At 40.2% G+C, this 72089-nt stretch overlaps 1 non-coding gene and 2 pseudogenes across 1 annotated transcript; 1 reads left to right on the top strand and 2 right to left on the bottom strand.

Moving 5' to 3' along the window:
- Positions 1–12272: 12272 nt before the first annotated feature.
- Positions 12273–12581, bottom strand: LOC127683739 (60S ribosomal protein L36-like; annotated as a pseudogene).
- Positions 12582–21680: 9099 nt separating this feature from the next.
- LOC127676545 (U6 spliceosomal RNA) lies at positions 21681–21787 on the top strand. The gene has a single exon (XR_007976016.1). It is a non-coding gene; the product is annotated as a U6 spliceosomal RNA (small nuclear RNA).
- A 43043-nt stretch (positions 21788–64830) lies between these two features.
- LOC127671295 (sorting nexin-18-like) lies at positions 64831–66636 on the bottom strand (annotated as a pseudogene).
- Positions 66637–72089: the final 5453 nt, after the last annotated feature.

Raw genomic sequence — 72089 nt, 5'->3', positions numbered from 1 at the left:
AGAAGTGAAGCTAATCACAACACATTGATGTTTCCCTCATATTGCACAGAATCCAATTTAAAAAGAAAAATCTCTCCAACTATCATGTCTCCTTTAAATGTACATTTATTTTCTCTCTGTGTCTCTTTCTCTGTCTCTGTCTCTGTCTCTCTCTCTCTGTGTGTGTGTGTGTGTGTGTGTGTGTGTGTGTGTGTGTGTGTGTGTGTGTGTGTGTTTCTGTATATGTGTTTATTGTTTTGCTTCTAGAGGACATATGCTAGAGGTTCTCTCGAGTTCAGGAGCACTTGAAGGCATCAGGTATTTTCTACTACTATGTTAGATTCCATGATCAAACTCTGCTTGTCAGGCATGGTGCTAAGGTCCTTGTCCCTGGAAGCCAAGGGACATGTAACATTTAAAAACAAAAACAAAAACAAAAAACATAAAACCTGCTGTGTTCAATCAGGTGTGTTGCATGTCTTCCCTGTGGTGTCCCATGGATGCTGGAAAAATTCTTCTCTCTATACCCCTAAAGAAAAATGACTCCTCATACCCAAAACACTTGATATTATTAGCTGTTCTTATAAAACTGGACTAGGAGCTTCTTTAATATGTATGATAGCATGCTGTAAGGGCTTCACTTTTTAAAGGTATAGTGCAAGTAAACACAGTTGCTGGGTTTTTATGAGTGCAATGGCTTATCCTGTCCAGAACAGACGTTTTCAAAGCGCTTCTCCTATTTTCCACCTTTTATACTGTTTCTAGGTCATGTTATACCATGGCCTCTGAGTAGTTAGGTCTGGTGTGTATTTGTGTGATTTAAATGTCTCATTTGGGGTCAAACACTTAACATTTGCTCTCAGCAACTCGAGGTAATTAAGGAAATAGGTATACGTCTAAATAATAATATTAATAATAATAGTAGTAGTAATGATAGTAATGATAAGGATAATTAGAGTAGTACAAATACAAGTAATAATAATAAAAAACCAATGAGAGTAAATTAGTCTATACCTTAACACATCACCCTGCAAAAGTTGTTTCTCTGACCTTTGGGAAAAGTAGCACTAATCTATGAACATGGACACATTGAGGAAGCAGTTTGAAAGTATGTCCAAAAAGACAGCAGTATGTCTTTTCATGATCTGTTATGTACCAGAGTGTGGGTTTAGGACCAGGTTAAAGATCTAGGTATGGATTTCATCTTGTCTAATGGCCAAAATTTTAACCAGACCGTTTTGGTTACTGTTATAGCAAGACTGTCATGATTGAATCTGTAGGCATATCCTACCAAGCACGTTAGAATAATAGCAGATAAAATCCACTAGTAGTCAGAACATGACTTCTCTCCCATGTATAGCACCACACTTCACAGAGAATGCAAGGCAGCAGTCAGATGTCTGCCAGACTCAGTTCATTTCTCTATGGACCAAAACTGAACTGTGGTTTCTTCAACAGTAGGTTCTTACCAGCTACTTCTGGTATGTAACCAAGAGAAATAGTACTAGCTTATATTGTTTATGTAGCTTCAGGCTTCACTGAATAAAAGTACAAGGTGGGTTTCTCACTCCTGGGACTGAATTTTTTTGATCACAATCATCAGTTGCTGAAACAAGCTGCAAGTGTTCACTGCAGAGGGTCCTCCCTTTAACTTAAGATTCATGGTCTCCAGCTTGGATATTGAAGCCTGTGGACAGGGTGATTCCTATTGGATCCTTAAGAGCAGCCAGGGTCTCACTAACCATTGCTATCTGAGAATACTGAACTCTCAATTATTTCCACAAGTCCGCACTCAGCAAATGCATCATATAAGGATGCCACACTGATAACTGTTACATCACTACAGCACGAGGTTGTCTTACCACTGGTCCCTTTGCATGTCTGTGCCTAGATGAGGACAAAAAGTGAATCTCTAAGTGTCCTTTTTGCAATACTTACATTCCATTCCACATCTGTCCCAGACACACACTTTTTCTTCACTTCTCCTATTAGATCCTTCCCTATTATTCTCACCTCTCCTTGCTTGTTGGTCTAAGTGAAGACACAGTTTAGGTCTTTCCATATCACAGCTGGCCCTGTACACATAGACACAACCCAATCCCCAGACCGACTTGCTGCTAGCCAGTGCAGAGTTGTAAGTGAGGTGGTACTAGAAGTACAGGACTAGGCTGAGGGGCCAGGTCATCACTTGTAAATGTTCCTAGATCAAAACATGAGGAGGACACAAAGCATTCTGATCTCCAATGCTCTACAGAGTACAAATTAATTTATGGACAGTGCATGAGGATCCAGACATGGCTCATTCCAAAAAAACTCATTCAATATGGATCCTATTTGATCTCATCTCCCATATGTTTGCTCATAAGTTCTCTACTCAATTCCTAATTTTCTTGGGTAACCTTGGCTCTAGTAATGAATTCATATACCTACATATAGACCAAAAATTCACATGCACAAAGTCTTCTGAGAAACAAAATAAATAGAAATCCTTAAACGTAGAACTCTATAAGCATTTACCTGCTCAAGAGCCTGCCTGGATTTCCTCAGTCTTGATGCATGTACCTGGATGTCGGGTGGGGGATCAGGCAGAGAACCCATGGGGAAGTAGAGAGTGTGGAGTTCTAGGGGAAGCTTAAAGTCCCCGAAAAACCCAAGACAGCAAGAGAAGGAGAACATGGAGCATTTTAACCAGTTGGGTAAGGACTTCCTACTCATCCATTAGCTCTCCTTAATTTGAACCAGAGAAAGAATAATAGTATTTATGTTGTAGACTCTGAATGTGTTTTCTGGGGAGACCTTGTGGCTACAAGTTGAAGACCTGTTGGAGATATTGGAAGATAGGAAATCTTGCCAATTTTCCTATTGTTTAATCAGGTAAGTCACCCAGAAGACATCTCAAGTCCTGCTTCTTGGGATAGAGACAGAAATATACCAAGATATCTAGGTAGTTTGGTTTACATAGTTAGACCTGATCGAAAGTAAAGGCAATTCTAGAGAGGAGAGGAGGAATGTGTTGATATTTTGGTGATTCTCCATCAACAAGCAAAGAACCTCTCAGGTGATTTCATTAACACACTTAAAGAGCAGTTTATCCTCCTTGCTGCTGACATTTTCCTGTTAGCATAGTAAGAGGCATTTGTAGTCTATGAGATGTCAGGTACAGTGACATTTCTGAATGACAATCATGCATTTTTTGAGGTAGAATTTCCATATAAGGCAGGCTAGCCATATGATTTTCTTGCCTCAGCTTCAGTGAGGTTTGAGTGACAGTGATGTTGATGTTCTATTTAGACCTGAGTTACTAATATAGCATGCTCAAGTTCTGGAGAACCAAACCTCACAAATCATCAATATAGGAACCAGAGGCTAAAAGATACTTCACAGTTAGGCAAAGGGACAGGTGACCATAAAGAAATACTCATTGCTCACAAGCTGTGTTGCCATGTCTCTTAGACAACTTACCTTTAATTGGTCAAGAGAGATTCCGAGGGAGCAGAGGGATGAAGTTCTCCACAGACTGACTGGAGCCAACTGAGGAGACAGAGATTCTAAGCTGAATGAAGTAAGTGGCATGCCTGTTGCTTTCTGTTGAATGCCTCCCCCCTCTCTGCCTTGTGAGAGCACTATGCATCTACCTCCATCTGTGACACTGCTATCTTGATAGATGTAAAAGGCTGAAAGATTGGCCACCACACTGGTCATACAGTTTGCATTCCAGGACCATTAGCTATTTTATCCAGAGATATCTGAAAGAGAACATGATTAAACAGTGGTTGATGGAAGTCCAGGAAAAGGAGGAAGCAGTGGATGCCACAGTTATCATGAACTAACATACAAGTCTGGTTTCATGGTGACTCAGGGCAGTTTCTCAAGTGTACAGTAGAGTAAATGGCTATACAATTGTAAACAACCATTCTGCAGTATGTGTGTCTACATGTGCCTCTCTGTCATGGGAGGTTTCTCCAATTGTGTGTGATACATGAGTATGTACAGAGATGAGGGTCTCCATGAGTGAGAGATTATGCTTGTAGATGTGAGCATTCATACATGTGTACTTAGTTCTGTGTGGGCCTTCTCTGCCTCTATGCATACAGCACAAGCAATAAATCAAAGACTTTGTTCTCAGGGTCTCTATTGCTGCCCTGAGAACCTGTTACCAAGGCTCAAAGGGTATGTGAGCAAGAGAGAAATGTGAGAAGGCTGGGCTACACTTGTCAGGCAGGAAGGTCAATTGTGTTTGGAAGAGGGATGGAAGCTTCTCTGGATTCCTCTGTGTAGGAAACCATGAGATTGTCCATCAGTTTAATTATCCATACACCCAAGAAGCTGCATCACATACTGTTTTGCAGGTGTGTATTGTTGTGAGCATAGGTGAAAACAGGGCTTTTCACAGAGCAGCTTACAGCATAAATAAAACATAGATTTCTGTATAGGTCAAAGCTGTAGGCATTTTGATGGGAGAGCTCATTTCAACTTACTTCAAGTTGTACAACAATCTACCTACCCATTTGGTTCTCACTGTTTACAGCTCTGTTCCCTATCTTCTGCTTCCATCAGTATTTTTTCATACTCCTGCATCTGCTTTTGTCCCCTCTGTCTGTCTCCTGCCCTGGTCAATCCCAGTAGTTTTGACCTTTCTATTGGCTGTCAGATATTTATAATTAGCAATTAGCAGTAAGACAGTGCCAGAATATCTCTTGGATTGCCATCAGGCAATGACATTCATGTTTTGAGCAAAGTCAGCAAACTTTAAATCTGCAAAATTTAAAATCTAAAGCACAGTGATGGTTCAGAAACGACAGTATCAAACTCCTGCCATCACTTAGCTCTTTATCAGTACAGATTTAACAATTGAAAATACAGAGATGCACCTTCATATACAGTAAGGAATGTCACCTGAACAATGGATGGATATGTGCACACAGCATGCAAATGTGAAGGTCACAAGACAATTTCAGATGTTGCTTTATGTTACCTTCTACTTTCACGGTTGTGAGCCAGCTTATGAAGTACTAAAAACTACAGTCGGATCTTCTGAAAGAGTAGTGCATGCTCTTAATCACTAAAGCATCTATCTAACCCTCACCTAAGATACTTCACATTTGTTTGTTTGTGTGTTCGATATTGATCATAAAGGGATAAATGGTTGGAGGTCAGCAGATAATTTCAGGAAGGTGGTTTCTTTTAGATCTGTATATTGAATTTAAGAATGAAACTTAGGTTACCACACAGAAAAGCTCAACAAAGTAAGATTTGGCAAACCAACAGAAGAAAAGAGCTCAAGAAACTGAGACATATTTTTACACATTCAGGAGTCCTATAAAATACTAAACTGAAAGATAGGTTTTGGGAAGACTTTGCACATACCAATACACCCAATGTCTGCTGCCTCACCGTCTATGTGTACAAATAAGTTTTGATCAGTTGACTTAGAAGGCTTTGTTCTCCTTGTGTCTAGTCTATCCTATGGTATGTATATTATTTATTCTTATTTTTCTACTTCAGGATTCCTTGAGCTCTGAGGAGGGGTATTTAATGGAGAAATCTCATATGGAGTTGGGTGCTGCTCTTTCTCTCTTTCTGTCTCTCTGTCTCTGGCTCTTTCTATCTCTGTCTCTCTCTCTTTCTGCCTCTATCTCTTTTCTCTGTGTGTGTGTGTGTCTGTCTGTCGGACATTCTGTATCTCAGTCCCTCTGCATGCATAATGTCTGATTGTCTATCTTTGCATTTTTTCCCATCAGATGCATGAGAAACCGGGGAAGATCCTTGAGGACATGGGCACAGGGGGAAAGTTCCTGAACATAATATATATTCAATTAATGACTTCACTGTACCTTTTAAAATGGTAAAAAATGTAAAATGTAAAGATATAAATAATGATGCATTTGGAGCTTCTAATATGTGTATATTTACTTTCTTTAAAGAATTGGACACTGAAGGCCTCCGTTCTCTCATTCAGTTAGGGAAAGAAATGCCAATGCTGCCATTACCCTTAGCAAGGCTGGATTTTTATAAACAGATTGATTTTTAGAGCGGCTGTTCAGAACAGACTGCTTCTGGAATGCATGTAGTTGCAGGCTGATTTTGAGTGCAAGGGTAATACTATAAGTAGTGACAAACACTTCAGATCCCAGAAATGTCAACAGGCAATGAAAACTTCATACTTGTCTGATTAGAAATGCAGTTGGCCCACACTACTGTCTAATATTTTGTGAATGGATATTGAGAATGGTATTTCATATTGGGATCACAGATAACTTCTGGTTCAAAGTTCAAAGTACTATAATGGTGGGAGAATAGGAGCCTTTCCAAGACTCCTTGTTAGAACATAGGGTAACAAATGGATAAAGACAGCGAATCTAAAATAAGAACTGTGGGAGAGTCACAGGACATAAGATGAGTAGAGCATCTGGGAAAGGATCCTTCCACTCACCATCTGCACCCTGGAGCTGGGTGGTTTCATTGCCCTCTGAGCACAGCCTGCCAGGAGAGAGCTGGGATTCCAGCAGTGATGTCACTTCTGGGTCACTTTCCCTCCAATAACAGTCCAGAGAGGGACAAGGAGCTCGTTTCATGGTTGTAGAAAGACAGCAAGAAGCTGCCATGCATAAGTGAAATCGTGAACTCAACACTTCCAGTGACTCCATCATGGAACTGTAAACCTTCAAAATGTAAGAAAAGCATTTATGTTACAAACCCTATTTAAGTAATGACAATTTATTATATTAATGACATCCACTTTGTCTGAAACCGATGTAGCTGCCCTAGTTCATTTTTGTGTCTTTCACTGTCAACTTGGTACATCCTTCCAGAACCCTTTAGCCTATGTTTCTTATAGACAATGTATTATGAGAACTTTCTTTTTCATAGATCAGGAAAGCTTTATGTTTTTAAAGAATAATGTGACCACATTTAATATTCCTTGTAATGTAGTTTTAATAAGTACCATTATTTTTATTTCTTACATATTTACCTTGTTCTGTTTTGCATTTTTTAACATTATATTTTGTTTTACTTTTCTTATTTGTGCTGTTAATAGACCAAATTTTATATAATTTAATCATGTATCCTCAATTAAAATATTAAGTATATTCTAAAAAAACAATAAATACAGACCTATCAGAATTACACCAGACTTCTTACCAGACACAATGAAAGCTAGAAGGTCCAGGACAGATCTCATTCAGACCCTAAGAGAACACAAATAAAGCCTAGACTACTCTATCCAGCAAAATTCTCAATTACCGTAATGAAGAAATCAAGATATTCCATGACAAAACCAAATTTATACAATATTTTTCCACAAATCCAGCCCTTCAAAGAATAATACATAGAAAACTCCAACAGAATGATGGAAACTACACTAAAAAAGCAATAATGTAATCTTCCATTAACAGACCAATAAGACGGTAGCCACATAAACATAACTCCACTTTTAACAACAACAATACCAGGAAGCAGCAATCAAAGACTAGAAACAAAGTGTTGAGCAGAGAGGGAAGGAATGACCTTACAGAGATTGCCCCCAAATAGGAATCCATTCCATATACAGTTACCAAACACAGACACTATTGTGCATGACAACAGTGCTAGCTGACAGGAGCCTGATATAGCAGTCTCCTGAGAGGCCTTGCCAGTACCTTACAAATACAGTGGGGGATTCTCTCAACCAACCATTGAACTGAGCAAAGGGTGCCCAATGGAGGAGCTAGAGAAAGGTCCCAAGGAGCTGTAGGGGTTTGTATCCCCATAGGAGGAACAATGATATTAACTGACAAGTACCCTCAGAGCTTTCAGCTATTTAACCACCAACCAAAGAGTACACAAGGAGAGGATGGTCTGGTTGGATATCAATGAGAGGAGAGGCACTTGGACCTGTAATGGATCATTGCCCCAGTGTAGGTGATGTAGTAAGAGTAATGTGAGTGGGTGGGTTAGTGAGCAGGGTGAGGGGGTAGAGAATAGGGCGTTTGGGGAGGTGAAATGTGGAAAGGAGATAACATTTGAAATGTAAATAAAGAAAACACCTAATTAAAAAGGAGATGTGAAAGAGAAATAACCAGTTATGATTGTACATGCATTTAAAATGAAGATGCAACAATGGTTGAAGTTGAGGAAAGGGAGTGTGTGCTGACTGGTAGCTTATGGGAAAGGCGTTAAGGATCATATTGTTTTCCCTTCCATAATTTCATGGTGTCTATCTGCAATGGAATGGCCATCCTCTAAGACTTTAAGATCTTTCTATGGACATGGAGCTTCAATATGCAATCATTTTTTAACCACTTTCCTTGGAGTTTATATCATTAGCTTTGCAACATGATCTCACTATTGTGTCAAGACAGTCTCAGACCTGGGTTGATCTCCCTCCTCCTGCCTTACAAGAGGCAGGGCTAAAATCATGTTCCGGCATACAGGATTTCTTTTCATTATCTTCTTTTTCATATTTGATTAGGAATTTTTATTTCTAACAAACTTCAAAGTTTTATAAAATGAAAATTATTTTTATTTAAGTAGCTCAAATTTATATGGATAAGAGTAATGCCTTCTCAAAAATAGCAAACATTGATTATATGACTAATCAGTTAATCTAGCCAGTGTCATAATGGGAAGCACAATTATGAGATGACGTCGTTTCCCTATAACTTGGACAGCAAACATACTTATTAATATAGCAGGCTATATGATTGCTAAATATATGTAGCTTCTTTTCTTATGATATTGGAAACATCTAGAGTAGAGTTCTATACAGGTATGCCTAAGGCCTTAGTAATAAGATGTAAGGGTGGAATTTCAGCCTCTTCGAAGTAGTTAATTGTGGCTAAATATAATTTCAGAATTGTCACTGACTAGTAACTCTTCGATATCTTCTACAATGGTAATTATCAACTATCAACTTGAGTGAATTTAAAATTACCGTAGAAACATATCTTTAGGTATATCTTTCAGTATGTTTTCAGGAAAGCTTATCTGGGGAGAGAAAACACACCCTGAATGTGGGTCCATGCTCTCAGGGGCTGTGATCCTTGACAGATTAAAAAGGAAAAAATAAGCTGAGCACTGCCCTTCATCCCTCTCTGATTCATGAGTAGATGTAACGTGGCTAGCTGACCCATACCTCCTAAACCAAGATGGGCTGTGTCAGTTCAAACTCTAAGCAAAATGAAACTCTCCTGCTGTGGTCTAAGCCACAGTTAGTGACAGACTCCTAGGCACTGGCACAGTATGGCAAGTGATATGGATTCTTGTCATAATGAACTAAACTGTACAGTGTGGAAACAGATGACAGAATGTTGAGTACTGATTATGTAGTCCCTTCCAGCACTGTACTGCAGCCTTGTGTATCTGACAGCATATGGCAAAAATGATGATTTTAGGTTATGAAAGACACTGTACCTCAGTTTACCCTCATGGTAGGAAAGGAAACATGTAGTTGAAAAGAATATGGGAATATGTCTGCCTGGGATGGTAGGGAAGAACTCTGCTGCAAGCCTCTAAGAATCAAGGCCTCCCAAGAAGCCCTGTAGTAAGCTTAGACTCTACAGCTACAATCAAGCCTCAATATGAAGGCAGTCATGCAAACAAACTGCCATCACTTCCATCTTCTCCTCAATATCTCTATGCCTCAGAACACCTGACCTGCTCCTGGATGTCTAAACTGTGGACAAAAATCAACATTTATTGTTTAAATGTTCTAAGTGTCCCAGTAAGTTAATCCACTGCATTTTTAACAGGATCACCACATGGGCATGATAGGACATACCTTTAATTCCAACACTTAGGCAGCTATGCCAAGAAGATCTGGAATTCAAGATGACTTGAAAATCATATCTTCAAACTCTAAGAGCAAAAAGGGAAAGATAATTAATTTCATTTATAGGGGAACACATATTACATTGCATAATAAACATTATATTTAAAATAACAACATGTGAAAGAAACTGTATTTATCTCCATAACAATCTTGACATCATTTCCATGTCATATAGAAAATGATCGATGTTTATAGAAAGTTGTAAGTGTGATGCAAGTAATATAGGTTTCTAATGTTGTCATAAATAGAACAGACATAAGTTACAGTAAAAAAAAACAACCTGTAAGCTCATTAATCTCATCATGCCAAATCAAATAGAATATTTTTTCTGTAGGAAAATGTATGCTAAAATATGGGACAGTATATTATTTATACAATGGTATGCTATAGAGAAATAGTATGCAATATAAATCTTAAACAAATACATTTCACTCATTTATTTTAATTGAATTATTTTCAAAGAGAATACTCGAAGAATCCGAGGAAAAGATATGTGGATCTAAGAAAAAAACTTACAAGCACACATGAGAAGAAATAGCTGAATACATTATTTGAAGGTTGTCTATTGTTTTCCTTTTAGGACTTTGTAATCTCGAGATTCAATACAGAACTTTAAGAAAATGACTGAATTCAAAATAATGAATATTGTTCCTGAATATTGTTGTAAAACATACCAAGTACATATTGATGGGAATCACTACTACAAAACTGTGTGGAGATGAATGTGAAGGGTGCACTGTGATGGAAAGTGACTAAGAAGACAGCATAATTACTCTTTCTTGTAAATAATGTACTGCAGATGAACAGAGTTTTAGGCATATAAGCTGGCCTGTAATTCTCTCTCAGAGGCACAGACAGAAACTTAGGAGCAAGCAGCTAGCTGATCTGGACAATGCAGCAAGCTTAATTTATAAGACAGAGAGTCAAGGAAGAGAGTCTTGTCAACCTCAGCTTCCCTACACATTAGCAAGTGTACACATGTGTAGTGATTGCCAACACATGTGCAGTGCATATGAGCATCCACACTATAAACTCATGTATATCCAAAACTTGTTAACTCAAGTAATGCTAAGTAAACGTAACATCAGAAATCAGATTACCTCACTACTATAACAGGCTCTTTAATAACAAAGAAAGAATTATGGGCAACTTTGTGTTACTGCTGTTCATTACCATATATGCAGAGTTACTGTGGTAGTTTACAATCCTGTTTTCTGTATGGTTTCAGAAATCCAATGCCTATTACATTCTACCTGAACAAAATGTTGTATTTGTGGTATAAGGGGCACGTTTGCTGTGCTACAAATTCACAGACATTCAAACTTCCTTACACACAACTTTACTTATTACCTTAGAATCTGCCCTGTCACAGGTGCAGTTCCTCTTTGCTACAGGGCAAAGCTTCCTGGATCAGTGCCTCAGCCTCTGGCCTTTTTACATTTTACAGAGCTCTGGAAAATAGCTCAAAGAAAGAACACAAGGCTCAGGTCAGTGTAGGGTTGTTCAATCTCAAAGGCTTCTTACTAATACATTTATTTTCATTGTTAAAGAATCTTATTCTTTTCATTTGTGAGGCCCTATTACAGTATCTGAGAATGTGTTCTCACAAATCCCCAGCATGAAGCAATCATTATGAGCACAATTTCTCACCTCAGCCTTGAGACTGGATATTATTGTCCCTGAAATTTTAGGAACTGCAAGTGTAAAGAACATGTGTTTGGGGGTCATGATTTCATTATGCGAGATGAATATAATATATGTAATGTCACCCTGTTTGACTCTGTTAGACAAAATATAAACCAGCATAATCCCAGACCCCAATCATGTGCAGATTATTTTAATTTCTGAGATAAAATTCTACTCACTCTATCACTCTTGGTGTCTTCATCTCTCTTCTCTCTCTTTTCCTAGTTTTGAACACAGGCCTGAACTAGACGAGTCAGCACAACTTTGCATCTATGGTGTTCTAATTTTTTTCAGTTCTGCTGTGACACACATTTTTAAATAATGAGAAGCATTTTGCTCTGATTAAATGAAATACACAGAATTCGTAGTACAACTCAGTTGGTAAATTACTGGGTTAACAGACACAAAGTTTTGATATTTGTCCTCAGCACTGCATAAAACTTGCTGGTGCTGAATCTTTGCAATCTCAGTATTCAGATCCAGTGAAAAGTAGAGCAGAAATCCTGTATCATCTTATATAACTTATTATGTCACCCTGTGCTACAGGGTTTCCTGCCCAAAAAAGCAAATGAACATATGGCAAGTCAAATATTAATGTTTATAAACAAATTATCCTGCCCATGAAGGCAAGTGAATTTGCTTCTTTTGAAGGCTAAAAACCTCCATGACAGTTGTCTAGACAGGTAAACTGCAGTGATAGGAAAGGAAATAAAATGTGCACCTGCTGAAACTCTGCAGACTACCATTTTGTTCTTTTTTTCTTTTTTTGGAACTATCTTTTATGGGGGATGGTTCATCAATCTTCCTTGGCGACTGCCTTCCTCATGGCTGCCAGGACATTAGCAACTCCCGCTTTCTCGTGGCCCAGATGTGCGCGCCCACCCTCTTCTTGATGAACTAGAGTGAGCAGGTGTCTGTGGACACTGAGCGACTCCAGGGCGCGCTGCTCTTGGGGAGCGAAGCCCTGCACCTCCTGGATCGCATCCCTCACGAACTTGGTGGGCTTGGTGAGGCGCCCCAAGGCCGGCTGTGTCTTGGTTCCCTGATGTTCTTCTTCACCTTGTGGCTTTGTTGAGGCCATGGCCATGGGGTAGCGCAGGACCATGGCTGCTGCTCGCCTACCACAGCCAGGACAGGAAGCCCAGTTTGTTATTTCAAGCTTATTCTCTAACCTACTTTCCTGGAAGTTGCTAGTTCCTTCTACTCGATTATCCAAGCTCCATCCGTTTACCTTTATCATATATTGTGCACTTCATGGTTTGTGGAGGACTAGGTTTATTTCATTATTTTCTATAAATAATATAGCATAGACAACAATAGAAAAATAAACAGGTTTTCTATTTATTAGTCTATTGCAAATAGACATTATACTTCTTTGTCTCTAATCTTGATACACATGTGTGTTTAATCCAGAGAACATTTTTATGAAGTGCAACAACATATTGCCTAAATAGGCTAATTGCTAAAACAACATCACAGTCACTGGTGGTCACCATATCACTTCTAAATCAATTTTGTTTCTAGGGCAATGAAGAGAAAACAATATTAAATTGTATTTCATTTAGGTTCATCTTAAACTTTGCACTAGATAAATATGACTGTCATTTAATTGGCTATACTTTACATTAATTTATATGTGTGGACATTATAGTTTGCAATTAATATTATGAAATTGAAATCATAAACTTTTTTGTTTTTGTATGCAAACCAAGAAAGTTTCATATGATTAAAAGGAAAAAAGTTACATTATACGTATTCATTTAAATAAGTAAAAAGTCTGTTATAAAAAACAAAAGTAGAGAACATTTACATTTTTATTACTAAAACTACTAAAAATCTCAAGAAACATTTAAAAAAATCTATTCATGTGTCTTTGTGCTGAACTAAAATAATTTTTATAGATTTATTTCCCCTCTTGATTTAAGCATCTTTGATAAAATTAGTTGAAATCAGTAAACTCATTTTTCCAGTTTTCACTTTTTGAATTCATAATTTCTAATAGTGTCTTGAGGGTAGTATAAGAGAATCACATTAATTGGAAAGTGTTTAACAGTTCTTTACTTTGATAGAGTAGAGTAAGGAAGGAGTTTATGTTATTGTGGAAACCACTAGGCTAAGACATTCTCTCTCCCGGATGTTACCCTCACTATATACCTCCTATGAAGAATATTATGGACTTACGGTGAAAGAAAATATTTTGTCATCTCAGTAACAGAGCCTTGTAAATCTTGGTCTACTTTGATGAGACACTTACAACTTGAAAAGGAACTATGGAATTGATGTTTAAGCTTATAAACATTGAGGAATAAATGGACCTATAAACTAGATTTCAAACCTGCTGTATTGTGTATTGGGGGGCATCAGTAAACTTAAGATTTTATATAAAAAGCAAACATACAGTTTTATTATATGCAGAACATGTTTCACCAGGCTTGATTTAATAATATTTTGTTCCTCTTTTTATTGATATTTTCTTTATTTACATTTCTACTGTTTTCCCCTTTCCATGTCTCCTCTATAAAAATTGGGTACAGAGCTAAACAAAATATTCTCAACTGAAGAATACTGAATGGCGGAGAAGCACCTAGAGAGATGTTCAACATCCTTAATCATCAGCGAAATGAAAATCTAAACAACCATGGGATTCAACCTCACACCAGTCTGAATGGGTAAGATCTAAAACTCAGGTGACAGCAGATTCTGGTAAGGATGTGGAGAAAGAGGAACACTCCTCCATTGTTGGTGGGATTGCAATCTGGTAAAACCACTCTAGAATTCAGTTTGGCAGTTCCTCAGAAAATTGCACATAGCACTACCTGAGGACCCAGATATACTACTCCTGGGCATATACCTAGAAGATGCTCCAACATGTAATAAGGACACATGCTCCACTAGGTTCATAGCAGCCGAATACATAATAGCCAGAAGCAACAAAGAACCCAGATGTCCCTCAACAGAGGAATGGAAACAGAAAACATTGTACAATTACACAATGGAGTACTACTCAGCTATTAAAAGCAATAGATTCATGAAATTGTTAGCAAATGGATGGAACTAGAAAATGTCTTCCTGAGAGAGGTAACGCAATCACAAGAGAACACACATGGTATGTACTCCCTGATCAGTGGATATTAGCCCAGAATCTTGGAATACCTAAGATACAATTCACAGACAGTGTGAAGCTCAAGAGGAAGGAACACCAAAGTGTGGATAGTTTGATCCTCTTAGAAGGAGGATCAAAATGCCCATGGGGGGAGATTCAGAGACAAATTGTGGAGCAGAGACTAAGGGAAAAGCCATTCAGAGACTGCCATACCTGGAGCCCATCCCACATACAGTTACTAAACCCAGACACTATTGTGGATGCCAACAAATGCTTGCTGACAGGAGTCTGATACAGCTGTCCCCTGAGAGGCTCTGCTAGAGCCTGACAAATACAGAAGTGGATGCTAACCGCCAACCAATGGACTGAGCACAGGGACCCTAATGGAGGATCTAGAGAAAGAACCCAAGAAGCTATAGGTGTTTGCAGCCTCAGAGGAGGAACAATATGAACCACCCAGTAACCCCAGAACTCTCAGGGACCAAACCACCATCAATCGAATACACATGGCGGGACCCATGGCTCCAGTACCATATGTAGCAGAGGACGGCCTTGTTGGACACCAGTGAAAGGAGAGGCTCTTGGTCCTGTGAAGTCTGGATGCTCCAGTGTAGGGGAATGGCAGGACAGGGAAGTGGGTGTTGAGGGGTTGGGGAGCAAGAGGAGTGAAGATAGGATAGGGAGTTTTGGAGGGGAAAACTAGGAAAGAGGATAACATTGTGATGTAAATAAAATAACTAAAAACAATTAAGGAAAAAAGGTAAAAAAAAAATCAACTGTATGAAAGAGACAAGAAGAGTTGTCAATACATAAACTGAACAATTCAGGAGGCTGTGTAAAAGAGAACTATGTAGAAAGTGAACCCAGAAGACTCAGTTACACACTCCCTCCCAATGGGAAATCCAGCAGAAAGCAGGGGACAAGGACCTGGGATCATTGAATAGGTATATAATCATGGGTATATAGGAGATATCATGTCATTTGCCACAAAGTGAGTGGAAAATAACTTAATGTGATTTTGTGCAATCATATAAAATTTTCTGATGAGTCATATAAAAATAAAAGGACAACTTTCTGAGTGTGCAGTTCCTCTGAACTAAAGAGTGTAAAAGAGCCCGAGATTCCACTAACTTCATAATTCTTCCCTTTTATTTTTCAGTGCTGCACATTTCTAGTTACTATGTTTTTCCCCAAATTACTTTAACTTTCAGGGTATTTTGAGCTTCAATTGGAATTTTACATTTTCACCCCTAGATCTGTGAAAAATATCAGTAGACTGCTGATGATCAGTGGAGATACAGACTGGAGATGCATATGGTGGTTATTGAAGAAACTAGCAATAAAGATGAAATCTGTTCCAAGTATACAACTTCTCAGTATAGATGATACTGAAAGGACTTTAAGTCAGCAATACACAAATATACTTACACATATTTGTTTATTGATGCCATGTTTCAAGGAGTCAGGTAGAAGTTTGAGCATAGCTGACCATCATATGAAGAAAACTGAAATAAAATATGCACATGTTAAATAATCTTATTAGAATATCTCAGTTAACCTTGAGTGATATCTTGGCCTCACCTGAGAAGAGTGTAGCAACTATGGATCACCAAGATGAAAATGGTCTTTAGGCATGTCTATGAGGGGTTGTTAATTGATAGGGGAGGACCCATGCAACTGTGGACATTGCCCACCATTCCCTGGAAGGAGGTCCTGGGCAACTAAGCATGAGCTTGGGAGTCAGCCAGCAAAAACAGTGCTCATTGCTGCAGAAGATTCTGTTCATCATGGCTGGGACTAGAGTATGCTGGAGCACAGCATTTTAGCCTTGCAGAAAGGCAACAAAGAAGAAGGGGTGCACTCCTCTGGTGGCCATCTCCTTTGCTACTGTTTATTCAACCTCAGCTTCCAGGTCAAAGGACACACACTTCCCACATTCAGATGGAACACCTGCCATTTGATAATCCCACCTGGAAAATATCTAACACAACCAGAAATATGCTTCTATGATTTCCTAGATGATTTCAGTCAACTTGAAAGTGTATAAACCATCAAAACATTTAACAGTCTATTTATTATTATATACCTTTCTTCAACTTTGTTTGCAAAGAGAGTACTCAGGGAATTTAATCATCCCAGGAAGAAATTCCCATTAGCTGCAATTCCTGGCCCAAAGGCAAAGTAATTCCACACTAATACTTGAACATATATGTTAATTGCTGCAATGCTTCAATGAGACAAGAAATAGAATGGACAATTATCTGAAGAACATGAATGTTCCAATATACATAAAATAAAATGTGCCAATCTACTAACAGAATTTATTTAAAATATTTCAGTTACACTTTAATTATTGCTTGGTACACCTTAGAGTATCAAAAGTACAAAATTAGAATTTCTGGCACTCATACTTCAATATTCATTTTTTAAAAAATATTTTAAATGAAAATTATCAATCATAAACATTAGTGAGATACAATATCATGAGTAAATAAATTTACACACTATTTCCTAAATAATATCAATTTCCTAGCTTCTTGTTTATCTTATGACAGGTGGGAACCTAGTGATACCTAGGCATTCAGACCAAGGGAGTCTAGGGAAGAAAGGATCTTTCTCTACTGGAACAACAAATATGGTAAGTCTCAATGCAGTTTCAAATGAAGGTAATTTACATGGAATTATGAGAGACAAATTTAAAATGTAAATGTTATTTTTGTGTTTATACTAATGATCCTCAAATGTTTTCACCCAAGTGGTCATATATCACTTTTTCTTTTTATTGCCACTGGGATTAGATTACACAGGTAAATGCCCTTATCAGTTAGTTAGTCTTTAGCCTGCATTGCACTCTGTGCTCAAACACTGACCCAAGAAAGTCATGTACAGTGCTGAGGTCCAAGGTGCTCAGATTACTCAAAGGTTTTATTACCTACTGAGGAATTTCAGGATTAGGTTCTGAACTTTTTTGTTTGTTTTTTTGTTTATTTTTTATTAGATATTTCCTTTATTTATATTTCAAATGGTATTCCCTTTCCTTGTTTCCCCTCCAAAAACACCCTATCCCATTTCCCCTCCCCGTTTACCAACAATCACTCACACACTTTCCTGACCTGGAATTCCCCTACACTGGGGCATTGAGCCTTCATAGCAGCAATGGCCTCTCCTCTCCTTGATGTCTGAAATGGCCATCCTCTGCTACATAAGTAGCTGGAGCCATGGGTTCTCTTTGTTTGGTGTTTTAGTCTTTGGGAGCTCTGGGGATACTTGTTGGTACTTGTTCCTCCTGTGGAGCTGAAAATCTCTTCAGCTCTTTGGGTCATTTCTCCAACTGCTCCTTTGAGGAACCTATGCTCGGTCTATTGGTTGGTTGTAAGCCATCGTGTGTTGATCCACCTTTCAAGAAGGATCAATGTACCCACACTTTGGTATTACTTCTTCTTGAGCTTCATGTGGTCTGTGAGTTGTATATTGGGTATTGGGAGCTTTTGGGCTAATATCCACTTATCAGCAAGTGATTACTGTGTGTTTTCTTTTGTGATTGCTTTACCTCACTCAGGGTGATATTTTCTAGTTCCAACCATTTGCCTAAGAATTTCATGAATTCTGGTATGCACTCACTAATAAGTGGATATTAACCTAGAAAACTGGAATACCCAAAATATAATCCACACATCAAATGAGGTACAAGAAGAAAGGAGGAGTGGCCCCTGGTTCTGGAAAGACTCAGTGAAACAGTATTCGGCAAAACCAGAATGGGGAAGTGGGAAGGGGTGGGCGGGAGGACAGGGGAAGAGAAGGGGGCTTACGGGACTTTTGGGGAGTGGGGGGGGCTAGAAAAGGGAAATCATTTGATATGTAAATAAATTATATCGAATAAAAAAATTAAAAAAAAAGAATTTCATGAATTCATTGTTTTTAATAGCTGAGCAGTATTCCATTAAATGTACCACATTTTCCGTATCCATTCCTCATGGTCATGAAAATGCATTACCCTCCTATGTGTAAAAAATCCACTCATAGCTATGCGAAGTTTTTTGTTTCTCATTTCAATAAATAGGCTATTTGTAAGACAGCTCCTAAAGTTGAACATTCCCTAAAAACTCTTGTGCATTACATTTTTAATGGGGAGAGACATCCCAATCCCAAGCCTACCACTTGATTACCATTATAAGGAAATCCCATGGTGGGATTATTTACCAAATTCATAAAACTCAATAACCACATGTGAGGTTCTATTCACTCTAATTTCTTTAGCAAAAGAGATCTGTGAATCCAATACAAACATGCAGCAATACAGATGCACAGACCTGTGTGTGTGTGTGTGTGTGTGTGTGTGTGTGTGTGTGTGTGTTTGTGTGTGTGTCTGTTTATGTGCATGCATGTGCACGTGTGCTAGAGATCTGGAATGGCAGCAGGCCCGACCAATGATTTTGATCTTTCCTGTCTTTCTTTTTCTGTCTTAGAACATCCTCAGACACCATGATGTCACTCTACCTCCACAAGAGAGATTCCAAATCTTAAGTGTGCTAGAACAGAGCAATGAAATCAACAACAATTCTTTGTTGGCTTCTTACATGAGCCTGAGGAAAAACGTCTTCTAAATGGCAGCCGACCTGGATAAATGTGGACAAGGAGAAGACGCCTTTGTGCTCTCTCACAAATCCCTCACAGGAGAACCCGCGGTTTCTACTCCTTTCCTGGAACTCTTCCCTTGTTCAACCTGCTGTTCTATTCAGGGTTCTCTCCTTGGCTGACAGCTATGGAACTTGAGGCTGCCATCTCTTTATCAGATTTCTGGCAGCTCACACACAGGCTTTTTCTTGCAATTCAAAGACATGAGGACCAAAGGTGGTGGTATCATGAATAAGGAATATTATTGGTAGTAGACTTAGTTCTTGAACCTGTGCACACATGATCCAGATCATAGTGGAAGAAAAAGGGGACCAGAAAACAGGGTGTATCTGACCTGGTAGGTATTTTGATTTCCAAATCTCCTCTCAAGAAGTCACTGGCTTGTCTCTGATGGGTAGCCAAGCTCAGTGAATTCCATGGGAGAGAAGTAGGGCTTCCTAGAGCTCCACAGTCACCAGAGGATTGTGGACTACTTGGGGTCAGTGTGGTTAAGCACAGTTAGGCTTTTTTCAAAATGGTCATCATACTGGGTAGGCAGAATAAAAAGTAGAAAGCAGAGCTGTCACCAGGAAATAACTATTACAGCCTCAATGACAAGTGTGCTTTACCTATAGTAAGGGGATGGTAGAAAAGTCTCACCAACCATAAGAGGCCCTGAATGGTGAAACAGAATATAAGGAGATAGATACACGTGACTCTGAGGAGCTCAGACACTGGGGAGGTGTTCTATGGATATGATTTCATTGACCTTCTGAAGACTGTGTGATGAGCAGATATAACACTTCCTGTCTACAAAGATAAAGCTCAGGTTTACAGATGAGCTCAGGTTCCACAGTTTGCATTATCCTTGTTTTATATCTCCTAGAACAAAGTTTCCTTTGGGTTTCCACTGGTGCTTTCCAGCAAAATAAAGGCATTCTCTTGAGATCATAGTAAATCTCCCATTATTTCTTTTCTTTTCCAAAAATAAATCACTCTTACTAAGGAGTCATATAAATTCCCAGACATCAGGTTTCCTAGTCTGAGTTTATCCTCTTCTTAAGCAGAGTTTCTGGCAGGGTTGTGAATCTGTTTTGAATCTTGGACAGATCTGAGGGTTGAAGCAGTTCACCAGCATCTTTCGGTGTAGCATCTGACTAGGTGCCAACAGCACAGCACTTCCAGGAACTAATCACCCTCGGTATCTAATGTCATTACCTAATGACATCTGATGAGGTTGTGCACTCCTGGTAAGCAATATACAAACCTTCTATGTGGACAAAGATTCATATTGTGATTGGGAATGGAAGATTGTGAACACTGTATTTTCTAGTTTCAAATTTATGAGGACAACCAGTTTCCTCACATTTCTGTGGGTCCATCTGGTTCCTCTTGAGTGCTGAGGTGAGAGTGGCACTAGACCACTTTAGCAATGCCCATTGACAGTTGAATGTTTGCTGAATGTGCCATTTTAATGGAAGACTGTGGATATTCTCTTTCCAGGCCAAGGTATGGAAATGGATGTGGGATGTCAGCGTGTGCCTTTTTAAATATGAGAAACATGTGAAACCAAGTATACAGAGGCCAGATTTCCTTAGGTCCTCATTTAGACATATAATTTTCTTTGCACAGCTTTCTCTCTGCTCTATTCTGTTAAGACTCTGTCGAAAAAAATCCCCTCAGAAAAAAAGTACTAAGAGATTTTAGAGAATTTTAGAAGATCAAATATCTTCAAGGTACGTTTTCATTCTCAATGTGGGGGACCAAAAATCTACAGAGTAGTACAAGGCTACTCACAGAAAAGCCACAGATGAAGATACTAGATTGAATGAAGGAAATATTCCTTCAGGATTTCAGTACAGAGGACAGGGTGGCAGGGAATGGGGTTCAAGTCATGCCTGAGATACTGATGCCCCTGCCAACTTATTTTCTTTGTCTTTTTGCTGACATTAGAACTGTTCTAATTATCCATTTTGGTTTGGTATTGCAGAGGACAAAACAAGTTTTTAAGAGAGATGAGGAGCTGAAAAAGGAATTACAAAAGGAATACTTGGAAGAATATCTAAGCTACTTGGCAAAGAAAGTCAGTATGAGAAGCATGGAGACAGCAGAAGTCTGTGTCACCTACTCAGTCTGTTTCCAGGACTCTCTTGTGCTGTCTCAGTGGAGTGTGTTATTTAATAAAAGTGCTCCACATGCAATGTGCATATGAAGCAAACACACAAATACACACACACACACACACACACACACAATGGAGTGGCATACTGAGAAGACTTAGACCTAGCTTACTGAAAACTGGAAATGAGTAAAGTAGAATAATGGATTTTCAACACACCAGGGATACAGGCCCTACACTGAGATGTCAGACTTTAACAGAACTACATTTGGTTAATATCTTGGCTGACAAGAATTTGCTTCCAAGGTTTGAAGCAGTGGCCTAAATGATTTTCCCTTCCTACAGAAGAAGAATAAAGAGGAACTTGCATGCTCGCTTCGGCAGCACATATACTAAAATTGGAACGATACAGAGAAGATTAGCATGGCCCCTGCGCAAGGATGATATGCAAATTCGTGAAGCGTTCCATATTTTTAGGATAATAGGAGGACAACACCAATACAAGGAGGGAAACTTCACCCTGAAAAAAGCAAGATAGTAACCTTTCATCAAACCCAAAAGAAGTTAAGCAATCAAATTTAAAAAATAACGTCAAAAATGATAGGAAGTAACAATCACTATTCCTTAATATCTCTTAACATCAATGGACTCAATGCCCCAATAAAAAGACACTAACTGACTGGATACGTAAACAGGACCCTACATTTTGCTGCTTACAGGAAACACACCTCAGGGTCAAAGACAAACACTACCTTAGAGTAAAAGGCTGGAAGACAATTTTACAAGCAAATGGTCTCAGGAAACAAGCTGGAGTAGCCATTTTAATATCAGATAAAATTGACTTTCAACCCAAAGTCATCAAAAGAGACTCTGAGGGACACTTCTTGCTGGTCAAAGGAAAAATACAACAAGAAGAACTCTCAATCCTGAACATCTATGCTCCAAATGCAAGGGCACCCTCTTTCATAAAAGAAACTTTATTAAAACTCAAAGCACACATTGCACCTAACACAATAATTGTGGGTGACTTCAACACTGCACTTTCCTCAATGGACCGATCAGGAAAACAGAAACTAAACAAGGACACAATGAAACTAATTGAAGCTTTGGACCAATTAGATTTAACTGATTATATAGAACATTCTATCCTAAAACAAAAGAATATACCTTTTTTTCAGCACCTCATGGTACCTTCTCCAAAATCGACCATATAATTGGTCACAAGACAGACCTCAACAAATATAAGAAGATAGAACTAATCCCATGCCTCCTATCTGATCACTATGGAATAAAAGTGGTCTTCAATAGCAACAGAAACAACAGAAAACCCACATACACGTGGAAATTGAACAATACTCTACTCATTGATACCTTGGTCAAGGAAGAAATAAAGAAAGAAATTAAAGACTTTTTAGAACACAATGAAAATGAAAACACAACATACCCAAATCTATGGGACACAATGAAAGCAGTGCTAAGAGGAAAACTCATAGCCCTGAGTGCCTCCAAAAAGAAAATGGAGAGAGCATACATTACCAACTTAATGACACACCTGAAAGCCCTAGAACAAAAAGAAGCTATTTCACCCAGGAGGAGTAGAAGGCAGGAAATCATCAAACTCAGGGCCGAAATCAATCAAGTAGAAACAAAGAGAACCATACAAAAAATCCACAAAACCAGGAGCTGGTTCTTTGAGAAAATCAACAAGATAGATAAACCCTTAGCCAGACTGACCAAAGGGCACAGAGAAAGTATCCAAATTAACAAACTTAGAAATGAAAAGGGAGACATAACAACGGAAACTGAGGAAATCCAAAAAATCATCAGATCCTACTACAAGAGCCTGTACTCAACACAACTGGAGAATCTGGAGGAAATGGACAATTTCCTTGACAGATACCAAATACCAAAATTAAATCAGGACCAACTAGACCATCTGAACAGTCCCATAAAGCCTAAAGAAATAGAAGGAGTCATAGAAAGTCTTCCAACCAAAAAAAGCACAGGACCAGATGGTTTCAGTGCAGAATTCTACCAGACCTTCAAAGAAGAGTTAACACCAATACTCTTCAAACTATTCCACAAAATAGAAACAGAAGGAACACTACCCAATTCCTGCTACGAAGCCACAATTACGCTGATACCAAAGCCACACAAAGATCCAACAAAGAAAGAGAACTTCAGTCCAATTTCCCTTATGAACATCGATGCAAAAATACTCAATAAAATTCTTGCCAACCGAATCCAAGAACACATCAAAACGATCATCCACCATGATCAAGTAGGCTTTATCCCGGGAATGCAGGGTTGGTTCAATATACGGAAATCCATCAATACAATCCACTACATAAACAAACTCAAAGAACAAAACCACATGGTCATTTCATTGGATGCTGTAAAAGCATTTGACAAAATTCAGCATCCTTTCATGCTTAAAGTCTTGGAGAGAACAGGAATTCAAGGCCCATACCTAAACATAGTAAAAGCAATATACAGCAAACCGGTAGCCAGCATCAAACTAAATGGAGAGAAACTTGAAGCAATCCCACTGAAATCAGGGACCAGACAAGGCTGCCCCCTTTCTCCTTATCTTTTCAATATTGTACTTGAGGTACTAGCTCGGGCAATTCGACAACATAAGGAGGTCAAAGGGATACAAATTGGAAAGGAGGAAGTCAAACTATCATTATTTGCAGACGACATGATAGTCTACCTAAGTGACCCAAAAAACTCCACTAGAGAGCTCCTACAGCTGATAAACAACTTCAGCAAAGTGGCAGGTTATAAAATCAACTCAAGCAAATCAGTGGCCTTCCTATACTCAAAGGATAAGCAAGCTGAGAAAGAAATTAGGGAAATGACCCCCTTCACAATAGCCACAAACAGTATAAAGTATCTTGGGGTGACTCTTACCAAACATGTGAAAGATCTGTATGACAAGAACTTCAAGACTCTGAAGAAGGAAATGGAAGAAGACCTCAAAAAATGGGAAAACCTCCCATGCTCATGGATCGGTAGAATCAATATAGTTAAAATGGCCATTTTGCCTAAAGCACTATACAGATTCAATGCAATACCCATCAAAATCCCAACTCAATTCTTCACAGAGTTAGAAAGAGCAATTATCAAATTCATCTGGAACAACAAAAAACCCAGGATAGCTAAAACTATTCTCAGCAACAAAAGAAAATCTGGGGGAATCAGTATCCCTGACCTCAAGCAATACTACAGAGCAATAGTGTTAAAAACTGCATGGTATTGGTACAGTGACAGGCAGGAGGATCAATGGAACAGGATTGAAGATCCAGAAATGAACCCACACACCTATGGCCACTTGATCCTCGACAAAGAGGCTGAAAACATCCAATGGAAAAAAGATAGCCTTTTCAACAAATGGTGCTGGTTCAACTGGAGGTCAGCATGCAGAAGAATGCGAATTGATCCATCCTTGTCTCCTTGTACTAAGCTCAAATCCAAATGGATCAAGGACCTCCACATAAAGCCAGACACTCTGAAGCTAATAGAAAAGAAACTGGGGAAGACCCTTGAGGACATCGGTACAGGGAGAAAGTTTCTGAACAGAACACCAATAGCATATGCTCTAAGAGCAAGAATTGACAAATGGGACCTCATAAGGTTACAGAGTTTCTGTAAGGCAAAGGACACCATCAAGAGGACAGATCGGCAACCAACAAATTGGGAAAAGATCTTCACCAATCCTACATCAGATAGAGGGCTAATAGCCAATATATATAAAGAACTCAAGAAGTTAGACTCCAGAAAACCGAACAACCCTATTAAAAAATGGGGTACAGAGTTAAACAAAGAATTCTCACCTGAAGAACTTCGGATGGCGGAGAAGCATCTTAAAAAATGCTCAACTTCATTAGTCATTAGGGAAATGCAAATCAAAACAACCCTAAGATTTCATCTTACACCAGTCAGAATGGCTAAGATTAAAAATTCAGGAGACAGCAGGTGTTGGAGAGGGTGCAGAGAAAGAGGAACACTCCTCCACTGCTGGTGGGGTTGCAAATTGGTACAACCACTCTGGAAAGCAGTCTGGCGGTTCCTCCGAAAACTGGGCACCTCACTTCCAGAAGATCCTGCTATACCACTCCTGGGCATATACCCAGAGGATTCCCCACCATGTAATAAGGATACATGCTCTACTATGTTCATAGCAGCCCTATTTATAATTGCCAGATGCTGGAAAGAACCCAGGTATCCCTCAACAGAAGAGTGGATGCAAAAAAATGTGGTATATCTACACAATGGAGTACTATTCAGCCATTAGAAACAATGAATTCATGAAATTCTTAGGCAAATGGATGGAGCTAGAGAACATCATACTAAGTGAGGTAACCCAGACTCAAAAGGTGAATCATGGTATGCACTCACTAATAAGTGGTTATTAACCTAGAAAGCTGGAATACCCAAAACATAATCCACACATCAAATGAGATACAAGAAGAAAGCAGGAGTGGTCCCTGGTTCTGGAAAGACTCAGTGAAACAGTATTTGTCAAAACCAGAACGGGGAACTGGGAAGGGGTGGGAGGGAGGACAGGGGAAGAGAAGGGGGCTTACGGGACTTTCGGGGAGTGGGGGGGGGCTAGAAAAGGGGAAATCATTTGAAATGTAAATAAATTATATCGAATAAAAAAAATTAAAAAAAAACAAAAAAAACAAAAAAAAGAAAAAAAACAAAAAAAAAAAGAAGTTCAAATTACCTGTTATTCTATATGTGATGTTTTTCTGCACATGTTATATGCATTTAGATCATGTGCTAAATTTTCAAAAATATAACTTTTAAATTACATTTATTAAAATTAATTTAAAAAAAAAAGAGGAACTTGCCCAAAAAGTAGCCTTCTGGGAGGAGATAAGGAACATTCTAGTAACGTCAGGATTTTTCAAATGGGCTTCCTAGCCATTTGAAAAAATGTATGGTTCTGAAGGAAACAACTTTGGGGAGGTGGGCTCTGGAGCACCATTAACATCAAAGAAAGCTCAGCCTTCTTTAGTAACAACAAGGACCCTCAGCCCACCAATGGTGTCTTCAGGAAAGGAAGACTGTGAAGAAGCAGCCCCAGCCACATCACCAGCTTCCAAAGAGGCTGCAGAAACATGCACCTTGGAAAGTCCAGGTGATTCACCACAGGTTTCTGACTAGGACAAGCCTTGTGTAGAAGTGGTTCCAATTTCTTCTGGCTCAGTCACACATGAGTGCAACTGAAGCTCATAAGTAAGGTAAGGCAGAGATGCTGGACAGGTGTCTCAAGTCTGAAGAACTGAACCCCACAGAGAATACTGAATCTCCAGCCATGTGTTCAATATTTTGCTATCAGGGATCAATTTAGTTTCCTCTGGTAACAGAACCTCCTGTGTTGAGTGTTGCCTTTTTCCGTCCTGACAATCTGTCTTGTCAGCTTGTGCAGACATAGCAATATTTCTGGATGTGTCTGTGAGTTGATGGTAAGAAAGAAAAATTCTGAGCTTGCCTTGCAGTTCTGAGGCCACAAGGGTCTCTCTTTCCCTACAATACTGTACTATTGTGGATATCCCCTGATGGTCTGATCTTGAGAATAGACTGTCTTTCTGCTGTGTGCAGCCTCTTAATACCTGATGGGGTTTCTCATAGGCTCACAGCTCTAGTGTAAATGCTCCATATGATTGAGCATGCCCACAGCTGGCTTCTTAAAAGAGGACTCTATGAAATACTTGCAGTTTGACTCTATGTCTGGAAGTCACAGACTTGTAAGTAACTTGTGTGAGACTGTGCCTAAGGAAAATCCCAGCAGGACACAGGAAAATACATGTCCAGATCTTAGAATCCAGAGGCCAAAAAATCTGGAGATATGAACTAAGAATAGAGAAGACATATCTCTGCCTGGGGAAACACAGCAGAACTTTTCCTATTCTCTTACAATTTAGATCCCTGGAGACATATGGTCAATACCTCAGTTAGAAGACTTTGTCCAATGAATCCCTCCACACACATAGATATTTTATAGTCAGCCCAGATTCACAACCAAAAATATTGCTCTATCCGCTTAAGCTGACAGTAAAGTCCAAGGCCCCATCTCCCAGACACCAATACACAGAACTCAGAGTAATACTTCCCGCCCATGATGAGGAGCAGAATGAAGGAAAGAATCCCAATGACTTTTAATTTCTCTCCCAGGCTGCCAGACTGAGTACTGCTCAGAGATACCAGGCCCTCTCACCTCAGACTTTTCTAAATTTTTCATTACAATTCAGAAGAGACCTGTACCTGCTGGTCCTCCCTCAGGATTTATGTGAGAAATTCCTCCCCTCAGGAAGGCAGAACACTAAGAAAAGAATCGGGAAATGTGGTGTATTATGTGGAGCCTTGGAAAAGATATGAACACTTCTCCTGATCTGGGGCCATTTCTTTCCCCTTGATTTTACATGACTGCCAGGGAACATATTTAGAGTATATATCCACACACATCACCCTCCAGAGGGAACTATGTGTGACAAGGACTGGCCATCTTGAATTTGATGACTGTATTTGGTTGCTTTTCAGAGTCCATGGAAATGAACACTATAATTAGAAATTTTCATGGTAGTTGGGGGCTAGAGCCAGTAATTCTAGTCACTCACAAAATGAAGCCAAAGGCTTCCTACAAACTCAAATCAGCTCCACAGTCTGAGTGTCATATTACCTAAAGGATAAAGAAGGCAGCCCGAAAGCATAAGGCAGCCAGGGAGGCATAAAGCAGGAATAGACATGGTGCCTAGTTGCAAAGAGAAAAGGAAACTGCTTTTGTGTCCTTGACTTCGTACCTACTCTGGTAAGCTTTGGAGTATAAATTATCAAGACACCTCAGGACACCTGAGCAGACCTGCTGACTGCTACAGGAAAGAGCCTAGGACCAGGAGGTGTCAGGATGAATATCTCCAGTTCCACTCAACATATTTTCCTTTTTACTGTATCTCAACAAAGCACAATAGCACCCAAAACAACACAGAGAGTAGGAACAATGAGATGTATGCACTGGTGTGGCCTGCGTCATGTGTGTGTGAGAGGATGGGTCTAAGTCCTCCAAGAGTTGTGTTACCTACATCATCATTCCTCTCCAGAAAGGAGCCCAAGATTTTTGCTATGCACAAAATGAGGAGTATCAGTTCCTCATATAAGAAGAACTGGGTCTTCTTACATTGGGTTGGATTCATGTAAGCAAATGGAACTCGGTAACTGAGGGTACCTCTTGTCTCTCTCTTAGAAACAGCCAGCCTAAATAGTGCTCTGCACAGAGTCAATCCATTCCAGATCTTCTTCACTGACCATATACAGTCAATAGTGAGCAGTTCGAGTTAAAGGAGCATTTCCTAGTACTTTTACAGCTCCTTGTATTTTATGTCTTACTCGGAGTAATTCTTCAGTGTTCCAACTTGATACGAATCTGCATGGAAAATGGTTGCTTGCAAGGATGTATTAAAACAGTCTGTACAGACCACATACCTAAAAGATGTAAAAATGAAACTTAAGTATTCCAAGAGTGTCCTTTCTAATGATTATGTTTTGTATTTATGAAGAAGTACTTCCTTTGTGCCCAACCAAAGAGATCCTACAAGCTAGGTTTTCAAGTATTTGCACATGCAGAGCATACATCTTTTGATTTTCAAGGGAACACACTATTTGCCTAGAGAGTCCTTTGGATGAGTATCTCATTTTCAAAGACTGCTGCTCACAAAACAATTGAAATTCTTGTAACTTGCTAAATATAAGCCACAACAAGGTGGTTTGCTCTTAGGTTTTGTAAGATCTTGGAGTCAGACCTTGAGAAGTGCTGATGTGTGAGGCAGTCTCCTGTGACTTCGTGTTCTTCCATCCAATTGCATCTATTCTTACTGCAATGCCTACTTCAATAATATAATATGCCCAATTGAAATTTGGCCTTTTGTGTCTTGGGACTCAAATGGGAGATTATAGAGAAAATGAGTAAGGCACATGAGGCAAAAAGCACAATATACTGCCGGAGAAAAATGTAGGCCAGTGTGGGTTGCAGAGGAAGAACTGCCACACGTAAGGCAACTTATGATAACTTAGGAAGAGGAGTCCAAAACAGTATATAGGGGAGGGGGACAGCATTGGAGATTGATACACTGACCTCCTGTATCAGTGAGCATTTCTGTTGTCTGGGATTTATGGTTTGTATTGGAAAAGAATGCCTGATATGTGTTGATATCAGCCATCAGAACCATGCCATCCCTTGTCTTGGATGGACTGGAAAAGTAGTGGTGATTTTGAGTAGAGGGAAAACATTGTGGACTATTCTGAGCAAAATTATGGTGTGCTCAAAGCCATACTCTAGAAGTTAAAATGAAGGAGATGCAAAGCTGCTTGGTTAGGGAAAGTCAGGTGAGGTTTGGGAGCTGATACCATGGAATGATGATAAGGGGGGGTGATAGTCTTGTGTGTGTGTGGAGGAGTGATCAGGGGAATTCAGATATCCAGGTAATAGGGATAAAGTTTGAGGAGTCTGAGACAGGGCAGGATTCCAGTTAGAATAATGGTGAGGGCAGTGTTCATCTCATAAACATGAGTAGGATTTGTATAAGAGGACAGAACTTGAAAGTGAGATGTAGTTATAAAGTTTGTAATTGAAGGCACATGTGAGATATTACAACTACATCAACATTGGGAGAATGAAGTGAGAAGGCTAGAGAGGGACCTGAGGCACTTAAACATGCAGGCGGCTCATGAACTCGGTAAATATGGAGAACTGGCTGCAAGAGAAACAATTCCTAGCAGCTTAGGTGAATGTCTAATGAGGAAATCAGGGACCACAGTGGGGATGAAGGAACAACAAGGCTGAAAGGGCACTGGATATGAGGTTCACAGAAGCCATAGGATGGGGACACAGGAAGCAGGAATTCAGGATGGACCCTGCTGGAGTTCTGGGGATATTGACTTAATGTATTTTAAACCATGGAAGGCAGATAATGCAATGTCCAGTAATGTCATAAAATCTAGTTATACTGTCACTCTCCTGGACCCCCCAGCATTCAGGAGGATAGAGTGCAAGTTGGTGAATTTGGTGCCACGTTGAGTGAACAGTAATATTGTGCCTCAAAACAAAAGTCACTTGAGAAATTGGCCATTGTGGATTCTGTTATAACTGTCATACTGAAGCTGGCATCTAGGCCCTAGAATCTAGGGGAATTTGAAGAGGAGGCTGCTCTTTGGGAATGGGTTAGCAGATTACTGTCATGTAGGAGCTGTGAAATAGTTTGTACATGGTTTCTTCTTGTTTATTGTTTTTTTTTTAATTTTTTACTTTTTCATTGATTTCACTTTAGATTTCCAAAAGCTTGATGTTTTAAATGATAGCTTAGGTGTGAGTATACATACATAAACACAGTTGTTTAATGGCTCATGTGGGAAGCCTCTGTGTTCATACACAACTTAGAGAAAGAAACGAGAATGTGCTAGAAGCCTGCTCGAAATCTCACTTTCTCCCTCGAAGAATGAAACCCCTCTTGCTCTCACCATGTCTTCCTCCATTTTACATGTGCACCGCTTCCATTCTAACAGTGATTCAATTGCAATGGGTAGAAATGCAACTTTTACAACTGGCTTGCATGGCTTAACATCTGCAAGATTTATCACCATTCATGCAAGCAATTGTTTGGTGGGTTTTTACATATGGAGACCCAGTGAAGGAAGAAGAAAAGTAATGGAAAAAGACATAGTATGATCATATGACAGTAATACTATACCACATCAGAAGGACAGAAGTAGCTCCTTCTCACATAGGGAGAAATCCCATGGGTCTCAGGGGCAGGATACAATAAAAACAGCTGCATTATCAAAGAGATTGTTGAAGAAGTTATCAGAAATATTGATGAAGCAATCAGTCTGCTGTTGTCAGGAAGGAAGCAGAGATGGGTTAGAAGTGAAGACAAAACTTGGAATAGTTACTGTCTAGACATCAGGTTTAACTAAGCGTGGATGACCAAAAGGGCCTTGTCCTAACTGAGGGACAAGCTAAAAGTAAGTGTAGTGGTTGGAATACTCCTGTCCCAGGCAGGGTATTGTGGGGTATGGCCTTGATGGACTAGCATTGGCATTGTTGGAGGAAGTGTCTCTTTGCGCATGAACTTTGAGGTCCTCCTTGAGAGAGGAGGAGTCATTTTTCTCCTTTTTGCCTTTCAAACGAGATGTAGAACTCTATGCTCACCAGGCACCATGTTTGCCTGAATACTATCATACTTTCTGCTATGTCGATAACAGACCAAACCTCAGTACCTGTAAGCCAGCCCCAATTAAATGTTGTCCTTTATAAGTGTTGGATTAACCATGATGTTGATTCACAAGAATGAAAACACTAACTAAGGCACTAAATGAGAAAAATGCAGTACATTTTGAACATTATGAATTAGGAGGACAAAGAAGATGGTTCCACATTACTGCTGCACATGACAGATGGCACTCTACATTCAAGGATTATTTTGGAAATCACAGGAGAGAACAGATTGTTAATGTTCCTTGTGCCTCCCTTCCTTGGTGAATCAAGCATAGCTGGCTGGGTAACTTAGAATTCTTTGCTTCTTTTGTCTTCTCAGACCCATCCAACCCAGACAGCCTTCTGGTCAAGTGCAGAACTGCACACACATTTTGGATATCAAGTGGTGCTCCCTGAATCCATTGCTGTGGTGTGTGCCCCCAAGTATAAATATGTGAGATAAGTATGTGAGATTGAAGTCTGGAATTTACAATACAAAATCACCAATGTCTCAAAACTATTTAAAAACTGTCTTTGTACAGAATGTCTTGACTGATTGCTATGAATGCCTTCCTTTTATGTGCATATTCTAATGATCACCAACCACTCTTAAAAGACAGGATGACACCACTGCTGGTTTTTAAGACAACCTTTTAAGAAGTAACTTTAAGAGGCAGAGATTGAAGAAATTCAACAGGAAACACTATATGGGAGTTCCATGTCTCTTCCTTCCCAACACTGTATTCTTCTGAATTCTTCAGGCAAAGTAGTGTTGGATAAGCAATGAATGTGATTAATTTATAATATGTTTTGTCACTTGATGTCCTAAAGAAACAAGCTAACCCCAGTTTTATATTATTGTCCCTTGTTCCTCACAATCAATGGGCAAGAATTCATTGTGCAAGAAAGGGATCCAGAGACAGTGAGACAGAGAATTTTTTACACACAGGGGAAAGAGAAGGAGGACACAGAGGACAGAGTGGAGGACATTGAGAAGATTAGGAGAAGGAGGAGGACTATGAAAAATAGAAGGAAAATGAATATCGAGAGAAAGAATACAAAGAAGGAAGGAAGGAAGAGAGGGAGAGAGAGGGAGAGAGAGAGAGAGAGAGAATGTAGATGGAAGAGAAGGGGAAAGAAATCAAAGACAAGAAAGGACAAAAATAAGAAACTAGAGGGCAATTAAGATTGGACAGGGATGACAAGGTCTAGAAGGAGGACAAAGATGACAATGATGAATTGCAAAAGGAAGATAAGTTCACAGTTTCTAAGAGAATGGCAACATTTTGCAGAGAAGATGAGACGAGAGTTGGGAGGAAAAGAGAGAGATAAGAAGGGAAAGAGAAAAGGGAGAGATAGGGAGAGACATATGAGAAAGAAGAGAAGAGGAATGAGGAATGGAAAATTGAATGAAAGGAGGAAGGTGGAGAGAAAGGTGGAGATGAGAGACAGGAAACTTGGACATGGAGGCAAATGTGTGCAACTGTGAGTCTGCCTTTTCTCATTTCAGAATTGGAATTTTCACACTGGTACCTACTGGATTAAAATAAATACCCAATTATCTACAGAGTGGGTTCCATGCCCACAGACAGGACACAGCTCTCTTTTGTGTATGTATCTTTGTGCAAGTAATCAAGGCCGTGTTTTCAGTCAGGACACAGTGCTGATTGGTTTTTATCATTTTTTCCTTACCCTCCTGGCAGTTCAGCTTCATCACTCCCTTCTTAGAAATCCATAGTAACCAAATATCTATGATTCTGGGATTAGTGAATGTACGTTTTCTCATATTTGAAATCTGATCATTCACTGTCTCTGAGATGCTATTCCTTTCTGCCCCATAATCCTGATATCTGAGGATACTAATACTCTCAGAAAAAGATTAAGGAAAGAGGACGTGTGTGTACCTCAGAGTCAGAGTGTGAGAGCAGCATGCTTGAGGCTCTGAATTCCATCCCCAGTAACATGAGGAAAAGAACAAAGTATGAAACTCATTAGCTTATTTAATGCTTATTCCCTGTTACTTTGTTCTTTATCAATGTCAGTTACAAACTTTCAGTCAGAGATCTGTATGCAAAGGACAAACTTGCACAAAAGGTAAATTATGCAAATCTTGTTCTGGAATTTTTTCTAGAAGTGTATGGTTCTCACCATCTAGGGAGGTGGTTTCTTCTCCTATGTTGTGGTCTGTGATCTCACACTTAGTATGATCAGATCTCTGCGTGTCCGATCAGACCCAGATAGTAAGATTCTATCTCTTTACTGCCTATCAGCCAGGACTCTTCCATTGAGTATAGATTCAGAGGAGATGCAGCAACATAGGGAAAGGACCAAAACGTGTCCCATGAAATAGATAAGAACCAGAAATTCAGTCATAGAGATCCAAAGTAATCTAAGATACTATATCACTCTCTCTCTCTCTCTCTCTCTCTCTCTCTTTCTCTCTCTCTCTGTGTGTGTGTGTGTGCTTCTATATACTTATAAATGTATATGTGTATACATTTTGCATTATTCTCCTTATCAAAAATACTGAGACCTAATAAAATTTAAGATTTTATTATTTTAAGACACATATATTTTCTTCCTTCTGTAGCATCATTGTGTAGACATGTGAAAACAGATACTATTTTTAGTTTATGCCTTTATCTGTGGTTTCAGTACCTGTTGTGGTGAGAAGAGTTTGGCAGATGCCCTAGATCTGGAGTCAGGTTATTGTGAAGTGCTTGCTTCCCTGCACGATCAGTGGATACTGTTACACACTGTAAGATTTCCCCAGATTCCCTTTGTGTACTCTCATGGATCAAAAGCAGAGAATGATTTTTAGTTGAATGTGAGAAAGACTTTTCTTGCAGATCTGATCTAAACTACATAGCCCTATCTTGGGAGACAATAATGTTTAGGTACTGGGATGTTAAAAAGATTGCACGATTATAAAAATGCCTAGAACTCCAATCCAAAGGTTCTCTGTTGTAAAGACCCTTTCTAGTTCTGGCCAATGTAAAGCATACCTGTAATGCCAGCAGCAGGGCAGCTATAGCAGGTGAATCATGAGTAAGAAGCTATCTGACCCTACATAGACAAACTGTGATAGACTGATTAATCCTTCCGTTTCTGTATGCCATATGTGAGCATCCCTCAAAAATTATTAGGTAACTTTTACTATGTGATTTATATCATGACTCCAATATGACACTGCACTTACTGGTCCTTGTAATAAAGCAATATTTTGCAAGTGACTCTGGATAAAATGTGCCAAGGTACGTGGTTGTGACACACCTACTCTGACCATAAGGAGAACTATGTAGGAGTACTGGTCCCTAGACCCTTTCCCATAGCTGCCACCAACACTGCCATCACACTCTCTAGGCTGAGAACTATTGCCCTACAGTGAGCTTTTTAATTAGAGGTTGGGGACAGGGCTCAGTAGGGAGAGTGCTTGTTTTTCAAGCTTTAGGCCCTGGATCTAGTTCCCAGCACTTCTGGAATCTGCCAAGGTGCTGCTTGCCTTTAACACAGCACTGGAGAGCAGGTGTCAGGAGGATAATTCCAAGATCCTTCTGTGCTCTCTAGGATATATGGTGTAGCCTAGATCACATGAGACTCTCCTTTAGTATAATATAAAATGTATAAGTTGTTTCAAAATGGGAGTTTTCCATGACTTATCAACATTTCCTTTTCTCCAATTGCAGGACTGCAGTCATGTCACCACCTGGAACATCAAGGTAACTGTCACATATTTGAGATGAATCAAATCTCACTTACCTTCTGTTGTGGGAGTGTGTGTGTGTGAAAGTTTAAGTATGTTTGTGTGTGTCTGCATATGCACCTATATATGTCTCTGTGTGTTTTATATATGTGAATGTATTATATATTTGTATGTAGTGTAGTGTAAATATCTGTTCAATGGGTGTTATGCATGTTGTTTCTATGTCATGCATATTGTATCTATGTCATTTATGTGCACTGGTGTGAATGGAAGGCATACTATTATCATATACAGTGCCCAGAAGGAAATATATATATATATATATAGTTATAGTTATAGTTATAGTTACATTCTTATATAATTATACAGTTATATATATATAGTTATATATAGTTGTATATATAGTTATATATAGTTATATATATATATATAGTTTTATATATAAATATAGTCTATATAAGTTTATTTAAAGATAGAATGGTATATGACGAGTTCATAGCAATTAGAAATTAATTATTTTATATAGCATATTTATTAAGAGCTTAAGACAAAATTTTTGACCATGCACCAGTATGCGTGTAAGGCTCCAGTGCACCCAAATCTAGTCTGCCTTACCTGATGCAGGGTCAATATGGGACAGATTGCAATTCCAACAATAACCTACTGCCAAAGAAACATATCTCAATGGTCCCAGATATTGGTCTATATTTTTCATCTACTCAAAATGTAACCCTGAATAACAAATTGATTTTTGAATAATTAAGAGAATTTTCTGACTCAAGAGAAACTTACTTTCTTTTGGGTTGACTTTAATCTGAGATGAGTCTACACCAATATTCAGTTTCTAATACAAACTGCATAATATGATGTTTGTCCTCATGACACTCTTCCTTATAGTCTGGTACCCCATCATGGGAAACTGAAAAAGATGTATTTCCAGGAAAAGATGCTAGTGTTTCTGCTAGGCTCCCAGAAGCACTTTTGTGGATGCCAATTGAGGCTTATACCATTAAAGTAGTGACAGCTGTACTTTGATTTTCACTTCATATTGAATTTGCAGTTCATCATAGATGTGAAAAGAACTTTGATAACACAGTGACCACCTCTCAAACCCTGGAATACAAGAGGAGATGACTACAGCCCTGAGGAAGTTGTTACATTTATATAAAATAAATAGGAAAAGGAAGACTTTCTCCACTCCTCATACGCCATGTCACTTGCTCCAGTTTGTCCAGTCCTGCAACCAAGTTGTCCTGATGGTCATATTCCTGACTGACCAATCTAGCCACAAAACACATCATAATATACCAGGAAAATCTATCTGGCCTAGAGACAGTAAAGACCTTGCCTGAACATGTTTTCTACAGCATGTGATTTCCATGAATTGCTAATGACTTGTCCACTGAGGATAGAGTTTGTGTCTACCTCACACAAAGTTACCGTCGTGAACAAGGGATGACACGACAAACTCACTGTTGCTGAAAGACTGGCAGAAAGAAGCTCACTATGACCTGAGGGTGGACAACTATTCTCTTCAATGCCTCTGACTTTGGCCCTGTGCACAAGTGAAGCTAATCAGAACACATTGATGTTTCCCTAAAATTTCACAGAATCCCTTCTTTTATTTACATAATTGAATGCTCAAAGAGATTCCTAGATTCTTTAAAAAGTTATTTTAATTCTATAGTAAAAGTTACCTTTGATTCAAACTCTCGAGTCTTGTGCCTATTCCTGTTTCCCAAAAGCACATTAAATGAGAGGCCTGACTGTCAGGAAATAGGATTGGCAGGTGATGGTGGACAACCTTGTCCTGGTTATTTATTTCTCTTTTCTCTCCTTTCCACCTTTTTCTTCTCCCTTCTTTTTCCTTGTGACTGGATTTCTGTGTGAAACAATGTCTGTCCTGAAGCCCGGTAGTACTTATGTTGTCCAGGCTGACAGGGAACTTAGAAAAAAAACATCTGTTCCTGCCTCCCAGGTGCTGTGATTAAAGACTTTTTGGGTACTATGGCTGGAAACTTTGACATTTATCCTGTCACATTGACTCAGCACTTGTTTGCAACACTCAGAGAGTAAATAAGGCTATGCACTAACAGATTTCCATGTGAGAGTGATCTACAATGTATCTTGATGACATTTAGTCCTCGCTGCCCTCTTGCATGCTTCCCCAATTAAAAAAAGAGGAAGTCTCTCCTCTTATGGTTTGATCTTGAAAATATCATCCTAAGTGAGGTAACCCAGTCACAAAAGAATACACATGGAATGCAATCTCTGATAAGTGGATATTAATTAGCCCAGAAGCTCTGAATACCCAAGGCACAAATAGCATAACAAATGACTCCCATGAAAGAGGGCCCTGATCCTGGAAAGGATTGATCTAGCATTGGAGGGGAGTATCAGGAGAGAGAAAAAGGAGGGAGGTGATTGGAGAATGGGTGGAGAGAAGAAGGTTTATGGGACATATCGGGAGGGGGGATCTGGGAAAGGAGAAATCATTTGGAATGTAAACAAAGAATAAAAAAATAAAAATATAAAAAAAAGAAATGCACATCTCTCTCTCTCTCTCTCTCTCTCTCTCTCTCTCTCTCTCTCTCTCTCTCTCTCTCTCTCTCTCTCTCCCCCTCCCTCTCTCTCCTCCTCTCTGTACATGAGTGTTTGTTTCTCTATATGTGTTTACTGTGTGTTTCTATCCTGAGAAACACCTATGCTAGATGTTCTCTGGAGTTAAGGAGCACTTTCAGGCATCAGGTATTTCCTACTATCATGTGGGATCCCAAGATCAAACTCTTCTTGTCAGGCATGGTTGCAAGGGCTGTCTTCCTGGAAGCCAAGGGGCCTGTATCATTTAAAAAACCTGCCTTGTTTAATCAGGGTGTCTTGCACATCTTCTTGTGACATCCTATAAATTCTGGGCAAAATCCCACCTCATACCCCCAAACAGTTGCTATTAATAGCTCGTCTGCTAAGGCTAGAGCAGGAGCTTCTTTCATATGCATGATAGAATACTGAAAAGCCTTTACTTTTTAAAGCTGGAGTGGAAGTACACACAGCTGCTGGGCTTTTATGAATGCAATTGCTTGTCCTGTCCAGAACAGAGGTTAACACAGCAATACTCCCCACCCTCCATCTATTATACTGTTTCTGGGTTATGTTACACCATACCCTCTGAGTGGTGAGGTCTGGTGTTTATCTGTGTTCTATAAATTACTTATTTGGGATCAAACACTCAACATTTAGTCTCTACAATATAAGGAGTAAATAAATCTATACATTAACAGATGCAAAAGGAGTTTCTGTGACCAATGGGAAAAGTAGCACTAATCTATGGACATAACCACATTCAGGAAGGAGGCTGACATGTCCAAAATAGCATTTGTTTGTTTCCTCTTGGTCAATGTATGGGATTAGGATGAGATTTAGAGCCTGTTATGCTTGTCTCTAGAGGGGCCCTGACAGATACAGATGAGAAAACTAGCAGCCATCCATTGGACTGAGCATGAGGTTCACAATGGAGGAGTTGGAGGGTGGACTGGAGGAAGTGGGGTAGGGTTGCAGCCCCATGGGAAGAATGATAATTTGGTCAACCACACACCCCAGGGCTCCCAGAGACTAAGCCATCAACCCAGAAGTACACATGGTTCCAGCCAAAAATGTGGCAGAAGAATGCCTTGTTGGTCATCAGTGGCAGGAGAGGTCCTTGGTCCCTAAGCCCCTCCCCCCTGAGCTCCTCCAACTGCCAAGTTCCACAGAGAGAACACTCTAACTGCCCTACAGGCTGGCCTCAGTCTCCCCATCCACACTCCATCCTTACAGAGTAGCCCAAGCACAGAAGTCGAAATCGCAGCCATCCCTACCCTGGGAAGCTCTGTGCCCAACCCCATGAACAGGTTTATATCCCTGTCGTATATTAAATTCTTTGTTGCTTTGCATTTGAGCAGAGGCAGATGCACCAGAGGAAGTTAAGTTCGGTTCTTTCTCCCAGCCCCATTCTCCCAGGAAGAAGACTCAAACTCAAAATATATTTATAAATACACTCATCATATAGTTAGGCTCATTTCTGACTTGATCATAACAAAAATTAATCCATTTATTCTAATTGATATTCAGCTGTGTGTCTGTTTACCTTTGTTCAGCTAACATGGGCCTGTTTTTTCAGTTTCCCAGGCGCATCTTCCACCCAGCACTCTCCCAGAATTCTTTTTGCCTCCTGTATTCCCGCCTCCTTCATTGTGCCTAAGCTATAGGCCATCAGATTTTAATTGGCAGGTGCCTCATCCATACAGATAGAAGATATTCTCTCCACACAGCCCTCTGGGTTTTTCCTTCCCAAATAAACTTTGGTGTGTGATTTTTGAGCTGTGTGACTCTATAGAATCCCTTGCCTTCTGATTGCCAGGTTACTTTTCTATCCCTGTTGTAACATGTACAGGGGGTTCCATCTCATATGACATGGCCTGAACTCAGATTGTTTAGTTACTCCCACATCTTTTGTGTCACTATTGCTGTGGCATATTTTCAGTCAAGATATTAAAAATAATTATGTCTTTCTTGGTTATATAAGCATAAGTGTTTTGCATGAATGAGTGTGTGTGTGTGTGTGTGTGTGTGTGTGAGTGTGTGTGTGCGTGTGTGTGTGTGTGTGTGTGTGTGTGATGTGTATTCATATGTGTGGATGCTGGTGCATGCCACAATGTACATCTGAAAATCACAGGACAACCTAGAGTATCTGCCTTCATGTTCCACCATTTTGGAGGCAGGGTCATATGATAATTTTTCTGCTGTGTATGCCAGGCTAGCTGGACCATGGGGTCTGGGGATTCAGTCTCTGCCTCCCATCTCCCCAGTACTGTTGGGGTTGTAGACAATTACTCTATGTGTCTAGCTTGCACATGGGCTCCAGGCATACAAACTCTGTCAGTCCTCACTGTTGTACATAAGGCACCTTGACCTAATGAGCCACTCCTCATTAATATTAATAACATTAATATTAATAACATTAATAAGCTTCTACAGGAACAATTTTTCAGCGTGATGTGTTTGATAGCCTGGGGAAAGCAGCCATCTTTGTTATTCACTGATATAAACAGAACATAGCCTAGCAGAGTACCTTGCACACAACAAGTGTTAATCAGTATCTAAGCTAGCTTGAAGGAGAGAATTTTAAATTTAAAAAGAAAAAACAAAAGAAACACCCACAAATGCACTATAATCATTATAAGAGAATCATAGAAAATTCTAGAAAGAGCTATAGAATGCTAACAATGCTGATTTGGGCAGCACGTCCAACCTCTTTAGACCCCACTTGTCCATTATTTCTGTCAATGGGACCTCACAACACTTTTAATCAGGGAAATAATGAGTGGGAAATGATAAAGGAGTCAAGTAGGGCAGAACGGCCCCATTACATTCCGACTCACTGCCCACCATTGCTCCTCACTCCCACTGTTGCATGAGATAAGAAGGAGACAAGACCAACCAACTAAAAGGGGAAGAACGGTGAGCACAGCCCAGGTAAGACATCATTTGTAGCTACACTTCCTTGGATATAATTTCTATCATTTGGTCCCACACTCCAAGGAGACTAGAAAGTGCAGGAGACTACAGGTGAAGTTAAAATGGCCCTTACTGTACAACCATAGCATCTGGCTATGGGGTAGATAAGAACCCACTGATCCTGACTGGATAATCAGAGCATCTGGCTACACCGCAGACAAGAACTCATTGGTCCTGAGTGGACAACTCCAGCATCAGCCTGTCAGGTAGACAGGAGTCCACTGAACTAGTCTTGTGAACTTTGAACTTTTACATAATAAAATACCTTATTAATGCATCTTGTAATTAGCAGCCTTGGTTAATGATTATTTCCCCTTGATCTCCATTCCTATAATAGCCACACACAGCAAACATGATTGAAAAGCCAGATCATCCAGAAAGGGGGATGACACATCTTTTATGACTCATAATTTAATCATTCACCTATAGAGAGGCAAGTTTACAACCAGGTCAACAAAGAAGAAATACTTTTCAGTAACTCTCACCTGCATACACACCGATAAACCATGAGCACAACAGGGCTGGTCCAGTTTGCTCTCTTATCATCTTATCACAGAGTTTCTTCAGGGATAATGGAAGCATTAACACTGTAATTCATCCTTCCTTCCTTCCTCCCTCCCTCCCTTCATTCCTTCCTTCCACGTGAAGAATCCCACTCGCTCACTTCTTCCCCTGCCTGTATAAATAAGTTCCCTGAGAAAATACAGTTTACTAGGTCTTGAGCAGTTAATTTGACTTGACCTCGTTCTTCACGTCTCCTATCTCTGTTTCTCTGCCCTTCTCTTCTAGGGTCCCCTGTCGAAAATCCCCGCGGGCCAGGGCAACTCTCATAAAATGCTCCCTTGTTTCCTTTCCTTCTTTCCTTCTTCCTTTCTCTCATTTTTCCCTTGAAGAAGCATTTTAACTTACTGCAACTCCTACAGGCTTGAGTTTAAGGCCCGTGTGCTGAGTCCAGAGGCACTGATCAATTGCTGTGATTTCATGTCAGTGTTTCCCTGGAATATATCCCAAAGAACATGAGCTAATGTGTTTCCTCCCACACTGAGTCAGCTGACAGTGTCCACTTGTCTAAGCCTCTCCTAACTCTACCTCTAGCACAGCATCAGGCAGCCACTCTGTGGCTGAGTCTCTGAACCAAGTCAGATTGATATCATTCTGATTCCAGATCTCATTAAGAAAAGTCCTGTGCAAGCAAGGTCCTCTAAATGTAGATGTACACCTATAAAAGGGGCCACCTAGTGCCCATCGTAGGAGACATGAATTCATCCCTGTCATCTGCTCTTTCATGTATTTTATAGAGCTACACATTTATAAATAACTTCTTTCAAACTAAGGGGAAATGTAAGCAAAATGTAATGCCCACATAATGACCTCAAATGTCATTTTAGAAAGAGTAAGGAAGCAGGAAGCAGGTGAAAGAAAAGCAAGATAAACAAAGAAGACATTTTACATCGTAAAAGCCAGTGTGACAGAATGTCCCCCAGGGTTTCCCTGCTAAGTAGGTGCTGCCTGAGCCACATAATCAACTGAGCATCCTTGCCCTCAGGAACCTCAGTCTGCTAACAGCAACTGACACCTCTCTCTCCTCTGGGTTTTTCCAGTAAGTTTTGAGTGGCTGCAACTATCTCATCAATATGCACATCCACACCTATAAAGTTTCTGTCTTCAAACAGAAACCACTGGGTGTCCTCAGGGCAGAAATCACCTCCCCAGAGGGAAACAAAATCAAAGGTGGAGAGGGGCAAACACAGACTTTCTGGTTTTTCTGGTTCTCACATTACCTAGAAGCAGCTGGTTGCAACCTTAACTTCCATCCTAGCAGCAGGCTCTGGGATTTAAGTGGGCTCCTTGCCCTGCCAGAGGCATCAGAGGAGCTCACTGAGGCTGTGGTGCAAATCTGAGACTCCACATGATCCTCTCATCACCCACTCTTACTTTGAAGCCCCGATTTTCTAACTCCTTCTTGACTCCTCTTTGGGGTAGGTAGAACCAGAAGGTAGCCTAGGGGAAAGAGGCCTGGCTTGTGGGTGAGGGACAGGAGTTGCTGAAGGGGAGCTGGAGATAGCCATGGAAAGTGTGCTCTTTAGTCAGCTGCGATCCCAGCATCCCTTCCAAGTCAGAAGGACCAAGACCACTTCCTCTTTGAAGCAGGCAGGGGCCAGTGACTGGGACTAGAGCTGAGAAGCAGCCACTTAGCACTCCTAGTCACTGCAGCATCTTTTAAGGACCCCTCAAAGGGACCAAAACCTGTCGGTCAGCTGGGTCAGAACTCAGTGTCACCTGGGGTTAGAACTCGTGTGTGTGTGTGTGTGTGTGTGTGTGTGTGTGTGTGTGTGTGTGTGTGTGTCAGTGTGTTCACGAGTGCGTGCCAGACAGAGCAAGCTCCACTAGGCAGTAATGAGGGTCACAGGGGTATCTCCAGCAGTCGCCCCCTGTGAGGGGATGATCACTACTGCAAGTTGGGAAACTTGATAAGAAACACACCAGCTGCCTCTCAGGCAGGATGTACTCCCCACCACCACCATCCTGAGCTGTCTAATGCGCAAAACCACAGCTTCCATATTCACCCATCCTCACCCTCTGCACCCTGCAAAATTCCCTCCCTGGAGCCCCAGAATCCCAGGCAGGCTGTTACCTTTTGCAGAGGCTGAGTAGGGGGCTATAGCAACAGCAGACACTTTTCAGGGTGACTTTCCTGCGTTCCCCAGTGAAAGCCTGTGTGCCCACGCAGAAGCTGTAACCTGCTATTTATAGAGGCCAGCTCAGCACCCGGGGCTGGGAACCAGGAGGGTGGTAGCGTGCAGGGCTCCAGCTGAGTCTCCCAGCTCACAGCTCAGGGCTCCTGGCTCCTGGCTAGCAGCTTATGCTCTGCCCGCCACCCCTCAGCGCATGCCCAGGAGAAGTTGCTCCAAGTCCGCAGCTCACAGGCCCCCTGGCACTGTCACCAAGTCCCCATCCCCAACACCCTGCCCCTCTTCCTCCTTTTCTTAGGCTCAGTCCTTCCAAGCAGTCTCCACCCAATGCCACCAACCGGGCACCAAAGAGGAGCAGTGCCTGTCTCGCAACTGGTGGAGCTCGCCTTCCTGCCACAGATGGAGTTGGTGACCATACAGCTCAAAATGTCCACAGCACTGCTTCTGTTTACGGACACCCGCCACTCAGACTCTATGCTGTCTCTGGGGACAGCTGCCCACCCATCACAGGGGCGAAACAGGGATGGCCCAAGGCAGCCGCAGTGCGACCAAGACAGGAGAAGCGGCTGCAGAAGAGGGAAATGTGAAAGGACATGAGAAGGTGGCTCAGACTAGTCCCCACTGACTGTCCCCAGGAGGAGGGTTGGGCATTAGAAGAGTGTGAAGCACTGTCCCACCTTCTGGTGACTTCTGCATGTCACGGTCCTGAGAACTGCTTCTTCCTTGCCAGTGTTTCTCCCTAGACCCCGGCTGAGCAGACCTGGCACAGGGGCAGCCCACAGCCACTCCCCACCTTACAGAGTGGCCAGTTCTCCCAACCACCAGGCTCGAGCCTTTGACAGTCTGGTTGTGTGGAGACAATCTGACCTCGGTGTGTTTGAGGTGTCAGAAAATTTGGGTGTGTAATCATGCTGTCTGGAAAGAGACTGAAACTCCCCCACTTCCTCAGGAACAAGCCCAAGGGGTGAGGGGTAACCTGGATAGTCCTGCCTATGAGGGTGGGGCAAATGGTTCTGCCCATCTGCACCTTACCAGTGCCATCTGGCAACTTTCTTGGAGAGGTTATTATTATTATTATTATTATATTTTTATTTTCTATGTTCTTTGTTTACATTCCAAATGATTTCCCCTTTCCCAGTTCCCCCCTCCCCATATGTCCCATAAACCTTCTTCTATCCACTCATTCTCCAATCACCTCTCTCCTTTTTCTCTGTCCTGATACTCCCCTCCAATGCTAGATCAATCCTTTCCAGGATCAGGACCCTCTCCTTACTTCTTCATGGGAATCAATTACCACTCTGTTCAGAGGTAATCCTTCCCAGAGCTTACCCACAAAGGCACACTAGTCCTTTATCTTTCTTGCAACCCTTTAAACTGGCATTCTAAATAAAGTACAAACACGTGTACACGAGTGTGACATTTGTCAGACAAAAAGTGTGGAATCTTAATAGTCAGTGAAATCAATTTGGGTTAAGGCAGTGCTTAACAGTATTATAGTATTACAAAATGGGAAGCTGTGTCTGCCCCCAGCTGTCACCCCTGCTGTCACTGCCTGAATCCAGACATCCATTTACTTCCCAAGTATTTGCTACTAGACATTATCTTTGTTGATGAGGGCAGGGAGTTTGATGGTTTAAATTTTTATGTGTGTGTGGGCAGGGGTGGGTGCACAGAGGATGCTAGTGGTGGTAGGAGGGTGTCTTTGATTGGCGCCGTTGGTTGACTGGATTGGTTGGCTGGTTGGGTTGGGTTGGTTGGTTGGTTGGTTGGTTGGTTGGTTGGTTGGTTGGTAGGTAGGTGGGTGGGTGGGTGAGTGCGTTGGTTGGTTAGGTTGCTTGTTTGATAGGTTGATTGATTTGGTTACTTTGGTTAGTTAGCTGATTTGGATGGTTCATTTGGTTAGTTGACTGGTTTGTTTGTTTGGTTGTTTTGAATGGTTGGTAAGTTGATTGGGTTGATTCCTTTGGTCAGTTGGCTGGTTTGGTTGGTTAGTTCATTTGGTTGTTTGGTTGACTGGTTTGGTTGCTTCGTTTGTTGGCTGGTTTGGATGGTTAGTTTAGTTAGTAGGTTGATTCAGTTGGTTGGTTTGGTTGGTTTGTTGGCTGGTAGGTTGGTTTACTTAGTTCTGTTGGTTGGTTGGCTGGTTTGATTGGTTAGTTCATTTGAGTTTGTTAATTTGTTGTTAGTGTGTTGGTTGGCTGTTGGTTGATTGGTTTGGTTGGATGGATGGTTGACTTTTTTGGTTATTTGGTTGATTGATTGGGGTTGGCCAGTTGCTTGGTTGGGTTGGTTAATTTTGTTTGGTTTGGTTGGATGTTTGATTGCTTTAGGTTGGTTTTCAGATATTTTGTTTAGTCTCTACATTCCCAGAGTTTAGAGTAGTATTGAACACACCATAGTTCCAACAAATGTCTAAAGAGTAACTCAAAACTCTGTGGGTCAGAATCTGTTGCCTTCCTTTCACCCTAGTCCCCAAAGCCCGGCCTTGAGGGCTTTCTCTCCAATTCATTTCTGTTCTGGTCAGCCATCAAGTCATAATAGGTTGAAGGGGGAAAAATTGGGATTCTGAGGACCAACTCGTCCATCAGACCCTGTCAAGTTGTGGATCACTCTTGAGTAGTTTGCTATGCACCTGTAATGCATCCAGTTGCCCGCCATCTTCACACAACCTACTGGAAAGATGGCACAGATCATCTGTGGCAGCAGTGCAGCCCAGAAAAATACACAGAAAGGAAAACAATGAAATCAGGTTCCAGAGCTTTACCTCACCAGAACTGCCACTAATGCATCTCTTCTCTGACTTCAGAGAAAAATTAAGTGCAAAAAAGAAAATGGAGCTCTTAGACAATAACGTTAGATGCTGCCACTGAAGTGTCAGACCCAGTAAATTGTTCCCTGTAAAATAGAGTTGTCAAGCAGAGTTACTGACTGGACAAGAACACTCAATGTGAAATGCCCCTAGAAAGCCCCAGTGTAATTAAAATTCAGACACAGGTCATTCTGACCAATCTCCTTCACAGAAAGATGTAGCATATTTATGTAAATCAACTGGAAAGTTTAAAATAAAAAGAAAGGAGCATTCTACCAGATCTGTGTACCACACAGATTTTAAACGTTCCCACCAGCCTAATGTGCACCTATTTTGTTTATTTGGTGGCACTTTCCCTGCTAGGGTCTGGAAGATTTCAGAGCTTCTGTGGTTTAAACTAATTCAGCCTCTGATTTCACAAGCCCTGGAGTTTCAGCCTCTTGTGCTCCTGAAACTCAACTCCATTTGCCAGGGAAGGACAGAATACTTTCTCATTTCTTTTTGAAACACCTTTATAGAGTCAAAAGTTAAAGGTGATTCCAAAGAATTAACATGCTCTCTAAAGCAATAAAATCAAGCCAAGGGCCATGAGTCTGGTGTCATACCTCCTATGCAATAAGGTACTTTGCTCACTTTCCATACATATATTCACTATATTTAGAGAAGCCATCTGTGAGCATCTATACTCTTAACAATTCTTCACTATTCAAATTTTCTTCTGAAATACAGTATTTTCTTCTGAAATACAGTATCATGTGTGGTATCAGACTTTGCCCTTACCCTTAATAATCCATTAATGTTTATGATACTCAGCAAAGCAAGTCTTTGGTTTTGCTCATTTTTTTCTTATACTGAAAACAGATTCTTTTCTCATACCTTTAATCATATCCTTATTATAGTTTACCCTCTCTCTACTCCTCTTAGCTCCTCCCCACTGCATATACTCCATTTCTGTCTCTAATTAGGAAAGAATAGGCTTCCAAAAGACAACCACCAAATAAAATATTTGACAAAATGAAATATAATAAGATGAAGCAAAAACTACCATATCAACCTTGGACACAGCAACCCAACAGGAAGAAAAGAATCCTAAGAGCAGGTACCAGAGTCAGAGACCCATTCATTCTCACAGTTAGGAGTCCCATAAAAACACTAAGCTAATAGCAATAGTATATATGCAAAAGACCTCTTGCAGGCATGTGTAGGCCCTATGCTTCCGGCTTCAGTCTCTGTGAGATCATATGTGCCTTACTTGATTGTTTCCAAGGGCCTTTTCTCATGGTGTCCTCCATGTTCTCTGCACCTGAGAGGAGAGATTCGATGGAGACCTCCAATTTAGACACTCTCTCTGCATAATGTCTGGCTGTGGGTCTCTGCATCTGTTCCCATATGCTGACAGAAGAAGCCTCTCTGATGATGACTGGACAAGACATTTATCTACAAGTATAGCAGAATATCATTAGAAGTCATTTTATTGATTTTCCAGTAATGTTTGAGTTTACCCCAGATCTCTCCACTATCTAGTTTTTGATTCTTGGTCACTTGAGCTGTGTTGGGTATGGGTTCCTTCTCAAGAAGTGGGTCACCGATCAAATCAGACCTTGATTGGCTACTCCCACAAGTTATATATATTTTTTTATAGGCAGGACAGATTATAGGCCAGAGGTTCTGTGGCTGGATTGGTTTTATTTCTCTTTCAGTAGCCTGCAGAACACGTTCCCATACCAAAGAGACTAGAACATAGGAGGGAGGATCCCAGATACATACCAGCTTGATTTCTCCATGTTCAATGAGTTGTACAGGTGTTGTCCTCAGCAATGGGGTCCTGCTGTCAGTTGGTGGAGAGCAACCTTTTGTATTAGCATTAGCCTGGGTTGTTTGGGGATGTCCATGGGACCCTCTTAGCCAACAGCTCAATTGAATGCAGTCTGGTCCCACCAATAGAAGCTTTGCCTGGCTGCAAAAGATGACCAGTTGAGATTCCATACCACCCATTGCTAGGACTCTTCATTAGGAATAATAGGTGTTACAAGCCAATGGGAACAAGAAACAAGCTGGAGTAGCAATTAAAATAGAAGACAAAATATGCTGGTGAGAAACTGAGGAGAAGATCTCTCATCCATACCTGGTGAGACTATAAACTAAGGCAGCCACTGTAGAGGTCAGTGTAGTTGCTCTCAAAAATCCTCAAAATAAAACAAGCATAATACTCAGCTCTGTTTGCATTCCCCAAAGCCTCTAGGTCAGCATTCCAGAGACTTCCATAACAATGGTATTCACAGTGTCTATGAAATTCAGCCAACATAGGCTTCTGTCATCAGATGAATGGATAAAGAAAAAATGAAACATATACACCATAGAATTCTATAAAATTATAAAAATTATGCAAATCATGATATTTGCAGAAAATATGGATGTAACTATAGACCATTATGTTAAGTGAAATAAGTCCGACTGAGAAAAACAAGCAGCATAGAGTTTGTTCTATTCAGACCATAGATTGTGAATGTCTGTGTGTCTTTGTGTCTCTAAAAGGTACAAAGTAGACTGTGAGGAAAAAAGATCAGATCATCAGTGAAGAAAGCAAGAGGGGATAATGAAATGTAAATAATTTGAAAATAATGAAGGGCCTCTCTGGGAGTAGGAAAGGTATCAAAAGGAATCAAAAAATGTCTATGGGGCATGAAATAGAGGAAAAGTCCTATAAGTCTAAAGTACCATCACAAAACTGCATCTCTTTGCCACTATTGGAAATGTGAAATAGCCAGAGTGCATTGGAAAGCTGTGTAATCTATTTCTTAATAAAGTAAACACAAACCTGCTGCATAAAAAAAATACTGTATAAAGTAGACTTTCAAACTAGAGTAATCAAGAGATGGCGTAGGACATTTCATACTCATCAAAGGGAAAACTCACCAAGACGAAGTCTCGAGTCTAAGCATCTATACCCCAATTACAAGCATACAAATGTTTATTAAAAAAAAAACTTTACCAGGTCTCAAAACACACATTGAACCCCACACAATAATAGTGGGATGCTTTAACATACCACTTTCACCAATGGGCACATCATCAAAATAGAAACTAAATGAAGACAAAATGAAATTAACAAAAGTTTTGAACTAAATGGTGTTATCTTCACAATTTCTCACCTAAAACAAAAGAATATACCTTCTTCTCAGCACCTTACACAACCATTTTCAAAACTGACTATATAAACAAACACAAAATGAGCCTCACTAGATACAACATTGATATATCCCCTTGCATTTTATCAAATCACCATGGATAGTAGGTCCTCAACAACAACAGAGAAATCAAAGAGCCCACATGCTCATAGAAATTGAACAACTTTCTACTTAGTAATCATTTGGTCTGTGAAGAAATGTGAAAAGAAATTAAAGACTTTCTAGAATTCAATGAAAATGAAGGTACAACCTAGCCAAAATTATCAAAAACTATGAAAGCAGTGCTAACAGAAAAATTCAAAGCACTAAGTGCCTTCATAATGAAATTGGGGAGAACTAGCAAGTTAAGTTCACACCTGAATCTTCTAGAACAAAAGAAGCAAACACATTCAAAGGAAGTGTACACCAGGAAATAGTCAAACTCAGGGTTGAAAGTAATCAATTAGAAGCAAAGAGAACAATACAAAGAAACAACAAAACCAAGAATTAGTTGTTTTCAGGACAGGGAAGTGTGAAGGGGTTGATTGGGGAACAGGGGGAGGGAAGAGGGCTTATGGGACTTGTCGGGAGGGGGGATCCAGGAAAGGGAAAATCACTTGAAATGTAAATAAAGAATATAGTACATTTGGTGTTTTGATTATTATGTGACGGGAAGTATTTCTGTTCTGGTCCAGTCTGTTTGGAGTTCTGTAGGCTTCTTGTATATTCATGGGCATCTCTCTCTTTAGGTTAGGGAAGTTTTCTTCCATAATTTTATTGAAGATATTTGCTGGCCCTTTAAATTGTAAATCTTCACTCTCATCTATGCCTATAATCCTTAGGTTTGGTCTTCTCATTGTGTCCTGGATTTCCTGGATATTTTGGGTTACAAGCTTTTTGCATTTTGCATTTTCTTTAACTGTTGAGTCCATGGTTTCTATGGTATCTTCAGCATCTGAGATTCTTTCTTCTATCTCTTGTATTCTGTTGTTGGCGAGGATGTGGAGAAAGAGGAACACTCCTCCACTGCTGGTGGGGCTGTAACATGGTACAACCACTGTGGAAATCAGTCTGGAGGTTCCTCAGAAAACTGGACATGAGACTTCCAGAGGACCCTGCTATACCTCTCCTGGGCATATACCCAAAGGATTCCCCGGCATGCAATAAAGACACATGCCCCATTATGTTCATAGCAGCATTATTTATAATAGCCAGAAGCTGGAAAGAAACCAGATGCCCCTCAAAGGAGGAATGGATACAGAAAATGTGGTATATTTACACAATGGAATACTACTCAGCAATTAGAAACAATGAATTCACAAAATTTTTAGGCAGATGGTTTGATCTGGAAAATATCATCCTAAGTGAGGTAACCCAATCACAAAAGAATGCACATGGAATGCAATCTCTGATAAGTGGATATTAATTAGCCCAGAAGCCCTGAATACCCAAGGCACAAATTGCATTAACAAATGACTCCCATGAAGAAGTATGGAGAGGGTCCTGATCCTGGAAAGGATTGATCTAGCATTGGAAGGGAATATAAGGACAGAGAAAAAGGAGGGAGGTGATTGGAGAAGGGATGGAGAGAAGAAGGTTTATGGGACATATGGGGAGGGGGGATCCGGGAAAGGGGAAATCATTTGGAATGTAAACAAAGAATATAGAAAATAAAAATATTTAAAAAAAGAAAATGTAGCACTGTTTATAAACAGCGCTAATTATATTCTTAGTAGCTATGCTACTTGAGGAATTATCATGATTTTCCAAAACACATTTAAATTATTTGGTAGAATTTGGTTATGCCATTTGCAGGTATACTATGTACTATACAGGATTTTTTCATATAACATTTGTTATATGAAAAATTTATGCATACTAACATTTGTTAGTAGCAATGAGTCATAGGTTCTAGGGGTACCTTCCTTTGGGCTTCAACTGTGATAATTCTTTTTACCTTTTCTGATTTCCTAATTTATTTATAGATGGCTACACACAAGAAGCTTACAGAACACCAAATAGATTGGATCTGAAAAGAAAATTCTTCTGCCAAATAATAATAAAAACACTAACTGTGTAGAACAGAGAAAGAACATTAAAAACTGCAAGCAAAGTAACCTAAAGGCCAAGCTATCAGTATTACATCTGATTTCCCAAAAAGGCTCTAAAAGAGAAGATCCTGAAAAGTTATCATGCAGACCCTGAGAGACTACAGATGCCAGGCTCCCCAAACTCCTAATCATCATAGATGCAGAAACATATATATTCCATAACAAAACCAAATTTAAACATCTTAATACTAATCCAGCCCTACAGAGAGAGAATACTAGAAGGAAAACAAGACACAGAGGATAACTACAGTCAAGAACACAAAAGGAATTAACAGCACAGCCAAAAGAAGAGACTCATACACATATCCAGTACCATCTCCAATATTGAAATAGCAGTAACTAACAATCATTGGTCACTCATTTTGGCATCAAGAGACTCGTATCACTAATGAAAAGACAGAGGTTAACAAAACGCATTTTAACAGGATCCATCATTCTGCTGAATACAAGAGACAAGTATCAAAGGTAGATACTATCTCAGAGTAAAGAGCTGGTAAAAGGTTTTACAAGCCAACAGGAACAAGAAACAAGCTGGAGTAGCATTTAAAATATTGAATAAAATAGACTTTCAACCTAAAGTAATCAAAAGAGATGGAGTAGGACATTTCATATTCATCAAAGGGAAAGCTCATCAAGACGAAGTCTCCATTCTGAGCATCTATACCCCAATTACAAGCATACAAATGTTTATTTAAAAAGAACTTAACTAGATCTCAAAGCACACGTTGAACTCCACATAATAATAGTGGGATGCTTTAACATACCACTTTCACCAATGTGCACATCATGTAAATAGAAACTAAATGGAGACAAAATGAAATTAACAAAAGTTTTGAACTACATGGTGTTATCTTCACAATTTCTCACCCAAAACAAAAGAATATAACTTTTTCTCAGCACCTTCCACAACCCTTTTCAAAATTGACTATATAAACAAACATAAAATGAGCCTCACCAGATGCGACATTGATATATCCCCTTGCATTTTATCAAATCACCATGGATACTAGGTCCTCAACAACAGAGAAATCAAAAAACCCACATACTCATAGAAATTGAACAACTTTCTACTTAGTGATCATTTGGTCTGTAAAGAAATGTGAAAAGAAATTAAAGACTTTCTAGAATTCCATGAAAATGAAGATACAACCTAGCCAAAACTACAGAAAACTATGAAAGCAGTGCTAACAGAAAACTTCAAAGCACTAAGTGCCTTCATAATGAAATTGGGGAGAACTGGGAAATTCAGGTAACACTTGAAACTTCTAGAACAAAAGAAACAAACATATTCAAGAGTAGTGTACACCAGGAAATAGTCAAACTCAGGGTTGAAATTAATCAATTAGAAGCAAAGGGAACAATACAAAGAATCAACAAAACCAAGAATTGCTTGTTTGCAGGACAGGGAAGTGGGAAGGGGTTAATTGGAGAACAGGGGGAGGGAAGAGGGCTTATGGGACTTTTGGGAGGGGAGATCCAGGAAAGGGAAAATCAAATGAAATGTAAACAAAGAATATATCAAATAAAAAAAATTGTTGTTTGCGAAAACCAAAACATAGATAAATCCTTAGCCAAATTAGTTAAAGGCTAAGGACACAATAACCAAATTAACAAAATCCGAAATGAAGAGGGAGACATATCAGTAGAAACCAGGGATATTTAAAAAAATCACAAGGTCTTACTTCAAAAGCCTGTAAATAAAATGGAGGGCTTTCTAGACTTATCACACTTATAAAAGTTGAACCAAGATCATATAAATTATCTAAACAGTCCCATACCCTTAAGTAAATAGAAGCAATCATTAAAAGCCTCTAAACACAGAAAAGCCCAGATCCAGATCAACAAAGTACAAAGTTCTAGATTTTAAAACTGAGCTAACACCAATACTCTTCAAACTAGTCCACAAACTAGAAACAGAAGAAACTCTAAGTTACTAATTCTATGAAGCCATAGTTAACCTGATACATAAACCACATGAAGACTCAAAAAGATAAAGAACATCAGACCATTTTTTGCTTATAAATGTCAATGCAATAGACACAATAAAATGCTTGCAAATTGAATCCAAGAAGACATCAAAAACATCATTCAGCACAATCTAGTAGACTTCATTCCATGGATGCTGGGATGGTTCAATATCTGAAAATTCATCAATGTAATATACTATATAAACAAACTCAAAGGAAAAAAACACATGATGATCTCCTTAGATGTTGCAAAAGTCTTCAACAAATTCCAACTCCCCTTCATGTTAAAGGGTTTGGAGATATCAGGAATTCAAAGCGCACACTTAAACATAATAAAAGGAATAATCAAGGAAATAGTCAACATCAAATTAAGTGGAGAGAAGCTTGAATCAGTCCCAGTAAAATCAGGGACAAGACAAGACTGTCAACTTTTTTTTCTATCTATTTAATAGTACATGGAGTTCTAGCTAGAGCAATAACACAACAAATGTAGATCAAATGGATACAAATTGGAAAGAAAGAAGTCATGTGTAACTATTTGCAGATGACATGATCGTATACATAAGTGACCACCAAAATTCTACCAGGGATGGTCTACAGCAATGTGACTGGATATAAAATTAACTCTAAGAAATGGCCTTCCTTTATATACATGACAAACAGGCCAAGAAAGAGATTAGGAAAACATCACCATTTAGAATAGCCACAAAGTATATAAAATATCTTGGTGGAACTCTGACCAAGCAAGGTTAATATCTGTATAACAGGAACTTGTAATCCCTGAACAAAATACCAAGGAAGATATTAGAAAATTGAAAGCTCTACTGTATTGAATGCTCATGTACTGGTTGTATTCATTCTGAAAATGATAATCTTACCAAAAGCTATATACAGATTTAAAGCAATTCCCATCAAAATTGCACAAAATATTTTACAGTCTTTGAAGGAGCAGATTTTAATTTCATATGGAAAACAAAACAAAACAAACAAACAACAAGCAAACCCCTAAGATAGTCAAAACAGTCCTGAACAATAAAAGAACTTATGGAGGAATCACCATCCCTGACCTCAAGCTGTACTAGGGAGGAATAGTAACAAAAATTGCATGGTATTGATACAGAAACAGAAAGGTTAACCAATGGAGCAGAATCAATGACTCAGACATGAACCCACATACTTATAGACATTTGATTTTCAACCAAAAAGCCAAAACCTTCAAATAGGATAAAAGAAAATTAAAAGCATCTTCAACAACTTATGCTGGCCTAAGTGGATATTTACCTATTGAAGAATTCAAATAGATCTTTATTTATCACCCTGCACAAAATTCAAATTCAGGTGGATGTATCACCTCAACATAAGACTGGATAAACTAAATATAATACAATATATTGGCCAGAAATTGGAAAAAAAACTAGATGTCTCTAAACTGAGGAGTGGATAGGGAAAATGCACATTTACACAATGAAATATTAATCAGCTCTTATAAATGAAGACATCATGAATATTTCAGGCAAATGGTTATAACTAGAACATATCATCTTGAGTATGGTAGCCCAGACCCCAAAGGAAATACATGATATATACACATTGATAAGTGAATATTAGCCAAAAAGTACAGAATACCTATGACACACCCCATAGACACAATGAAGTTAAATAAAAAATTAAACCTAGGTAAAAATGCTTGGGTAAAAATAGTCATGGAAAGCAGAGGAAGGCGGAACCTGTGTGGTATAAAGTAGGAGGGGAGATAGTGGGTCACGATCAGGTGTGTAAAGAGCCAGAAAAGGTGCCCAGAGGGCCAGGAGTATGAGTATGAGTATGAATATGAATCTGTAGCTGTGGGGAGGGGGCATGGCCCAGTGATCCTAGCCATCTGAGACCTGGCACTGGGAAAGTTCTCTGGAATGCATGTGGATAATCTTCGCCAAAATGCCTAAGAGGGAAGACATGGAACCTGAGCATGCCACCTTCTGTAGCCATGCAGGGGCCCCAGTGGAAGGATAAGGACCCAAGATTTCAAATGTTTTAACTGTGGTGAGTGGGGCCATCTCAGAAATGACTGTAGAAAAAACCAAAGTAATACCAAAAGGAGGCCTATGCCTTTTGGAATATGTCCCAGGTATGGCCAAGGCCGGCATTTAACTAGGGAGTTGAGCTTAGTACAAGGAGATAAAAATGGATCAATTTGCATTCTCCTGCATGCTGACCTCCAGTTGAACCAGCACCATTTGTTGAAAAGGCTATCTTTTTTCCACTGTATGTTTTCAGCTCCTTTGTCAAAGATCAAGTGACCATAGGTGTGTAGATTCATTTCTGGGTCTTCAATTCTATTCCATTGGTCCACTTGCCTGTCCCTGTGCCAATACCATGCAGTTATTGCTCTGTAGTATTGCTTGAGGTCTGGGATACTAATTCCCCCAGAAGTTCTTTTACTGTTGAGAATAGTTTTAGCTATCCTGGGTTTTTCGTTATTCCAGATAAATTTGAGAATTGCCTTTTCTAACTCTGTGAAGAACTGAGTTGGGATGTTAATGGGGGTTGCATTGAATCTGTATATTGCTTTTGGCAAGATGGCCATTTTAACTATATTAATCTTGCCAATCCACGAGCATGGAAGATTTTTCCATTTTCTGAGATCTTCTTTGATTTCCTTCTTTAGAGATCTGAAGCTCTTGTCATATAGTTCTTTCACTTGTTTGGTTAGAGTCACCCCCAAGATAATTTACGCTGTTTGTGGCTATTGTGAAGGGTGTCATTTCCCTAGTTTCTTTCTCAGTCTGCTTATCCTTTGAGTATGTAAAGGTCACATTTTTAAAACAGTGCAGAAAATCACATACATAAAATAGTAATGCCGAGTCCTTGTGAATTTTAACCATATTTTATCAGCCAATATTCAAGCCAATTGATACAAAATCTTTTGAGGAAGTAACATTTGAATGATGGTTTGAAATTATAATAGAGCTTAATCTGGAAACACACATTCTATCTATTTATATTTTATGTATTATGTTTAAAATTCAGAGTAGCCTTTATTTTCAGGCTTAAGTATGCATAAAGCCCCAATATCTATCTGGATTTATTTCAATTAATTTATTAAAGATTTAATTATCCACGGAGATATATACAAAACATGAAGAAAGATATATAGAAAATTCAGATTGCAATAAAAATGCAATAATACTCCCTCTTTTCTCTACCATTGTAAAAGTTGATATGAAAATAAGTGGTTGCCAAGGTTGGTTTCAAAATGTTTTCGTCAAGCATGTATTACATGAGAAAAGTAAAAAATTCTGAAGCCATTTCCTCCACTACATTGGCTCTAACCCTAAAAATGCCAGGAGGAAACATATATAGCTTGTAAACACAACAAGTAGCAACCTATAAAATAAAGAAACAAAATGAATCTTTCTCCTGTGGAAGCAAATAACACCCAAGAGGAGTAGACAGCAGGAAATAATCAAACACAGGGCTGAAATCAGCCAAGTAGAAACAAAAAGAACTATACAAAGAATCAAACAAACCAGGAGCTGGTTCTTTGAAAAAAAAACCCAACAAGATAGACAAACCCTTATCTTGGGATTACATTCTGTAATTTTTTTTGGCCAATATTCACTTTGAGGACTCAAAGGGCAGACCTTAGATGTCAGGGGAGGGAACTTGTTGATCCCACTTCCAGTAGAAAAAAGAGGGCATCAAGTAGAAGGGTGGGGTTGCCATCCAACAGTAAAAAATTCTGACCCAGACGAGTTCCCATCTGAAAGAACTGCAGGGACAAAAATGGAGAAAATCCTGAGGAAAAGGATGTCTAGTGACAAGCCCAAACTGAGATCCACCCAAGGGGAGTCTGCAAGGCCTAACACTATTACTCATGCTGAGTTGTGCTCAAAAAGGGGGCCTATCATGACTGCCCTTTGAAAGACCCACCAAGAGGCTGAAAGAGTCAGATGCAGATATTTATTCTGAAGCAATGGAAATAGACTCAAGACCCCATTAGTTGAACTAGAGAAAAGCTGGAAGAAACTGAGGAGGAAGGCAAACCTATTGGAAGACCTGTAGTCTAAACTGACATGGACCCCAGACCTCTCTCAGACACTGAGCCACAAACCAGGCAGCATACACCAGCTGATATGAGGCCCCCAGTACATATACAGCAGAGGACTACCAGGTCTACACTCAGTCAGCCAAGATGCACCTAACCCTAAAGAGACATGAGGCTCCAGGGAATTGGGAGGTCTGGTGGGGTAGAGATTGGGGGTATCTCCCTCTTGGAGATGGGAGCAAGGAGGAGGTATTGGATGTAGAACAGTCAGAGGCTGGACCAGGAGAGGGATAAAGTCATTAGGGAAATGCAAATCAAAACAACCCTAAGATTTCATCTTACACCAGTCAGAATGGCTAAGATTAAAAATTCAGGAGACAGCAGGTGTTGGAGAGGGTGCGGAGAAAGAGGAACACTCCTCCACTGCTGGTGGGATTGCAAATTGGTACAACCACTCTGGAAAGCAGTCTGGCGGTTCCTCCGAAAACTGGGCACCTCACTTCCAGAAGATCCTGCTATACCACTCCTGGGCATATACCCAGAGGATTCCCCACCATGTAATAAGGATACATGCTCTACTATGTTCATAGCAGCCCTATTTATAATTGCCAGATGCTGGAAAGAACCCAGGTATCCCTCAACAGAAGAGTGGATACAAAAAATGTGGTATATCTACACAATGGAGTACTATTCAGCCATTAGAAACAATGAATTCATGAAATTCTTAGGCAAATGGATGGAGCTAGAGAACATCATACTAAGTGAGGTAACCCAGACTCAAAAGGTGAATCATGGTATGCACTCACTAATAAGTGGTTATTAACCTAGAAAACTGGAATACCCAAAACATAATCCACACATCAAATGAGATACAAGAAGAAAGCAGGAGTGGTCCCTGGAAAGACTCAGTGAAACAGTATTTGTCAAAACCAGAACGGGGAACTGGGAAGGGGTGGGAGGGAGGACAGGGGAAGAGAAGGGGGCTTACGGGACTTTCGGGGAGTGGGGGGGGGGGCTAGAAAAGGGGAAATCATTTGAAATGTAAATAAATTATATCGAATAAAAAAAACATTTATTGATAATAAAAAAAAAACAAAAAAAAAACAAAAAAAAATGTTTAAATAGTAATAATAATGATAATAGTAATAATAATAATTTCATGATATTATTGATAATTTATAATAATTATTGTTATTATAAAACAACTAAGACTAAGATTTAAAAACTGCAAGAAAGAATCAAAACACAACCACTCACTGTACTCACCAGTATACCCCAGATTAATAGATGACAAAAAATAGCTTCATGGCAGCTTGTGATTTTCAAGCAAAATATCTTCTTTGTTAACTAGGGGTACCTCTAGTTTATAATTTTCTGCCTCAATTTTGTAAATTTCTGTGACTACACATAGGCATTTGGCAACTTTAGATGATAACAAAACAAATACAAAGAAACAAACAAAAATAAAAATTATGTGTATATAGTCATCACATATAGCAGTTAAAATGATATATTCTGAATATTATATAAATTGTTAATTTCTGTGTGTGCATCTGTGTTTGTGTGTGTGTGTTTGTGTGTGTGCATCTGTGTATGTTAGTGTGTGTTTGCGTGTGTGTGTGTGCATTTGTGTGTGTTTGTGTGTGTTTGTGTGTGTTTGTGTGTGTTTGTGTGTGCATCTGTGTGTGTGTGTGTGTGTGTTCGCACACATGCTTCTACTTAGTAGCATTTGTCTCTCCTTCCTAGTACAAGAACTTACTGGGGGCATCACATTTGTCAGCAAATGGTTTTAACTTCTAAGCCACCAAACTAGTTCAAGGCTTGGAGCTTTAAAAACCCAGTTGAGGTTCATAAATGGAGCCAGGTCTCACCTCAGGACAGTAGTGCACACCTATAATAATTCCACCACTTTGGATATGGAGACAGGAGGATTTATAGTTTCATGATAGCTTTGTCTATATAACAAGACCCTTACTCACAACAAAACAAATTAAAAATGTCCACCATAGCGGACCACATCCGAGATGTCAGTACTTAATAAGCTGTGACAGGAGGAACACCACAAGTTTCAGACAGCCTGAAGTATCCAATTACTGTATGTCATAAAACGTCCCTTCCCATAAAGAGCCAGACCACTCCTTTTTACTATTTCTTAAACTTAACTAATGCCCATCCACTTAATTGAGACAGGTAAAACCAATGTCTACAATGAGGAGGCTGTGCCACATAGTTCAGCCTATTTGTCAATTCCCCACAGGCAGCCTGCTGATCCATGAGGTCAGTCCTGCTGCTAACCTTGTCAGAAATTCTAGGAACCCCATTGGAAGATGTTCAACACCCTCCTGAGGAGGATCCCATGGCTTCTTACAAAGATGTAATGCCAAATGGGATTACCTCAGAAAGGTATTATTCATGTACTTTATCATATCCACTTAAATGAAGAGTATCAACAGGGCCCTGCTCAACTTTTCACAAGGCAATTAAAGACCCAAAAGAGTTCTCTCAGCAGATAGGATCTCCTCTCTCTACAGGGCATTCCATCAACAAGACAGAAAGCAAGTCCCTGAGGCTATAGGCACCTTACTGCTGTTCTGTGAAATTCCCACTTTACCAACGGCTCCCTAGGTGGATACAAGAAAAGAAATATCAGAATCATGGAGAGAGGGAAGGAAGAAAATAATGTGGTTTGGAGAACATCTTGAGACTCTTCCTCTTCCTCACTCATATGGATTTGGGTGAGCCTAAATGGAACCTGTGATGCTATTGTCTTTTCATATTCCTATTCTGGCTGGATCCTGAGAGGGCTATGGGCATCCCTTTATTCCCTTTGGTCTTTCTTCCAGCATATTCAAAACACAGTATAGAATACAGAAAGCATGCTTAGGAGATGGGAAGTTTAAAAAAGTGTGGTTGTATAGCATGTGTTCTTTAGCTTGACAAATCTCAGTTTCTTGCTTCCACTCACTCTCCATCCTCAGGTCAATTAGTCAAGAGTCACTATATTTTATAATATAATAGAAATGTTTATGATAATATTAATGTATGCAGATAATATTTCACATAATTCCACTCCTTTTATGATACATAAGAAATAAAGATAATAAAAAGGAAATAAGAAATAAAATTGACAAAGAAATAAGAAAAAATTGACAAAGAAGGATTGTGTCTTATTTTTGTTATTAGAATGCATGAGTAAATATTTTTGTCTCCTCTTCCTTATACATTTCTGAAACTTGATGAGAGGGCTTTAATCTGGGAATCTCTGTCAGGGCTGAGCAAAATGAAAATGAAAATTGTTATGAGATTCTATCCTTCAGTAGTCATAATGTCCAAGATTAGTAAAACAAAAGACAGCAAATGATAGCAAAGATGATGGGAAAAACCAAAGACTTTTGCTGTTGGTTAGAGTGAACACTGGACGAGTCCTTGTGAAATTCATTGTGGTGTTTTCCCAAAAGGAAGAAAGTAAATGTTCCAAAAGACCCAGCTATATCAATATTGGGCATATATGCCATTGACTCTGTATGTTACTACAGATATTTCCTTATATATGTTTCTTTCTGTTTTATTTATAATAACTAGAAAATGGAAACCGTCTAGATGTGCATCACCTGACAAACATGTAGTAACAACATGTCACATTTACACAATCAAACAGCATTCATCCACTAAGAAAAGCGAAATAATGATACTTGTAGATGAATGGACAGCACTAGGAAAAACTTGAGGAAGGTTGTTGTGATGTTGGCATGAAAATTGCCCAAGGCATCCTGTATGTTTGTGTTTTAGACAGGATGGATACAGCCTAATTTATGCTTACACAATGTGGATTTAGAGAAGAAATCCATGCTGTTTTGAGAAAACTATTCTCCTATACAACCATATAACACAATGTCACTAATTAGTGTGGTTGTTACAAGCCAAGGCTTAAGCCAATATATTCCAAAAGGATTGAACGATAAGCAAATTTTGAGTGTGAATTTAATATATCTCTCTCTTTTAAAATTATCTTTAATCTTCTTTTACTGGGCAGTCTTCATCCCTTTCCTGTTCTTCCTTCCTACAGTTCCTCTTCCCATTCATCCTGAAAGGATAAAAAATACATCCTAACTCTCCAATGACCCAAAAAAGTCAGAAGTTCAAGACCCTGCTCTTTGTTAGAAACTAGGTGAAAGGTCGCATTCCAGAGACTACCCTTAGTTAGAATCTAGGCAAGAGGGCCTTGAGATCCAGAGCTGAAACGGGCATGTGAACAAGCACACACACACACACACACACACACACACACACACACTCACACTCTCACACACACACAAACACACCCAGAGAATTGCCCTTTTTATGTCTTTAAAGAACTAAAAATGGAAAAAACCTCCCATGCTCATGGATTGGCAGTATTAATATAGTTAAAATGGCCATTTTGCCAAAAGCACTATAAAAATTCAACACAATACCCATCAAAATCTCAACTCAATCCTTCATAGAGTTAGAAAGAACAATTCTCAAATTCATCTGGAATAACAAAAAAGCCAGGATAGCTAAAACTATTCTCAACAACAAAAGAAATTCTGGGGGAATCAGTATCCCTGACCTCAAGCAATACTACTGAGCAATAGTGTTAAAAACTGCATGGTATTGGTACAGTGACAGGCAGGAGGATCAATGGAACAGGATTGAAGATCCAGAAATGAACCCACACACCTATGGCCACTTGATCCTCGACAATGGGGCTGAAAACATCCAATGGAAAAAAGATAGCCTTTACAACAAATGGTGCTGGTTCAACTGGAGGTCAGCATGCTGAAGAATGGGAATTGATCCATCCTTGTCTCCTTGTACTAAGCTCAACTCTAAATGGATCAAGGACCCACACAAAAAACCAGATACTCTGAAGCTAATAGAAAAGAAACTGGGGAAGACCCTTGAGGACATAGGTACAGGGGGAAAGTTCCTGAACAGAACTCCAATAGCTTATGCTCTAAGATCAAGAATTGACAAATGGGACCTCATAAAATTACAAAGTTTCTGTAAAGCAAAGGACACCATCAAAAGGACAAATCGGCAACCAACAAATTGGGAAAAGATCTTTACCAACCCTACATCATATAGAAGGCTAATATCCAATATATACAAAGAACTCAAGAAATTAGACCCCAGAAAACCAAATAACCCTATTAAAAATGGGGTATAGGGTTAAACATAGAATTCTCACCTGAAGAACTTCAGATGGCGGAGAAACATCTTTAAAAATGCTCAACTTCATTAGTCATCAGGGAAATGCAAATCAAAACAACCCTGAGATTTCACCTTACACCAGTCAGAATGGCTAAGATTAAAAACTCAGCAGACAGCAGTTGTAGGCGAGGATGTGGAAAAGAGGAACACTCCTCCACTGCTGGTGGGGTTGCAAATTGGTACAACCACTCTGGAAGTCAGTCTGGCGGTTCCTCAGAAAACTGGGCACCTCACTTCCAGAAGATCCTGCTATACCACTCCTGGGCATATATCCAGAGGATTCCCCAGCATGTAATAAGGATATATGCTCCACTATGTTCATAGCAGCCCTATTTATAATAGCCAGAAGCTGGAAAGAACCCAGGCATCCCTCAACAGAAGAATGGATGCAAAAAAATGTGGTATATACACAATGGAGTACTATTTAGCCATTAGAAACAATGAATTCATGAAATTCTTAGGCAAATGGATGGAGCTGGAGAACATCATACTAAGTGAGGTAACCCAGTCTCAAAAGATTGGTATGTACTCACTAATTAGTGGCTATTAGCCTGGAAAACTGGAATACCCAAAACATAATCCACACATCAAATGAGGTACAAGAAGACCGGAGGAGTGGCCCCTGGTTCTGGAAAGACTCAGTGTAGCAGTTTAAGGCAAAACCAGAACAGGGAAGTGGAAGGGGTGGCTGGGAGAACAGGGGGAGGAAAGGGAGCTTATGTGACTTTCGGAGAGTGGGGGCCCCGAAAAGGGGAAATCATTTGAAATATAAATAAAAAATATATCGAATAAAATAAAAATACATCGTAAAAAAAAGAAAAAAAGAGAGAGAAGAGACAATATCAAGGTAGAATATTGGACATACCTGGGGGAGTGAGAGAAACACTTCCTTCATAAAGCAAAGGGTGCTTCTATAACATTTTGGGAGTTATCTTAGTACAGAATCTGATGGAGATGTTTGGGAAGGAATGGAAATCTAAGGAAAATGAATAACAATTACTTTTACTTCCTGTTCAGGTAAAAGTAAGGGTTAGTGTGGCTATTAACAATCCTGATAGGAGTCACTAGTCAACGGAGTTCCATTTTCTTTTCCTGTAGGCAAGGGAAATGACTCTAATCTCTGAACAAGATTACTTTTTATTAAATACTAATTTTGGTTTTGATCTTTTTGTTTGTTTGATTCTAACCACCAGGAATCCATATGTAATCTATCTTGAGCTGGGCAAATCTTGGGATTTTAGAATATATGGACTCCCTGAGAACTAATTAGATTTAATTTTTAGGAGAACCTGGTTATTCCCTTGACCTCAACATAAATTAGCTACATAAACTTTATTGAATCCTAATAAGTGTGTGTCTTCTTCTATAGGCTTCAAAGATTCCTGTGATTATTTTCATGCGTTAGACTCTAAGGTTCACAGTGCTGATGAAGTCTACATGCTGTCCTTTTCACATTCACTTTGAATAGGTTTAAAATACTAGAAACTGAGAACCTTTGGAGATGTATATATATCCTAATACTTTAGACAAATAGTTCTCATATTGTTGCACATATATTATTGTGGTTGTCTATCTATCTGTCTATGTATCTATCTGTTTGTGAAAATACGTTATTCCTTACAATTTTTCAAACAATTACAAAAAATATTTTTGAAGCCACTAAGTCTAAGAAAAGGCAATGTATGTGTCAGTGTGTCAAATGACATGAGCCTTAGATAATTGACATCACAATTGTCCATCAGTCTGACTACTAAATGAGCCTTAGATAATTGACATCACAATTGTCCATCAGTCAAACTACTAAATGAGTAGTTTGTCTACCAACTATAGTCACCAATTTGATGTTTAATATGAAGAAGGCAAAATAAAATTTAAATTCTATTGAAAGATTCTCACTTCCAGGCTCCACAGAAAAGGTATTTTTATATCTAATTTGAATCTCATAATAGACTAACGATATCAGGAATCATTTTGTATTTATTCCTCCACAAAATGGATTTCCCACTTCTTGGTCACTTTTTGGGAAAATATTATTTGTTGTTGCATCTGTGATTTAAAGTCTCTTACTCTAATTTGATGGAAGTGATGAATCTCGGCCAATGTGGTGAAGGAGACAGTGTTACAACGGTCTGGAATGACATCAGCTTTATGACCTCCATCTTCCCTTCTTCCCCGTGTAGCCAACTCTCCTTTCCTTTGGTAAGAGCTCCTTTCTGAACATGGATGATGTCTGGGAAGTTGGCCAGGTGTCCTGATACAGTGCTAACAGTCCATGACCAGGTCCATGGCCTGCCTGGGCTGCTCAGCGAAGAGTTCTCTGATGGCGTCATAGGCGTCTCCAGGGAAAGCAATGGCCTGGTTCAGACCCGCGGACAAGGCCTGCTGATGCAGCTTCAAGGCTTAGCTGCGGCCCAGGAAGGACTGGCCCACCTTCTGATGCTCCTTCTTGAAGCCAGTCACCTGCTTGCGCGCGCGAACTCGTTGGCAGTGTGGTTGAGCTGCAGCGCGCTGTCATCCATCTTGGGGAAGGATTTGAAGCAGTCTTTCTTGCTCTCCACCTCCTGCAGGTCCAGGGCTGCGGCAGGTGGTGTGCTCAGAGTGAGGAAGAAGTTGGAGCCACCATCTCATCCTTCTCAGCCTTCTGCTTACCCTGTTTCCAGGTCTTCTCATCAGTGCTGCTGGGACAGCTCAGGAAATGCTGGAAGACATGGCACTGCGCCAGCACAGGGTGGCTGGCCATGTGGTTCATCCAGCAGATCAGACCCTTCCTGCGCTTGGAGATGAAGTCCTCCTCGAAGCGCCTGGTGGCCTGCTTCTCGGGCAGATGGGGCACCGAGATGACGGGAAATTTCTCTGCCAGGCGCGCACACAGCCAGTCCAAGTGCTGATAGCACCTGTGCACGGGCACCTGGGTATGCGTGGGCACCAGCTTGTAAGAGATGCAACTCTTCAGCCCTTGAACTTGGTCTGCTCGGTGGGGTCGTAGATGGTGCACTGGAAAGGGTAGGGGCTCTCCTGCCACTCGGGCTGTAGGGACCCAGCACCATGCACACAGCTTGTCCCCATCCTTCACGAAGCCTGACGCCTCTCTCAGCACCAAGGCCTCCCGGCCCGACCTGACAGAGGTGGAGAACTATTAAGGTTGAGGCTCACCCAGGCGGAGCTCTTGGCTCCAGACTCTTGCTGAGGCGGGGGCTCCAAGACACCGAGTGAGCCCAGCGACAGGTCCCAGCGTGTGGACAGAGGTACCCGCTGGCTGTGCTGCCGCCCGCCGCTGCCGAGCCGGCGAGGTCTGGGTACGCGCCTTTGCCCAGCGCGCCTGGCTCGTCAGCCACCGTGGAGCTGTCATCCCACTCATCATTCCAGTCATCATCGCTGCCTAGGCTGGCCTGGTGACCCTGGAGGAGCTGCTGGGGCGATGGCTGTAGGGCGCCCCTGCTGGAAGGAAGCTGGCGATGCCAGCTGCCAGCAGCTGGAAGGCGGCGGGCAGCCGGGCGGGCAGAGCCACCGCCATCTGCCGGTGGGCCAGGCTCGGTCATGCAGATCACCTGTATGGAGGAGGTAGGGAGGGAAGAGACCACGGTGGCCACAGCTGCTGATCCCTTCGAGCCAGCCCTACATGTCCTGATCACTGCACAAGCTCAACACCTCCTGCTCCTGCAGTGAGATCTCAATGGGGTTCTTGAACTTAAAGCCTTAGAGCGCCCGGGCACGCAGCGCCACCTTCCTGAGCCCTGCGCCCTGAGCTCGGGCCAGTCCGAGGGCCCAGTGGTCACTATCCATGTCCCTGAACGCAAAGGGAACTTGGAAGGAGCTTGGAAGGCAGCACAAGGTCTGATTCCTGCTCCGCTCTCGCCCTCCCTGAAGATCTGCTCTGCTAGCAGGAGCTACTGCTGCACAGGCCACTTCTGGCCAGGGTGGGGCCCGGGCCTCCCCACAAGGTTTTCTTACCACTAGCCCTTTACATGTCTGTGCCTACATGAGTACAGAAAGGGAATCTCTATTGCAATGCTTACATTCCATTCCACATCTGTCCCAGACACACACTTTTTCTTCACTTCTCCTATTAGGTCCTTCCCTATTATTCTCACCTCTCCTTGTTTGTTGGTCTAAGTGAAGACACAGATTAGGTCTTTTCATATCACAGCTGGCCCTGTACACAAAGACACAACCCAATCCCAGACCGACTTGCTGCTGGCCAGTGCAGAGTTGTAAGTGAGGTGGTACTATCAGTACAGGACTAGGCTGAGGGGCCAGGTCATCACTTGTAAATGTTCCTAGATCAAAACATGAGGAGGACACAAAGCATTCTGATCTCCAATGCTCTGTAGAGTAGAAATTAATTTATGGACAGTGGGTGAGGCTCCAGACATGGCTCAGTACTGGAAAAAAAACATCTCATTCAATCAGAACTTATTTGATCTCAGCACCTATATGTTTGCACATAAGTTCTCTACTCAATTTCTAATTTCCTTGGGTGACCTTGGCTCTAATAATGAATTTATATACCTACATATTGACCAAAAATTCACATGCACAAAGTCTTCTGAAAAAAATAGAAATCCATGAACATAGAACTCTGTAACTGTGTACCGGCTCATGAGCCTGCCTGGGTCTCCTCAGTCTTGATGCATGTACCTAAGGGGAGGTGGGGTGGGGGATCAGGCAGAGAACCCATGGGGAAGTAGAGTGTGTGGAGTTCTAGGGGAAGCTTAAAGTCCCTGAAAATCCCAAGACAGCAAGAGATGGAGAATATGGAATATTTTAGCCAGGTGTGTATGGACTTCCTACTTAGCCATTAGCTCTCCTTGATTTGAATCAGAGAAAGAATAATAGTATTTATGTTGTAGACTCTGAATATGTTTTCTGAGGAGACCTTGTGGCTACAAGTTGAGGACCTGTTGGAGATAATAAAAGATAGAAAATCTTGCCAATTTTCCTATTGTTTAGCGTCCTGAGCATAGGCCCCTCAGGAATTGCTCTAGGAGTTTAGTGTGACTGGGTAAACTACGTATATATGTTTTGGGCTGAGTTAAATGCCAAATTTAAACAGTGCCTGAAGGACCAGGGCATGCAGAAATTCAGCAATGAAGAAGGAACAAATGTTCTGAACTTCATGATAGTTTAGGTAGAAAGTTGCTAATATCTTTCCTTTCTTTGTCACTAAAGTTCAAGGTAATCAGATAAGTCACCCAGAAGACAAAAAGTATGCTATTCTGCCTTACATCTCAAGTCCTGCTTCTTGGGATAGAGAGAGAAGTACACCAAGACATCTAGCCAGTTTGGATTACATAGTTAGACCTGATCGCAAGTAAAGCCAATTCTAGAGAGGAGAGAAGGGCTGTGCTGATATGTTGGTGATTCTCCATTCACAAGCAAAGAACCTCTCAGGTGATTTCATTAACACACTTAAAGAGCAGTTTATCCTCCTTGCTGCTGACATTTTCCTGTTAGCATAGTAAGAGGCATTTGTAGTCTATGAAGTGTCAGGTACAGTGACATTTCTGAATGACAATCATGCATTTTTGAGGTAGGATATCCATATAAGGCAGGCTGGCCACATGTTTTCTTGCCTCAGCTTCAGTGAGCTTTGAGTGACAGTGATGTTGATGTTCTATTTAGGCCAGGGTTACTGATATAGCATGCTCAAGTTCTGGAGAACCACACTCCACAAATCACCAATATAGCTGCCATAAGCTAAAAGATACTAAATGGTTACACAAAGGCACAGGTGACAAGAAAGACTCATTGCTCACATGCTCTGTTGCTGTGATCTCTTAGGCGACTTACCTTTAAATGGTCAAGAGAGATTCCGAGGGAGCAGCGGGATGAAGTTCTCCACAGACTGACTGGAGCCACCTGAGGAGACAGAGATTCTAAGATGAATGAGGGAAGTGGCATGCCTGTCACTTACTGTTGAGTGCCTCTTCCCTCTGCATTGTGAGAGCACTATGCATCTATCTCCATCTCTGACATGGCTTTCTAGATAGACGTAACAGGCTGAAAGATTGGCCACCACACTGGTCCTGCAGTTGGCATTCCAGGATCCTTACAGATTTTATCCAGAGATATCTGAAAGAGACAACATGATTGGACAGCTGTTAGGGTCCCACACCTTTTGTTTGAAGTCCAGTAAAAGGAGGAAGCAGTGGATGCCACAGTTATTTATCATGAACTAACACACAAGTCTGGTTTCATGGTGACTCAGGGCAGTTTCTCAAGTGTACAGTAGAGTAAATGGCTATACAATTGTAAACAACCATTCTGCAGTATGTGTGTCTACATGTGCCTCTCTGTCATGGGAGTTTTCTCCAATTGTGCGTGATACATGAGTATGTACAGAGATGAGGGTCTCCATGAGTGAGAGATTATGCTTGTAGATGTGAGCATTCATACATGTGTACTTAGTTCTGTGTGGGCCTCCTCTGCCTCTATGCATACAACACAATGAATAAATCAGAAGACTTTGATCTCAGGGGCTCTATTGCTGCCCTGGGAGCCTGTTACCAAGGCTCAAAGGGTATTTGAGCAAGAGAAAGATGTGGGAAGGCTGGGCTACACTTGTCAGGCAGGAAGGTCAATTGTGTTTGGAAGAGGGATGGAAGCTTCTCTGGATTCCCCTATTTAGGAAACCATGAAATTGTCTATCAGTTTAATCATCCATACACCCAAGAAGCTGCATCACATACTGTTTTGCAGGTGTGTATTGTTGTGAGCATAGGTGAAAACAGGGCTTTTCACAGAGCAGCTTACAGCATAAATAAAACATAGATTTCTGTATAGGTCAAAGCTGTAGGCATTTTGATGGGAGAGCTCATTTCAACTTACTTCAAGTTGTACAACAATCTACCTACCCATTTGGTTCTCACTGTTTACACCTCTGTTACCTATCTTCTGCTTCCACCAGTATCTTTTCATACTCCTGCATCTGCTTTTGTCCCCTCTGTCTGTCTCGTGCCCTGGTCAACCCCAGTAGTTTTGATCTTTCTATTGGCTGTCAGATATTGGTAATTAGAAATCAGCAGTAAGGCAGTGCCAGAATATCTATTGGATTGCCACCAGGAAATGACATTCATATTTTGAGCAGCTGTAGATCAGCAAAATTTAAAATCTAAAACACAGTGATGGTTCAGAAATGACAGCATCAAACTCCTGCCATCACTTAGCTCTTTGTCAGATTGAACAATTGAAAATACAGAGATGCACCTTCATATACAGTAAGGAATGTCACCTGAACAGTGGGTGGATATGTGCACACAGCATGCAAATATGGAGGTCAGAAGACAATTTCAGATGTTGCTTTATGTTACCTTCCACTTTCATAGTTGTGAGCCAGCTTATGAGGTACTAGAAACTAAAGATGGATCTTCTGCAAGAGCAGTACATGCTCTTAATCACTAAAGCATCTCTCTAACTCTCATCTAAGATACTTAGCATTTATTGGCTTGTTTGTTTGATATGGATCACTAAAGGGATAAAGGTTTGGAGGCCAGCAGATAATTTCAGGAAGGGGGTTCTATTCTAGATCTGTATATTTAATCTGGGAATGAAACTTAGGTTACCAAACAGAAAAGCTCAACAAAGTAAGACTTAGCAAACAGACGGAAGGAAAGAGCTCAAGAGAAGACACAAGAAACTGAGACATATTTTTACACATTCAGGAGTCCTATAAAAATACTAAACTGAAAGACAGGTTTGGGGAAGACTTGTTTGCACACCCCAGTACACCCTATGTTTGCTGCCTCAGTGTCTGTGTGTACAAATAAGCTTTGAACAGTTGACTTAGAAGGCTTTGTTCTCCTTGTGTCTGGTCTATCCTATGGAAAGTATATTATTTATTCTTATTTTTCTACTTCAGGATTTCCTGAACTCTGAGGAGAGGTATTTAATTGAAGTATCTCATATGGAGTGGTGTGCTGCTCTCTCTCTCTCTCTCTCTCTCTCTCTCTCTCTCTCTCTCTCTCTCTCTCTCTCTCTCTTCTCTGTGTGTGTCTGTCTGTTGGTCTTTCTGTATGTATCTCTATCTCTCTATCTCATAATGTCTGATTGTTTGTATTTGTTCCATCATTTGTCCAGAGCCTGGACGCTCTGGGGTGGTCTCCTCGAGCTCAGCTACAATAGCTCTTTTCCAGCGGTGCCACTTTGATGAGACCCAGAGTAAATCCTAGCATGGCTTCACAGTGACTGGGATAATGAAATCACCAGCCAAATGTAATTGCAATTCCATCAACCTTATATTTCACACACAAATTTAGAAAAACAAAGAAGATGAAAAAAAGTATAAAATTAAAAAGAACAAAACTAATTTCTATAAGAAATAAAAATATAGTTACAGTGAGATTTAAGGGAAAAAAGCTACTCGGATCATGAACTTAATTTTATTTTAAATAACTTTAGCTACCTTGCTGTTAACAGAGTAAAAGCAGAAAGAACAGGCTGCCTTCCCTGCAGACTTAATCAGAAAATCATATCTACAATATTGATGGAACTCGGTTCTTGTCCTTCTCCCATCTCATCAAAAATTATTGCATTTTCACCCAAACTGCATTTTGGATTCCTTGATGAATATACTCCTCTCATCCTCTTTCCTGGAGGGTGGTTTCCTTGGTTTACATCCATCTTTATAAAAAGGAGAAGGGGCGCATATGCAGAGGCAAAATATCCTCTTGATGCCAACAGATACAGAGTTGCTTGAAGAAGCTGACTGTACACAGGAGCTGCCTGGGTCAGGGGAGGGGGCTGTGGTGGGAGGAGTGGGACAGCCTTTGGTGGACAGACAGGCAAGGCCCACAGGCTCTTCTTCCAGGGCAGGGATGGGCCTGAGCGGTGGTTTTCCTCATTACCTCCCAACTTGTTATTTTGGGCCTCCAAAAGTCTTCATCTAGCTCAGAAGCCAATGACTGATTATAAAAATAAGAATAATTAACTTTTGGCTCAATAAATAAGATTGTCCAACTGTTTTTGCCTTGTTATTCTTTTCAATATGCAAGGATTTTACAAAGAAGGAAACAAAAACCACTTCTCAATCTCCCACCAAAAGTGAACTTTTTTCTTTCTTTTTTTTTTCTCCATATGCTTTAACCGGAAGAATGGGTGCAGATTGAGATATCAAAAATCCCAGAGAACTATATAATATATTCATATAACTCTGCATGTCTCTTATTTAAATTTCACATTCCTTTAAAAGTGCTTATTCAGTCAGTAGCTGCTGAAGGAGGCTCTTCTGCTGGACCTGG

The sequence above is a fragment of the Apodemus sylvaticus genome, chromosome 1 (assembly GCF_947179515.1).
Source record: "Apodemus sylvaticus chromosome 1, mApoSyl1.1, whole genome shotgun sequence".
NCBI lineage: Eukaryota > Metazoa > Chordata > Mammalia > Rodentia > Muridae > Apodemus > Apodemus sylvaticus.
The sequence above is the reverse complement of the archived record's forward strand: the minus strand, read 5'-3'. Positions and strand labels throughout refer to the sequence as shown.